We start from the raw sequence: 71,486 nt of genomic DNA on the forward strand, positions 1-71,486 counted from the left end.
TTTACTTGTGGCAATCAAAGCCCTCCAAGCAAAAATGAGTGCAAAATTGATCACCCATTCCATTTTTGTTTTCTTTGTTTGTACTCTTCCAGCGTGCAGATTCAAGTTGAAGTTGTGAATCAGCAAAGAGCCAGCCATGGTCCATTTCCAAGCCAAAGAATGAGGGAAGCACAAGGTCTTTTTAGAAATTTGCTCTTCTATGTTGAATTTTAGCGTTAAAACCCAAAATAAAATTGGATTTTATTGTTAATGCTATATGGGTTGGTGTTGGTCAGTAAGACAAGCCCGTCTCTGTAGGATTGTGTTGCTACAGTTTCTTGGGACCCACAATTACGTCTTTACCCTCTCTTTTTTTCTCCCATATAATTATGAATCTATATAAGGTGTCTCATCTCTATCATTCATTATAACCTTTTTTTTTTTTTTCTTTTTTTATGACAAAATGAAAAAATTTTCCTTTTCTGTTATTTGGGTTAAAAGAGAAAAATACATGTTGAATGTTGATTACGATAACCACAAATGTTGAGTGCGATAAATGTTCATTTGGTCAAATCGTGTTTAACTTATTTTGTTGGAGAAAATTTTGAGTTTAAATAATAAATACGGCGGTTGTTAAATAAAATTAAAATATTAAAATAAAGAATTTATATTAATCAGTTATTTACTCTCTCACTTATAATCAATATTGTCACGTAGTATTATCCGTACGCTTTTGCGCATAAACATCTAATCATATATTTAGACGCTAAATGAATCAAAAATTTATCAAAAATTTTAAAAGAAAAAATATGTGAATCCATCTTCTTGGTCTCTTATTTTGGGTTAGGGTATATAAATCAATCTTTTTTCCTTTATCAAGCCAAACGAAGGTAAGCCATTTCAAAAGTATTAAAACTATATTCGATTAATAATTCAATCATAGCCTTCTTTTTTAATGTCAATAGTGAAATTAACCATAGTTGAGATTACCACTTTTGGAAGCAAAAGGTAAATTAGTTCATTGGGGAGGGGTGATGAATTGTCAATGTCCCATGTGTTACTTTGAATGCAATTTTTACAACTTTTAATTATGAAAATGATCTTATCGATGGATAAGAAGAGACACTATAATAATTTATAAATAGCAAGTTTGTCATTTATTGAAAAACTTTGAAATTGAACTTCATTTTCATTCCAACTAGGGTTACAGGAGTTAAAAGAGACTACACACCAAATATATATTTCCTACGTTGAAATAAGAAAAAAAAAAATTCGAAAAAGCGATAGTAATTATTGATGAAACATATCATGGTATAAGGTCATAAAAGAGCCAAAATGGGTACAATATCTCCAGTGACCAAACACAACAGCATGTTGATTTGATATGAAGAGAATTACACCTAAACCTACAAATACTCAACCCCCTAATTCAACATTTCGATGAACTCGTACTTATACTAACAATACTCAACCTCCTTATTTAGCATCCTGAAATAAGAAATATTTTATGGTGATCACTATGTCAACAAAATTTCTTGGACAGTCAAAATTCCAATTGTATATTATTACTTGCATAGTAACACAGTCAAGAGTTGTTATAGCAAAAAAAACAAAAACAAAAAAACAAAAAAAAAATAAACAAACAAACAAACAAGATCAGACAAATCACATGCTACGTACAATCGCCAATATGTTTGAAGGTAAACATGGCATGCATGGAGATTGAAAAAATAAAAAGAAAAATCTTATGATATTCAAACTAAGTACTACTCAAGCACTGATCAGTTAGTAAATTAATATAAATAAACGGTGTTTCCGTCATCATTTAAAGAACATTTATGCCAAAAAAAATATATAAAAAAAAGTTAAATTGGAAATTGTCTAACCTTTTTGATTATTATCATGAGCATTTTCATTGTTTATAGGAAATTTTTTTCTTTATTTGATTAGAGTCAGATAAGTAAACAACATCATGATGTGGTTACGGTATAACCAACGTGCCAATGTTTTTATCCTGTGGTATAACCAAATGAATTAAATAATTTTGAAGTACTTTTTTCATGATAATTTATTTTGAAAAACATTTACATATAGTAATAATATTATATATGTATTTCCTAGTGGAATGTATTCAAGGACATTATTATACACACGTAATGAGTATGTTTAGTACTAATCATGTGATATGAAACCTTGGGTCAAGCTCAAGCAACATGTATTAGTTGCAATGATGGTAAGTTAAAAATCTTATAATAGTCAAAAGTAAAACTGTTCGCTTTTTTACCGACCCTGTAATAGTTTAACTGTTTTCGGAAGGGCTGCTAAAATGACTAAATGGCTACTTCAAAGTTATTGTAGCTATTTTAGCTACAGATTAATATTTCAATTATTTTATAACAGTTTAATTCAACAATTAATTTTTTTACGAAACTATTATTAGCACTCTGAAAAAATCATCATATACTATTCTCTTGTACTAAAACATAACAGAAAAATACACCTAGATGAATGCATGATGATATTTTAAAGTGCCAATAATAGCTTCATATATTTTTTTTATATCTACCCTAAGAGCAGCTCCACCGCTGCTATCAAACTGGGCAAAAGGCCCCCTGGCAAGCCCAATATGGCTCCAGCGCAGGAAATCCAGCTCAGGCAAAGCGTGGGACCCACCAGCCCGAGCAAGCCCACAGGCAGAAATTGACTGGGCTGTTGCCCTCGGGCTGCTGACGTCAGCATGACGTCAGCAGCTGATTTTCAATTTTTTTTTTACTGTTGGACCCACCAGCCCACATTGCCCAATGATTACAAGCCATGTGGCTTCTCCAGGAGCCTCTGATCATAAAATCTTGCACAATCCAACGGTTGTCCAATTTTTGGCTAAAAAAAATTGAAAAAAATATCAAAATTTTTTTAAAAAAATATCAAAAAATTCTGGAAATTTTTTCTATACATACCTACCAATATTATTCACTTTCCACACCAATTTTAATTTCAAAATTTTATCCGAAAATATTATCTTGATTTTTAGGTGAGAATTTTATCCGAAAAGCTTATCAAAATCAATGGTTTAAGTATAAAAAATAAAAAATAAATTTAAGTGAATAGTAATTGCCTTAGACTTAGCCCTCATGGATGGAACCACAAATAGCAAGGCTGACACTATTCATGTGAATAGTGGCAGCCCTTGCTTGCCCTTGCCCTAGACTTAGCCCTTATGGGTGGAGATGCTCTAATCTAATCAGTGTTGAGGTGAAATGATACAAGCATATTGGATAGCTAGTCAGTAAGAAGTCACTTTCTCCCTAGGAACCTCCCAGAGATTGATTCATTTTAAGGGCAAAATAACTAATATATATGATTGATTTTTGTTGTTGTTGACATTTCTACAAATTTTAGCTAAAGATCTCATTTTATCTCAAAGAGATTTTGTTAAATATAATTTTCTGACATCTTTACTAATTTAGATTGAGAGAAGTTATCAATCGGCGAAGTCAAGAATATGAGAAAGAATGAACAAGCATGATTTTTTATTCATTATGTTTTAATAATCACACAATAAGTCTGAAATCTATATATATAAAACAAAATGTAGAGAATGGTAAAACATTCAAAATACCATGAAATGCCCTTGGTTAATGCAAATATTAAGAATTGAAATTATTAATTAAATGATGATAATATGGTAAATTCACACATTTTCATATTTAAAAAATTAAAATTAAAAGAAAAATCAGATGATAGATCCTATTTTTATAGAACACAACTACCCATTATATTTTTTTAAGAGTTTCTCTATTTAAACCCCATACTTTTCTTTGTTTATCCCAATACTTAAATCATTAAGCTTTAAGTTTTATTATTGTGTAAAATCATTAAGCTTTAAGTTTTATTATTGTGTAAAAAGACAAAAAAAGGTCATCCAACTTAATACTTAACCCTAGTACATCTACACACACCCCACCACTCTTCATATTAAGTTTTACAAAAACACAAACTCCTCTACACCTTATTGCCATATTACTCTTCTCTTTCAATCCAAAAAACATACTACACTCTCATCTTCTCTTTACAAATCATAATCAAACAAACAAATCAAAAATAATAATAATAATAATAATCAAAATTAAAGAAACAAAACTAAAGGGAAAAAAATAGACCTTGATTGCAAAGTAAAGAAACAATGCCTACCTAAGCCTTTGATTGATATATAATCTGGAAATTGCCACATGGGTTTGCTTTGTTGAACAAGAAAATAAAAAAATAAAAAATAAAAAAAATAAAATAATGATGCTACACATTTGACAAAAGTGTTTTAATTTCTTTTAAGTAATGTGATGTTAAGATGAACTTAGAGTGGTGAGGGGCAAGATAGCGGGGTGCGAAGTGTGAGGTTGATGAGTTATTTATTTATTTTTTCTATTGTGTGTGTATTTAGGGGTAGTTTGGAAAGATAGTGGGGTTTTCTTAGAAATTGTGAAAATTTGAATTAGAAGTTGGGGTGAACTTAGAATATAGGGTGCATAAAGAGAAGTGCAGAGTTTAAATAGAAAAACTCTTTTTAATTTTAAAATAAATTTAAATTTTTTTAAAAAAAGTCTCTTCAAAGCGGTGCAAAGGGACTAGTTTAAATAATTATAATCTTAAAGTTATAATCACAGGATAAAATTAGAAATGGGAATAATTTGAGTACATATTTTGCTGATATATGAGAGGTTTTCTTTTCTTTGTCTTAGATACGTCTCATGGTTTCAAATGAACCGCTGGACAACGAGCCCACGGAGGATACGAAAAGACGAAAGTGGCCCCACCACACAACATCAAAATGCCTTTGTCACGTTGCCTTCCAAATCCGACGTGTAAGGCGCAGGGGGTAAAAGTATACCGCCCATCACATGGGAAGATATGTTAAATCTCCACCGTCCAAAAGGCCTGCTCGTTTTTACACACGCACTGTTGAGTCCTAAAATCTACGTGAATTTATGGACTTGTCTGTTGGAAAGTTGCGAATGAGGAGACCACTGGCTAATTTAATAATGTTATTATTTTAGTTGGTAGTTTATCATTGCAATGGAATATGATATACTAGTAAACTTCCTTTCTCCTATTTAAAAAAGCTTATTTTTTATTTTTAAATATCTCTAAAGAGGTTTGTCTCCCTCACATCATGGGTTTCACGTTATTATGATTCTCAACCACTGCTTATTAAGTGTAAGTAAAATGGCAATAAATTTGCTTATAAACAATTCGGATTCTAAAATTACATTGGGGATAAACCCAATTATTGAATGTATATAACTATACCAACGAGGTATAGGTCAATGAAAAAGAGTATAAATTTGCATATTAATGATTTTAGATTGAAACCTCTATGACACATTCGCACTGTCAATAGTGGTAGACCTATTAAAGCTCAAGGAGGTGCACCTCCTCTTGCCAGAAAAACTATTGTAGGTGCTTCAAATTGCCTAATTGCTCAGCTGGTGTACAAATTACTTTATTTTCATTTTCAACATTTAAGTAAATGTCTTTGTCCTTTTACTTTTATTTATTTTTATATTACTTCATTTACTTAAGTTTACAACGTAAATAAGGAAGTACCTCCTATTTGGATTCAAATAAAAATATTAGAAAATTAAATTCCCACCAAATCAAAATATGAAAAATCGATTTTAATGCAAAATATGATTTAGGCTAAAAATGATGGCTCATTAAGTCAATATATACTTTATACTAAAATCCCATAAAATCGAGTTTTCTTATTTGATGTGTAAAGAATAAAAGCCGCCAAAAATTATCTTGAGAAAGTGATTAATCTGAAAAACCATTTTTCATACTTAGTCAATATTTTTACATAAAATAATTTTTCATGTATGACAATGCATGAAGGGACCTAAGATCAATCTAAGTAAAAAAAACATTAGATGTTCAATCCATAAAGAGTTTACTCTTACAAAATTGCACCTCCGCTAAAAAATTCTTGGGTCTGCCAGTGATTGTCAGTGTGTGTGTGTGTGAGAGAAAACGTCACTCTCCCTTCCTAACTTTGACAAAAAAAAAAAAATTCACCTCCTTCATTTGTCACCAAACTGATAGTTAAAGAATAACAAACTTCAATATTAATATATATTCCATAGTCAAGATTAGATACACCACAATCTAAATAACATCCAAAAGTCTTCTTTTCTTCCAAACTAAAAGAAACTTACATCTAAACTACCCAAAATAATATTAAAAAATTAATCTATCATCTTTCGTCGATCACCTTGCGTACATCTAAGGTCGCTCATATGTTGGCCATAGATTGCCTGAGGACCTATACAACTATTTTTTTTGACATCCATGAAATAGCCTGACCCCATTTATCCCGTTGTGCGTCCTTCACTCGACATGATGGCTCCTACAATGAAGACACTTGAGAGCATGAAGCACCTATTGCATGACCCAATGATACCCAAATCTGAGGGGCAGGAGGCAGTCACTGTTGAGGCTTGCAGTGTTTGGCAATATTTCTTCTCTCTCTAATTTGATAAGTTTTGCAGCCAAACAATGGGAATTTCCATCTCTCTAAGAAGACTGGTAGTTGACTATCCATCGTCGGATCATGAACTACATGTATGTACATTCTGAAAAGACACTGGTTTATTTCGTAAGTATGGCAACTCTTTTGCCGTCTTAATTTATTCACAATTTTTTTTTTCCCTATTTTAACTCTTATCATCTAACAAATAATCGATGATGATTTTTTATTATTCTCTTAAACGACAATTTTTTTTGTCATGCCGGCCATGATTGGTCTTGGTCGGACAAAAAATCCTTATAAAAATTAATTTTATTTTTGTTATTTAAGTATCTTATAAAATAAATAAAGAGAAAAAAAAAAATAGTCAAATTGTATATACATTGAAACACGTTTGGGTAAGATGCTCTCATCCAATTCCTTAATTATATAACAAGTTTAAGCTTTGATGGGGTATATTACAAACCCCATTAATCCTAGTCAACGTGACATTTAAATTTATTTGAATATAAATTTATTCAAAATATGCCAAAGCATTAGCTACAACTACTTACATTAACCATTCAATATAGTAAATTAATACACAAAACAGCCCTAAAAACATTAATTAAATAGGGATGATTGGGCATTGATTCGTTGAACAACCTAAAGTAACATATAATCATAATTTAAAAAAAAATACAAATGATAGTCTAAATTATAAGGGACACACTCTACTAAGGTGTCATGAGGGTTCAAATCTGAGACCACTGGTTTGCTAGTCAATGTCCTTTTCCATTGATTACACCCGAGTGGCAACATGTAAGTTGTAACCACATTTTTGAATATTCTCTTTTTAATGAAATTAACTTTTAATTACCAATTGATGATATCAATTTTAAAATATTGATTTGAGTCACCCTAGTGTTGATTTATTCTTTTTTCTTAATTCCGCTATAGGTTAAAAATACAATAAGAGACATCATACTTCAAAATTAAACCTAGTTCATCATCATATGCAAAGGATCCAATAGTGTAGTAGTTTGGAGCAAGGAAAGATTCTGGGTTCGACTCTTAGCATCTATGTAGATGTAGTGTGTGTGAGTTTAGTATGCTATCACCCTTCTTAATAAAAAAAATGCCTTAAAAAAAAACTAATTTATCTACATACACCTCCCCAATCATTACATGCATTTTTGCAAACAAGACTTCTATTGTATATCACTCATCTCCATCATATATTCAAGAAATCTACCATGCTCATCCCTAAACACAAATATGTGCAAGCCCAGTGGCGGATCCAGGATATTTCCTTCCAAGGGTCAATGTCTAAAGGTGAAAAAAATTTATACAAAATATACTCATAAAAATGAAACGATAATATTAGAATTCATAATTCATAGAAAAAAACCACATTACAATTGTCCACGACGAGTTTTCATATTCTGAAAACGTAGCATTATAGTTTCATTATCAATACAAGCAAACACATCTTTCTCAATATAAACAAGTAAACTATCACTCAACCATTGATCTCCCATTCGGTTGCGAAGTGGACCTTTCACAATATTCATAGCAGAAAATGCTCTCTCCACAGAAGCAGTTGCAACCGGTAAAGTTAAGGCTAATCTGAGAAGCAAATAAACATAATTATATGTTCTATGCAACCCTTTCTCCACCATTTTTCTTGCAAGGCTACCAATCCCTTTCAATTGAGAAAAATCAGTCATCGTACGCATATGAGTAATATAAATCTCAAGTTGATCTTCAAGTGCCAAGAGATCTCGGGAATTAAAATCTTGAGGATAAAATTCAGCAAAACGAAGTAGCTTTTGTTTGTCAAAAGCTATGAATGAATCATCTGGACTCAAACATGTCAAACAAAGAAGTAACTCAGTATTTACCTCACTAAAGCGACGATTTAATTCCGCAAGTTGCCACTCAATGATTTGAATAAAGATGTCCACACGATAATGATGGAGGTGTGTTATTATAGGAGCTCTCCGATGTGATCTCCATTGAGCTACATATGCATCATCCATGTTTGGAACCAAGATATCATGTTTGGCACAAAAGGAAGATACTTGATCAAGCAAGGCTTCAAATGCATTCTCTCTCATGTGTTGTAGTTGGTCCTTGCAAACTTTGACTAAAGTCATTGCATTCTCAATATCTTGGTCTTTCCTCTGTAATGCTTGTGACAAGTCATTTGTGGCTCCCAATATAGATCTCATGAAAAATAGGTGAAATACAAACTCAAAAGATTGTATTTCTCTCAATGACCTATTTGCTTCACCTAGATTATCAGTGGAGCCATCCTCAATAATAAATTTGAGCACTTTCACCACAGATTTAAACATGGAAATGATACTAAGTAATGTACCATAATGTGAGTTCCAACGTGTATCACCGGGACGCTTGAGACAAGTTTCTTGATTTAAGCCTCGCCCTGTTGGAAAAGTATCTTTTTCTAGAGCTTCCGTAACATCCTTTTGTAGTTGATCTCTAAGAATGTCACGACGCTTGCACGATGCTCCAACAATATTAACCAAGCTATTGCAAGATGTGAAGAAAGTGGCAATATCAGCATTTCCCTTTGCCACGGCCACAAGAGCTAATTGAAGTTGATGTGCAAAACAATGAATATAATAGGCACAAGGATTTTCTCTCAAAATCTGTGTTTTAAGACCATTGAACTCACCCTTCATATTACTAGCTCCATCATATCCTTGTCCTCTTAGCATGGAAATGCTCAATTCCTCTCTTGCAAACAATATGTCAATAGCCTCCTTGAGTGAGTTTGATGTAGTATCCCTAACATGTTGAATGCCCACAAACCTCTCAATTACATCCCCACTTTTGTCCACATAACGAAACACCACCGCCATCTGTTCTTTTACTGACACATCACGTGATTCATCAACTAATAAAGAGAAGAATGCACCATCCATATCCTTGATGATTTTCTTAATAGTTTCAGTGGCACAAGCATTCACAAGATCTTTTTGAATTGTTGGAGCTATTAACTTGAGATTCCCGGGAGCATTTTCTAACACAACGGCCTTCACTTTCTCATCATGATCAGCAAGAAACTGTAAGAGCTCTAAATAATTCCCCTTGTTGCTTGAAGTGTCACTCTCATCATGCCCACGAAAAGGAAGACCTTGCCTCAATAAAAATCTCACACAATCAAGAGAAGCTGTCAAGCAAATACGATAATCAATACGAGCTTGCTCTGATTGCTTTATCAAAGCTGTTCGGATGTGTTGCTTTTGATTCATAAGATCCACACAATACTGTCTAGATTGATTATGAACACTTCCAACAGGTCCAACATGTTGCCTAATTTTATCTTTCTTCTTCCAATTCCTAAAACCCATCTCTGTGAAGGCGTCGCTACACCCTTGACCAATTCTGAAATTGGATTTGAAGAGATAACAATAAAGGCAAAATGCAGCATCTTTACTAATACTGTACTCCAACCAGTCAAACTCATCAAACCACTTGACATTAAAGCGTCGATCATACCCTGAAAGATCAGTTTGTGGAAATGTGTGATCCTTGGGCTGACATGGACCCTTTTGTAGATATGCTCTTCGAACTTCGTCTCTAATGTTAGGATCATAATCCAACATTTGAGGTCGAAGTCCAGGGTCTGCAATAAGATTAGCTAATATATCTTGCAACTCACTTTCTTTTGAACTATCCACATCTCTAGAAATATCCACATCTCTAGAAATATCAACATCTCTCGAACTCGAACTACCCACATTATCCGAACTAGAAGTAGTTGATGCGAACCTTCTCTTAAAGTATCGTTCCATAACTGTATTGGTAGAAATAACCAATCAAACATCAACAATATTAAAAAGCCATAACTTATGCAAACTAACCAAAATAAAATCCAACAACTAATCAAATTTACCAATTATTATCTAACATAAAACACTAATTTATTCAAACAAACTAACCAAAACTAGAAGCCCTTAATTTATTCAAACTAACCAAGAGATATAATCTTACATAAAAGTAAAATCCTAATTTATTCAAACTAACTAACCAAAATCAAAACCCCTAATTAATTGAAACTAACCAAGATAATCATATAATATAACATAAAAATAAAACGATAATTTATTCAAACTAACTAGCCAAAACCTCTAATTTATTCAAACTAACATAAAAGCCCTAGTTAATTCAAACTAACAAACTAAAATAAAATCTCAACAACAAACAACAACAACAACTAATCAAGAAAAACACTAACATATAAGAATCTTTACTAATTAATTAAAGCATAAAGAAAATAGGATAACATACTTTCAAACTAACTAACCAAAATCAAAACCCCTAATTAATTGAAACTAACCAAGATAATCATATAATCTAACATAAAAATAAAACCCTAATTTATTCAAACTAACTAACCAAAACCAAAACCTCTAATTTATTCAAACTAACATAAAAGCCCTAGTTTATTCAAACTAACAAAGTAAAATAAAATCTCAACAACAAAAAACAATAACTAATCAAAAAACACTAACATATAAGAATCTTTACTAATTAATTAAAGCATAAAGAAAATAGGATAACATACTCTCAAATTTGAGGGATAAATCCACCTTTGAAATCAAATTGAATTTTGGAGGCACTTATTCAATTTTCTGCTGCCCAGTGCCCATCGCCGACGCCACTTTACTGCCTCCACCGACTGATTTGTGAGGGGGGAGGGAAAGCCACCATTGAATTGGATTGGAGGTTGGTTGTTTTAGTTGGGGTTGGAATTTAGGTTAGAGAATTTGATATTGAGAAGAAGAAATGGGTTTGAAACTGATGGGTTTTCGGGTAGCACAGCAGCTGTGCTGCTGTTTTGTTTTGTTTTTTTTAAACCTGTGCCAAAACGACGTCGTTTTGGCCAGGTGTTATTATAAAAAAAAAAGTGTAAGTGAAACGACGTCGTTTTGAAGAATAGCGCGCAAAAAAAAAAAAAAAAACTTAAGTGCAACGACGTCGTTTCGACGTCGAGGGCGCAAAAAAAAAAAACCACTTAAATGAAACGACGTCGTTTTGACGTCGACCAAACAAAAAAAAACGATGCGCGCTGCGCGCAAGCTCTCCACAGCTGCGCAGCAGCACAGCAGTTTGCCCCATTGGGGCATTTCATCGAGCACCTTGCGAGGGTCAATTTGAGCGGCTCTAATGGAGGATTTCAGAGGTTGCAGGGGTCAATTGACCACCCTTGCTCCTCTGTGGATCCGCCCCTGTGCAAGCCCATAAGTATTTAACAAATATAGAGTCAAATCGTGGCTTGGAGATATCAAATGAGGTATGAATATGGTTTTTTGTTTTGTTTTGTTTTGTTTTGTTTTGTTTTTTCCAATTTTAGATTAGCCAATTTGGCATTGTTGTGATGTGAAAATAGTCGCTGTCAGATTTGCTGTGAGAGAAAACAGTTTGACGTTTGATAAACTTTTTGTTGAAAGTGTTGTCGGTACTGATTCCCACATAATCAAAAAATAATTTCAGCATAATCATTAAACCCAGCTCCTCTTCGAAATTGATTCCCGCATAATCAGAAAATGAAAACACATTATTAGCTGCTTTTCCTTATAACTTTCTCTCATATCAATTTTTAACAATAAGTGATTTTCTCATAGTTTACCAAATGGGTTGGGCTTCCCGAAATGTTTAAAAAATCACTTATCACCTGAAATAAATAATGCCAAACGGGCACTTAGATCGCAAGTCACTTCAAAATATGCAATTGAAATATATGTGGAGAGAGATTCAAACTTGCGTGCAAGTAGCGGGTTTATTACTTTGACTAACCAGCCTAATTTACCTATGTGTAAGTATTTACTATTTACTCGCACACAATAAAACTTAAAAAACCCAAAAAATAATTAAATGATATTTTTTGAAAAGGAAACGACGAATATCGTTCAATAGATGCAAGAATACAATGCATTATATAAGTTAAAGGGTATTTTTTTGGCATTATATAAAGGGTCATGCTAGGGAGACCAACTTTAGATACCAACTTGTGTACCAACTCTCTAATAGAGGTGGAGCCCACAAATACAATGAGTCCTACACTCTATTAGAGAGTTGGTACACAAGTTGGTATCTAAAGTTGGTCTCCCTAGCATTTTCCTTATATAAATTGTCTTAATCGGCGGCCGCTGTTATTCCCGCTCATTCGTAGCGTTTTTATTTTTCAAAGTCCATCTTTTTAATACATAATGCGCGCGGTTGCCTGCCCTCACCAAATTTAAACCACCTCGCCACGTCACCCCAAGTAATTTAAATATTTTATTTTTTAAATTTTCAAAATTTAATCCACTACCGTCGTTCTCACTCTCACCACTCACCGGTTATTAGTCCCTCTCTCTCTCTCTCTGCAACTCTCACTTTGTCTTAAAGAAGACGAAACTCCCTCTCTCTCTCTCTCTCTCTACCCCTCAGTTTCTCTCTCTACAGTCGAGCACACAGTGTGAGAGAGTGAAGAAGAATAATAGCTGAAAGCTTTAATTCAATTAATAAAAAAGGAAAAACAATGTTCTTCGCTTTTGGCTCGCAAGCCATGTGACCTCTCTGACATATTCTCTTTCTCTTTGCTCTTCTTTTACTTCTTCTTCTTCTTCTTCTTCCTTCTACTCGTTTGTTTTTGTTTTTAAATTGCTGCATTTTCCTCTCTCCGAGTCACCGTCCGTGTTGACTCAGCTGGATGGCCTCGTCCTCACGAGCCCGCAGCAGCTCGCCTTTCTCCTACCGCAAGCCCTCCAGCCCCTACTCGTCGACCTCGTCCTCGTCTTCGTTGATGAACGGCCGGATCATTCCGCGCTCCTGCTCGACCTCAGCGACGTCGTTTTACAACTCGGGAGGTGGACTCGGGTCCCGATCCATGACGCCGAGTCGCGGCCGCTCCGATTCAATGCAGTACGGTTCAGGCGGTTATAGTACTCGCTCGCCGGTGGGCTTCGCGTCCGAGGAGCTTTTGGCGGAGATGCTCGAGGCGCCGAGGGGTGGGGATAGCATATCGGTCACGATTCGGTTTAGGCCGCTGAGGTAATAATGGTAGATCTGAGCGTATTGGATCAGATCTATGGGGTTTGGGATTGGCGGATTTTGGACCGTTTGGTCTTGAGGTAATGTGATTGAATGGTTTTGCTTTTGGGGCTTTTTCTTGCAGCGAGAGGGAGTTTCAGAGAGGGGACGAGATCACTTGGTACGCGGACGGTGATAAGATAGTGAGGAATGAGTACAATCCAGCTACAGCATATGCATTTGGTATTGTCTTAATTGTTATTAATTGTACTTCCAAATTTGAAAATTTGAATGTGAATCTAATTTCGATTTTGGTAAATTCAAAAGAAAATGTGTTAGAATTCATTTTCATTTAACGTAGAAATTACAGGGTTTTAAAATTGTTGGATTTGAGGATGGTTTTGTTGTTGCAGATAGAGTTTTTGGACAGCATGCCAATTCACAAGAGGTGTACGAGGTTGCAGCTAAACCTGTTGTCAAAGCTGCCATGGAAGGTGTCAATGGTATGACATACTGCTCTTGTAGACTCCAAAGGGAGAATTCGTTATTGCTTGTAATGAAAAGTCTATTAGCTTTATTTGAAAAAAGTTAATTAATTAAATTTCATTCAGTTCTCTTGTTAATTTTCCTTATCTTATGGCCTGGTTACTAACAATGCAGGTACTGTTTTTGCTTATGGTGTGACAAGTAGTGGAAAGACACACACTATGCATGTAAGTGCCACTGTCTTTTCTTGGGCTTTTGCTACTGAAAGTCTATGAATGTTAAAAACCATGATGGCCTGTTTGGTTCCACATTAGGCAATTAAATTTAAACTTTCCTTGTATGGCTTTGCAAAAATAAATGAATAATGATTAATGGAGAACTACTTCATGTAGTGTTCCACTCTCTCAAAATCTTTTCATGTCTCTCAACTAATCAAGCCACAAGAACCACATGATACTTAAAAGAACAGGTCTCCAGATAACTTTTGGTCTTTCCAACTCTACCATGCTACCCCGGAACAGACTAACAGGACCTAATATAGCTCATTGGAATCCTAAAGTGCAAGAGTAAACCCCAAAAGCTCCCAAGCTCAAGACTCTTCTGCATTCTTACAATATGTAAAGAGGATCATCAAATTATCAATGGTCGTTTTGTCTCTTCTAATTCTTTGAGCAAGTCAAAATACCCCCGGTGGCACCTATCTAAATAACTATCAATATCTAATTTAAGGAGGCTATAAATGATTAAGTTTTTTAAGGTGCACTTGGGGAAGTCTTAGGTTTGGCTTTTGCTTAGCAGAAATGTAGACAAATAACTTTTTATGCACGAACATGTAGTTATGTTGAACTCATTTACTTTGGAACATTGTTATGAAGCAAAGTCCAATTGTAGATTCTGCAAGAATATCATCTTTTGGACGTATTTGTTATCTTCCATATCTTTGCCATATGTTTGTGTTTTACCCTACATTTTGCTTTATGAATACCGTACTTGATATTTCTTGTTTCTGTTACCTTACAATGTTGTGAAACTTTCTCACTGTTATGGTATATTCCATGGACAGTAACAATACTGTTACTTAACTCATTTCTCATAATACACAGGGAGATCAAAACTCTCCAGGTATTATACCATTGGCGATAAAGGATGTCTTCAGTATCATCCAAGATGTAAGTGCACCTATGAATTTTGTATGAGTTGTTCTTTGTTCCTCCACCCTTTCCCTTCAATTTAACATTGTCCCAGGATCTTGTCAGTTTTATTTTGTACAGGATGTTGCACACTGATGTTGCATAATGATTTAAAACATACTCGTCCTGATTGCAATATGTTTTATTCAGCAAGTTATCATAGTAATTTATAGACTTTTAATTGTGTCTTCTGCTGGTTTATGTGAACCAATAAAATACTTAACAGACCAGTGTTCCATAATTGTATCATGCGCATGGAGTTTTAGGTTTATTGAACCAATTTAATACTTGACAGACCAGAGTTCTATACACTAGTTTCTGTGGACTAATTTATCTTGCATTCTTTCTTAACTTGCCAATAGTATATGACTATTTGCTTTGCCTTGTATACTCATGGAAGGTTTATTTTCTGTTTTTGTTGATACTAACAAATGACTTACTTGAGTTGCCTGCTGTGATGACTAACTGAAAGTTGCATTCTCATTTCAGACCCCAGGGAGGGAGTTTTTACTCCGTGTCTCATATCTTGAGATCTACAATGAGGTTAGTAGAGCTATTCTTATTGGCAGTCACATTTTAAGGCTTCAGATTATACGGTAGCTCATTCCTTTCCTGGTAAAATGTATTTATCATTCTTCTTAGGTATGAAAATAAGCTCTATAATTTAAACTCTGGGATTTCATTCAACCATCATTTATTTGTTTTCATATTCATGATCTAATTTTCTACCTGACAGATGGCTCTTTTTGTCCTTCTTAGTTTTTGTGTTAACCTTAACATGGAGACTATAGTTGTTGTCCAAGTCAAAGTTTCTTGCTATGTTCATCATTCTTATTTGTATTGATTTCTGGTGCTATTTGTGCATCTGATATCAGGTGATAAATGACTTGCTTGATCCAACAGGTCAAAATTTGCGTGTGAGAGAAGATTCACAGGTTTGTTACTTATCTTTTATTGGAAGTCCTTATTTAACTGTATCTATTTTCTTTCTAAGGCCTTTTCTAAAATACCCCACTTATGTCTTATTCGAAAATAAAAAGTTTGTACTTATGTACTTTTTAAAGCTTTTTGTAAGTACATTTAGTTTGTTGCTGGATTCATCATTTCTCTGTGTCATTATGCTTATATTTTCAGGGTACATATGTTGAGGGTATAAAGGAAGAAGTTGTTTTGTCTCCTGGGCATGCACTTTCTTTTATTGCTGCTGGAGAAGGTACTTACTTGTAGTGATGACTTTAGTTTTTCTCCCAATTTTATTAGGTTAAAGATGATTTCTTTTTACTGAGTTTTTAACTGGTGCATGGTAATGGCAGAACATCGTCATGTTGGATCCAACAATTTTAATCTGTTGAGTAGTCGAAGCCACACCATATTTACACTGGTAAGCATTCTTCGTAATGTATCAATGAATTGTACTACCTTGATCGTGATAAGTTGCCAACTATTCAATCTATAGTTTCGAGATTGTGTTTGGTATTGTATCTTTTATCAATGTAAATAGACCAATATGTGCACACACCAAGACATGCAATGCATTCATTAATAAAGCAACATGTAAGTCACTGTTAAATAAAATATAAACCGTATCACACTGTTACTTATTTGAGCCTTTGGTATTCCTTCTGGAACACATAAATAACTTTTAAAATTTTGTGATAGAAATGATTTCAACTAATATTTTCCTGGAAAATACGTGGTTAACAGCTCCTTATAATAATTTGGGCAGTAATTGTATTTAAGAGTTGCCTACTTTTATTTGTAAAATTTTTGCATTCTATCAGAGTAATTTTCTCTCTTCATTTCTGCACATGGAATTGTGAATGCTATCAATTCTGCTACATTCCTGCTAATTAATATTTAACTGACCGATGCATTTGCAGATGATTGAAAGTAGTGCCCATGGTGATGAATATGATGGAGTGATCTTCTCTCAACTTGTATGGCTCAATTAAATTTTCATTCCGAAATATGAGGTTGTTTATTTATATACATGTATGTTTAGTCGTATTTTTTGTTTGTTTGTTTTCTTTAGAATTTGATTGATCTTGCTGGATCTGAGAGCTCAAAAACCGAAACAACTGGACTAAGAAGAAAGGAAGGATCTTACATAAACAAGAGCCTTCTAACTCTTGGAACTGTAAGTACCTGAAAATTCAATTATATTACCAAACGTAGAAATTTTGTAGGCCTTTTTTTATATATATTATTATAGATTATTTACTACATAATTTGCATTATCTATTTTCCCAAGCCTAAGCAAAGCCTTCATGCACACCATTCCAGCCATATGAAAGACTGTATTTGGTGACAATGTCTATGCAACACGATGCTGATGCACTTTCACTTCTAGCTGAGAGGAACTTTATATTGCTGTATTGTTTAATGGTCACTCTATTCAGTTTTACTAAGAAAATGGTCACTATTTTTTAAAATCGTTTTAATGTTTCTGGTGAAAAGATAAACAAGCTAATCTTTTGCTCGTAACTTGATTGTATGGTTGCAATGAAGGTAATAGGAAAACTGAGTGAGGGAAAGGCATCCCATGTTCCATATCGAGATTCTAAGCTTACGCGCCTTCTACAATCCTCGTTAGGTGGGCATGGTCATGTTTCGGTGAGTTTGAATGCTACATTTGTTAGCCCATTATTCCATTTTTGTTGTAAATCATGTAATGTGTAATATACATGATTTACTTTTTCCCATGGCCTTCTGTTGATTTTTTCATTGTTTATTGTTTGTTTTAAAACCTCTCCAATGTAGATTTTGGACCAAAAAAAAACCTTTACCAGGGGATGTGCTTTTGAATAAACTGTTCTAAAAGTTTATGCAATTAAAACTATTATAACTTGCCTTTATTTTGTTCTTGTGCATATGTTCCCAGCTTATTTGCACTGTTACCCCTGCATCAAGCAGCATGGAGGAAACTCATAATACATTGAAATTTGCAAGCAGGGCAAAGCGAGTAGAAATCTATGCATCGCGCAATAAGGTGTGCTACAATTCATTGCTTGAATAATGTTTTAAGACAATACTCAAAAGTAAACACTTAAGCTCACAATTCTGCTCTTTGTTTTCTGTTTTATTTTTTGAAATTATTTATAGCAGATTATTGATGAGAAGTCTTTGATTAAGAAGTATCAAAGAGAAATTTCGGTCCTTAAAGAAGAACTTGATCAGCTAAGGAAGGGGATGCTTGTTGGCATCAGCCATGAGGAGATTATCACCTTAAAACAAAAGGTTTTGCTTTTGAAATGATATCAGTTTTGTTTGATGGTGGCAATGGCTTAGTATGAGTTTGACTAAGATTTACATATGATCATTGCTCTCTGGAAATAGTTGGAAGAAGGCCAATTTAAAATGCAATCAAGATTGGAGGAAGAAGAGGAAGCGAAGGCTGCTCTTATGAGTAGAATCCAGAGGCTGACGAAGCTCATTCTTGTTTCTTCAAAAAATACAATTCCTGGATGTTTGGGTGATATTCCCAGCCACCAGCGTAGTTATTCGGTTGGTGAGGATGATGTGAGTTCCTTACCCAATGAAGTTGTAGATTATAGCATGCTCTGTGCTGTTGTTTTCTTCCCCTTTCTTTAGCTTAGTTGTTTGAGCTTTGAATGTTGATAATATTTATTCGAAATGAGACCAATCATAAGCGAGGAAAAATATTATGCTGAATGTTGGAGAAGTTACTTTTGTTTTGTAAGCTATATAGACAAGGATGCATGTTTACTGTTACTGTTTGCTTGCTTAGTTTTAGTAAATAATAAAAGGATGTCATTTCCTATCACTTCAATTTTGATATTCATGCATTTTGTGTGTGTGTGTGTGACTGTATTTCTAGTTTATTATTCTCTTAAAAAGATTTATAGTGGCAACAGATCCTTTGTACTTCTTGTTTTCTGGTGGAAAAGCATGGTCAGATGCTTACATTCTGTGATTTTTCTCTGTCAGAAAGTAGAAGTAGTGCGAGATGGGCCCTTGCTTCTAGAAAGTGAGAACCAGAAGGAGTCACCGTCTTCTGCCTCTGCTGTTCCATCAGATCTGGCTAATGATTTTAGACACAAAAGATCTTCCAGCAGGTGGAATGACGATCTCTCACCAGCTAGCAGTACAATTACGGAATCAACTCAAGCCGGTGAACTTATCAGTGGTTCGAGACATCCAGTGGTAAGTTATGCTATTTTTTCGTTCACTTTGGCTTTGTCGCCATTCAGCATATAAAGCTCGATTACTTGACCTAGTAATCTCGCAAAAATTTTCTTCTGAGGGAGAGGGAAGTGAAACGTGCTCATTTCTTTCCCACATGTGTGCATGCAAACACATATATATATATATTGATGTAGGCACACTGCATATTGTAGACATACAAGCATTCCCTTGGAGGAGTTTACACATAGGATTTGTAGGGAAGATATCTTCTCTATTTTCCATATTTTTGTCAAGTCTTCCTGTATATATTTATTCTGTTTACAACTTAGACATGCAATTGTCAAATCAGGAAGTCTTAATTTTACTTACAAACAATTATCAAATTAGAATGTGGCATGAAGTTTTGTCTATACACTATTTGCTTTGATTGCCACCTAATACAGCTATATCTCTTATGAACAAACTTATGGTAATTAATAATTGTCTTTGGGTGAGTGTCTATGATTTCGTTGGTTGGCTAAAATAGTCATTTTCATTTAAGTACTAATCATTCATTATTTGGATGTAAGTATGACTGCTTATTTGAATTACTTTAGGGAGGGATGACAATGTCAGATCATATAGACCTGCTTGTTGAGCAAGTTAAGATGCTTGCTGGAGAGATTGCACTTGGCACCAGCTCCTTGAAGCGATTGGTGGAGCAGTCTGTAAATGATCCTGATAGCGCGAAAACTCAAGTATAAATTCCATTTATTCTTATTAATCCTATTCTGCATCATTATTTTTAGAAGTGCTAATATGCATTCCTTTTTTAAAATTTAGCATTCACCATCCTAAATAATTTAGGAGTTTACAGATTCATTTGGCAGCTGCAGAAGTATGTCTATTTTCCTTAAAATGACCCTGATGAACAACTATGCATGCTTACAGATTGAGAACTTGGAACGTGATATCCATGAAAAGAGAAGGCAAATGAGAGTTTTAGAACAGCGCATAAACGAAAGTGGCGAGGCTTCAATTGCCAATGCATCTTTTGTTGAGATGCAGCAGGTAGTTTTGCGTTCTCATCATCTTCATTATTATAAGTAGTTCTCATTTTTTGTTCTACTGTTGTCAACAGATAGCTGAAGCTTTGTTTTAACCGCTTTCATTTTCTTCTGCAACAGACAGTTAAAAGATTGACGACCCAGTGCAATGAGAAGGGATTTGAGTTGGAAGTGAGTGAATGTATTACTATATCAGTGTGATGGACATTAAATGGGCAGTGTTTCATTTATAAATTTCATGCAACACTTTAATTGTTAGTTTTCTTTTTGATGTTATAACATTTGCCCAATGCATTATGTTGGCGGTATAATTTATTCTTTTAAGTGTAACGTTCATGCAGATAAAATCAGCAGACAATCGTATTCTTCAGGAGCAATTGCAAAATAAGGTTAGAATATTTCATCTTCCTTGGTTCCTTTCAGTCATATTCTTTGATTAATTTTTTATTCTATCCAGCTGATTTATCTGAAGCTTTCTTCCGTGTTTCAGTGCAGACTTTTATTTCCACTTGTTATATTGCTGAGCTATCTATCTTTGCTTATTTGCAGTGTGCAGAGAACGTGGAATTGCACGAAAAAGTGAATCAGTTAGAGCGACGTTTGGCTTCAGTGTCTGGTGAAACGTCTTCTGAGCACTGTGTATCTGAAGAATATGTTGAGGAGCTCAAAAAGAAAATTCAGTCTCAGGTGATTATTTGAACTTTCTAGCTTATAAATCCATAAAGCTTGATAGATTAGTAGTTTCTAGCTGTTACCTTTAATGTCAAAGTATTTTGCCATACTCTTGACTTGCACTGCTTTTGTTTTAGTTTATTATTCTTGGTTCATTCATGTAGAACGTTTAGTTCCTCTGTCATTAGTACTTGACAGTGACAATTTTTTCTTTTGTTAGAATGGTGCAGTCCATAGTTTTGTGTAATCATTTCTTTTTTGTTTTCGCATAACTTCATTATTATCAGTTTTTAATCTTTCTTGTATCGTGACTGAAGATGCTATTGTACTAATGTTAGAGGTTGCTTTAGCTTTCATGCTATACTTCTAACTGGTTGATGCTTTTGTTCCTTCTCATAGGAGATTGAGAATGAGAAACTAAAGCTGGAGCACGTCCAGTTCTCAGAAGAGAACAGTGGGTTACATGTGCAAAATCAAAAACTGGCCGAAGAAGCTTCTTATGCAAAAGAACTGGCATCTGCTGCTGCTGTGGAGTTGAAGAATTTGGCTGGTGAAGTGACAAAGCTCTCACTGCAGAGTGCAAAACTAGAGAAAGAGTTGTTGGCTGCTCGGGAGTTGGCCAATTCTAGAAGCTCTGTTATGCAACCTGTTAATGGTGCTAACCGCAAGTACAATGATGGAGCAAGATCTGGGAGGAAAGGGAGGCTCTCTGGTCGTGCTAATGAGATATCAGGGATGTCTGATGACTTTGAGTCATGGAATCTTGATGCTGATGATTTAAAGATGGAACTTCAGGCAAGGAAACAGCGAGAGGCAGCTCTTGAGGCTGCCCTTGCTGAAAAGGAATTTGTAGAAGAGGAATACAGAAAAAAAGTTGAAGATGCAAAGAAAAGGGAGGAAGCTCTAGAAAATGATTTAGCAAACATGTGGGTGTTGGTTGCAAAATTAAAAAAAGAGGGTGGATCTATCCCTGAGACACACACAGAAGAAAGGCACAATGATGTGATGAGAAATAGTAATGGTTTAAAAACAAGTGACAGTAATACTGTCCCCAAAGAGAGACAAGTTTTGGATGTTTCGAAACCAGCTGATGATGAAAGTCCTACGGAAGAACCTCTTGTTCTTCGCCTCAAGGTAATCTGAGAATCTGCATTATCTTTTAACGTTATTGTTCTAGATTGTTTTGGAATTCTTTTGCAATTTGTTCTGGAGACGTATTAAGAGATGATCGATTCTGTTTTAAGGTTTGTTTAGTGTTTTTAAACCAATGAGACAAAAGCTCTCAATGATGTTTTAATGGCTTTGAGAACATGAAAACTAAAAGAGGCTACTACTACATAAATTTAAGAGGATGATATTTTCTTAGGTCACTAAGTTTGGACCTAATACATCTTTGCATAGAGATTACGCCCACTTGGCTCAATCAAAATGGTTTTATTCTAGATGTTATCATGCTTATGATTGTGAGGGATCAGCCATTTTCCGGAAAAGCATGTGGAGGTCAAATCTGCTTAAGAAGAAAAAGATTAATGAATTATATTGTAAAGTTGATTAAAAGCTTGATTGTTTTTGTGCACCATCCTTTTATTTTTTCAGGCTCGAATGCAGGAGATGAAGGACAAAGAGCTCAAACACCAGGGCAACGGAGATGCCAATTCCCATCTGTGTAAAGTATGTTTTGAATCACCAACTGCAGCAATTCTTCTGCCCTGCCGGCATTTTTGTTGTAAGTCATTCTGAAGCTGTGTTAAAAAAAAAAAAACAATATATGCTCATCATTTCTTATAGTAAGTAACTATGGTACCTTTTGCAGTGTGTAAATCTTGTTCACTTGCTTGTTCCGAGTGCCCAATTTGCCGTACAAAAATTGCAGATAGGCTTTTTGCATTTACCTCATAACACTGTTTTATGCCCTCAAATGAAGGTAATGCAATTTGTTAATATATATATTTTTGATTATTTTTCGGATTAAAAAAAAAGAAGCAAATCCTATCTGCTATGGTTCCCTTTAAGAGGGCGTTGCCATAACATTTATTTCATCGATTTGCAGTATTGGATCGGTAATTTAACGAGGATGGTTTTCATTTTGTTTTCGACTTTTTATTTTGCAGGGCCTTGTCATGATTCTGTTTTATGTGAAATAGTGGGTGCGATTCTTTAATTAGTTTGCCTGTATGTAAACTGTGTAAAAGGTATATCAATATTTTGTTTCTATCTCTCTCGCCTGGGTCCTGTAAAATAACAAGGGACAAAGTTGGGAAATAGAAACCAATCAAATTTGGGAGTTTGAGATGCAGAATGTTGCTTTGTTTGGAGTATGCAGCAAAATGTTGTGATTGCAACCATGTATAGAAAAAGAAAAAGAAAAACAATGTAATGCTTAAGAAGCAATATTCTTCCACCTCTGCAATGTTAATTCATTATTTCACAGTTCTTTTCTTTTGGGTCATTCCTCTGTCATTTCTTGAAGCAGAAATATGCACGGTGGGATTTTAGGGTTGATTATTTTTTTCTTTTGGGGGTGGTAAATACTAAATAAATGAGTAGTTATCTTGTTTCCTGCAACATAGTGGGTTTATTTACCCAAAAAAAGAAGAAGAGAGAACATAGGGGGTTGTTTGCATTGTGGTTTTCACTGATATTGAGCCAATCTTTTAGGTCACCATAAAAATAATGTTCAATGAACAGAATGTGGATGTGAGTAGATTTCGGATTTGACTTTTATGGATGCGAGTTATTACATACTTGCAGTGAGTTTGATATTTGCTTGTTTGATGTGGTTTTGTTTTAAATGAATTACTAGCTTTGCCTCTGACAGAATAGAACAATATATTAATTAGTTTGATTTGGTTCAGTTTCTTCCGTGATTTTTGTCAAAACCGAACCAAACTAAACCGTTCTATTTTGTAATTAGTTAGACCGCAGTTTTGGATGAAACCGAACCAATCTGCACCTTGCCTACCCCTAATATTCAACCGAACCAATCTGCACCTTGCCTACCCCTAATATTAAACGATGGGAATGACTTTACTATTCCAGTTGCACTACCCCCTCTCTGTATCTGTATCTATATCTATGTCCTCGTGTCTTTGCCTCTGTTCCTCACACCCTATTAGCTCTACAGAGAAGTTCCCTTTCTTTTGGGGAACCATCCGTATCCAGTAACAGTTAAGGATTAAAATAGGCATTCCACAAGGACTTGCATAAACTTGTGAAGTTGAAATAAAGCATGAGGATGAGGACACTCACTCCCATAACAGAAAAAGGAAAGGACACAACCATTATCGAATAAAAGCCTTTAAACAGAAATGTTTATACAACAGATTATCAACAGCTTCGGATTTCTTGAAGGAACTGAGAGACCAGCATCAGCCCCCTTCCTCTGCTGAATTGCCTTTTTCTTTTTATTCACCATATTTGTAAAACCAGTCTCAGGGTCATATGGAGTTGCAGGTGAAGCTTGAGCTGCCCAGATGGCCAAATTGTTCTGATGACAAAAAAAACTTACGTTGTTTTCAAGATCTTGCTTCACCAAAAGCAGAGCAAATCCCACACAAAAACACAAGCAAAATTGGCCTTGTTATCAGCCAAATATATATCACCATAACAATGGCTTATTTTTCTCTTTGGTTTTTTCAAATCTCTCTAGATGAAAGGTGTGCTGCAATCCTCAGAAACCATCGGGAGCAAACGAAAAATCGAAAAAGTCTTCTACATGCCACCCCGGCAGCGTCTCCATCAGATACTCTGATATGCTGCTTGTTGAAACAGAGCCATTGTCACTGCCACAATTCTCTCCTGTCTTGTAGGAGGAAGACGACGTCGTTTGCTCCACTGATGGAGAGCAATTCAAGGCCTTATCAGAAACTGTTTTGGGTCTCTTTGAAGAAGACTTGGAGGCTCTTGCATCAGTGGTATTGGCCAATTGAGAGAAGCCAGAGCATGAGGAGGATGAGGTTGGATATAAAGAAGCAGCAGCTGAGAGCTTAACGCCTGGAAGAACAAACCTGTTGTGCTTCTGTGTGTGCTCATTGGTTTTGTGAATCGAAAAGTCGCATTCTCTGCAAAGAATCGCTCTGTCTTGTTGACAAAACAGAAATCCGCGCCTCTCCTGCAAAACCCACCAAGAAAATGAGAAACAAGAGCACTTTGTATTGAAAATTATCATTGTTTATGAGCAAAAAACAGAGAAGTCTGTTGAGAATGCATTACCTGGCATATATCACAGAGAGGGGAGTCTTTGAAAGTTGGGTGGAGAAGACAGAAGCGCTTGTGCTTGCCGGCCAGCTTGTTGGCGTAGTGAACACGGCGATCACAGACATCGCAAAGAGCAGCTTCATCTGCAGAGCAGAAAACAGTGGCCTCTTCTTTCTCGCACACATCACACCGGATCTTCATGATCTCTAAATTTCTATGCAGGCTTGTGATGTGCTGTGTATTTATGTTCTTTTAAGGTGTTGATGGGTGCAATAGAAATGTTATGGGGGAGACTGGGATGCAGACAAAGTTGAGTATGGGCTTCTGGGAATTGGCTAGGGAGGACCAGAGAGAGAGAGAACAGCTAAGCTCAGAGAAGGTGTGTGCTTTTACTGTTTCTGTCTGTCTTTGAGAAAGCTCTGGATGATGTCTCTTTCTCTGTCTCTGTCTCTCGAGTATGTATTTATTTTCTTTCTTTCTTTGAGTAAAGAGGAGGCAGCTACCAAGGCTTTTTCTTTTCTTTCTGGCTAATTATATCCTATCCCAACCATACTTTTCAGTGTCATTAGTCTGAGAATATTTGGGGTTGGAGGGAGATGGACATCTTGGCAAACATTGATCCTAGACTCTCTCTCTAATATAGTGGGAATGTGTGTGAGAGAGAGAGAGTCAGAGTGGTAAATCCCTCCTTTTTTCTGCTAAGAATAATACTTATATATAATAAGGAAGAAAGAGAGAGAGAGGTGATGTGGATGGAGCAGTGTTAGCATATGGGAGACCAGATCAGAGAGTAATTAACAATTAGCTAGAGGTTTTGCTTTCCTAGTTATTCATGTCTGGATGACTCTCAATTATTGATGCATGTAAAATACAATTCACAAGAAATTTTATGGCTTGTATGAATGTTAGCAGTATTAAATCTCATATCTTGGACTTCTGCATTTATTATTAATTGGTTTTAAGTTGGATGGTTATATTTTAAACAAATTTTCTTTTTATAAGGAAGGAAACAATACAAATAATTATTATGGAGTGCAAATGACGACTCCCTTTTATTGTTTGCATTTATTTTATAAGTAAATTTAGGTTTTAGTCACAAAAAAAGTTTTCACTTTTGAAAAAAACCAAAAAAATTTCAAAAAATACGAAAAAACCTCTCAACTTTTAAACCAAAGATATGTAAATGTAAAGAATTCTTTAGGAAATCTAAAAATAAATAAGGATAATTTTGTCCATTTTGGTTTCGTTTAAATTTTTTTTCTCTCCTTTGTCCTTTTCCAATCTGAGGAGGAGCTCCTCCTTACAATCAATGTGATTTTGACATTTGTCAAAAAAAATTTGATATTCTTTTTTGTTGTTGGTGAAACTTTGTCAAAGTTACTTGAATTTGACAAGTGTCAAAACTCCATTAGTTTTAAAAAAGAGCTCCTCAAAACATAAATGAGCAAAAAGTGCAAAGAGAAAGAAAGTATATATACACAAATATTACATATAGGATACTACTTCTCTTTCATGCGAATCATAGTTTGAACATATGCAAAAATAATTAATCAAAAACACACAAAAAAAACTTATACACACATGTCGCATTATTATTAATAGGAATGTAAAAACTCCTACTTACCTGGTAAAAAATGAATTATAATATATATATTGGAGATATTATAGATGCACAATTTGGCAAGTAGGATTCAATCACTCTATACAAAGTTGTACTAGCCGCATTATGTCATTGTCGGTAACCCACACCAGCTGCCCTCTTCTTCCCCATAATTATGTGAAGGAAAATGGTCCAATTGGTCTTTTTCTTCAAGACATGAATTAAAAAGGTCTAATTGGATGTTAAAAACAAGCCTAGTCGTTGTGGAGCAAAATATTTTACCACTGGCTCTTAGAATTGGCACAATTTAGCTCAGTGGTAAGGAGTTCGATGATTCCCCATATTCGATTCCGTCCACTGTAACAAAATAATAAGTAATTTTTTTTAAAAAAATTCCTAAAGCTATAAACCTCTAAGAGCACCTCCAACGCAGCTGTTTTGCCAGGACAGGAGGGGGCCTAGGCCCAGCTTTTGACTCTAGTGCACAATGGCAAGACCAGGCAATTGATGGGGTCCACAAGCTTGGACAGACTTGAAAGCAAATCTTGTCTGAGTTTGCTAACGTTAACAACTAAATTTTTTTTTTTTTAAATCGAAAAAAATACCAAAATTTTCAGAATTTATATATATTTATATAAATTCCTAATTCTATTTTTCACTTCTCATGCCAAAATTAATGGTTTAAGTATAAAAAATATAAAATAAATTAAAATGAATAGTAATTGCCCTTGTCCTTGTCATTTGGAGTGGAACCAAAAAAACAAGAATGACACTATTCATATAAATAGTATCAAATTTTACCGTACCTTTGCCTTCCCCTTGCCCTTTGAGGTGGAGGTGATCTAAAGAGGTAAAGAAAAAGAACATGTGCTCAAAGTCCATGACGTACAAACATCTCTACCTATCAAAAGCAACGTTTTTCAAACATCACAATTTCTAAATACAAGACAATGAGATTTTAATAAAAAGAAAAACTGTCATTGCGGCCATTATTATCGGTGACGTCGTTTTTGCCATAATTACATAACAGAATTCAACATCATATGCATCATCAACAATATTTATATACGATTTTGATTCGTTGTAAAAAAAAATTCAAAATCGATACATTTAAATCTCATCATGCTTATTAGTTTACCAACTCTAAAACTTCAAATCCCATAATTATAACGAATTGGAACACATGGAAAAATTGTCTTTGCCTTGTGCATTAGAGGAACATTGACTTAGGTGACTTTGTTGGTAAGTCTCAACTAAACCTTTAGGAATTTGATTCAATTCAAGATTTAACAAAATTAGAAACGTGGTTGGCAGCTCCTCCCATCATGCATGGATTGGCCTTGAAGCACGTTACAGCATGGGAAAGCAAGAACTTCTGAGAAGATTGCAAATAAAAAAAATGGGCGAAGCACTTGAGGACAAAAGAACACTTTTTCAGACCTGGATATAGAAGATCTTGAGACTGAATCATTAAACATAAAGAACGTGAAGAAGATAAGAGAGAGAGAGAGAGAGAAGAAGAACATATCCTATTATATCTTTATAAAATATCATTATTAATTAATTAATTAATTATTAAATAATGATTTTTAATTTTGGTTGTAAAGTTCCAATACCCTCCTCACATGGATGGCATTTTATTTTGGAACATAAATAAGACCATGTGAAAAGCTACTCACTTGCTCACTACTCGTTGTCGGTATGTCATAAATTTTTTATTGTCATAAGACACTTCTGGCAGTGATAAAATATATATACCTGGTGAACTTTTTGATCGCTTGGGGAGATGTTTTGTGTTGTCTAAAAAGCTTTTGGGTTAATTATTTTATTAGTTCTTAAATTTAGACCCGTTTTGTATTGAGTATCTTAATTTTTAAAATAGTTCCTGTGGTCCTTTAATTTCACTTTCATTAGGACAAATGGTCATGCCGTCAATTTTGTTAACTTTTTCTGTTAAATGCAAGGGCAAAATGATATTTTTATATTAAAACCAAAAAAATGAATAAAAAATCATATCTTTAAAATAACAATAAAAGAAAATCAAATAAAAAACCATATCTTTCAAAAATTTTAATTTTTTAAGTTTTATAATTGGTTTCTAATTTTTAATTATTTAGGCAATATTTTAATTTATATGGACAATTTTACCCCTCAATTTAACGGTAAGATTAACAGTTTTTAACGGTGGGACCGTTTTGGTACCAAATAAAAAGTTGAAGTACCATTGAAATAAAATTTTTAATTGGTGGACAAAATGATACTGAAGCAAAAGTTGGGGGACCATTTAGGTCATTAATCCTAACATAGCATGTCTATTCCGAAATTAAGTCACGTCATTTTCAAGTTAAATGAATTGAATATAAAGTACCTACTAAGAGTGTGAATCATATTGACATGATGTTGACACATACATTACAACTATGTAACACCAATACATTGCTTTTGCGTCCGTGTCCAAAGTGTTATTGCATCATGTAAACAATTAGAATCATACTTAAATAAATTCATAGTGAGTTGGCACTTTTATTAATCATAGGATTATATTTTTGCTTCCTTTTTGACATTAGGGCATAATTATGATTGATTTGAAAGATCATGGACCAAAGTGTAATTAACCCTATTATTCACAAATAACAAAACAGATATTGATCCAAGATTTAGGGAAGCAAAGCTTAAATATATCTTCAAGAATGCTCCTTGTGATGAAGTTGAAGTCTCAACTCATTCATTTATGCATGTGGTTGAGTGGGGAAATGAGGGATGACCTTGATTTGGTTCTCTTCTTTGGAACTTGTGTGTTAATTAGTTGCCTTTCTTCATGGAGAAGAATTGTACGAGCACACTTCTAATTTAGATGACAAAAGAGCTCTATTGGCAAGTGACAACATATATGTTGATGCTGATTTCATACGATGGATTGATTGATGACAAAGTTGAAAAAGACAAAAAGGGGGTTTGGTCAGTTTGTCCTCAATTAACTAATTAAGTCATCATGTGGTACTCATATAATTATTTTCTGTTAAAACAAACTTAGGATTTGCACACCATTAAGAAAAACATTAGGGTTTGGGCCAACTAAATTTAGGGTTGTTGGGTTGAGTTGCAATTCTCATCTCTTGGTACCTTTGGTCATGGAAACTCATGAAACCAAATTACTTTTGTGTCTCAATTGATCATCTTTAGTATCTCTATAGCGTTTGGTTTCGAGGAAAATGGGTTTGGATGATTTCTCATATTTGGTAAGTCTACCTAGCTGCCACTAAGATAGTAAGAAGGAAACTGAAACCCTCCTTTCATAGTGTAGAAAATGCTTTGTTGAGATTTGACATAATTTGAGTGTCAATCAATGAAATTTGATCAAATAATAGAACGTGACCAACTAAAACTAGTTCTGAGTATAGTGATACTTCTCTCTAAGTTAGAATCGGTCCCCAATTTGAAACGATTTATGGATAAAGACTCATGGACAGGTTCTTAGATTGGTATGGGCCCATTTGAAAACTGGACCTTCTGAGGGGCCTAAAAAAGCATTCTCTTGGTGTAGGCCCAAAGCTTCCCATCCGCTAAAAATTTCCCAGAAAGCGATAAAAGAAGAAAAATCTTGATATACAAACTTGAATGGTCATCAGCGGCCTTTCTCTCACTCTCACTCCCGCCACTGTCCGTACAAGCTTCCCTCTATGGCCTCCTCCTTCTCGTTCATGCCCGCGCCCCCGTCCGTACAAGCTCATCGATGCTCCTCTTCACCTTCTCCCCGCCAAGAGGTACTTCTTTTACAAACTTTTCTTTTTTTGTTCATTCAACTCCAGTCCCTCTCTCTCTCTCTCTCTATTTATGCATTTGTATGCATAAAATTACAACTTGTGGAGCTTTGAAAAAATGTAAAAAAGAGCAAAATGTTGGAGCTTTTACTTTGTAATTGGTGTTTGGAGATAGATTTTGAATATTGTTGACAATTTGCTTTTTTTAAAAAAAAAAAAATTATATTTTGAATAGGTATATTATTGCGGTGGATTAAGAACTTCATTTCTCAAGAATTGGGATGTTACGGGGGTGTCGAGTTCAAAGCGGTTCGGCTCCACCACTCATATGAATTGGAAGAGGAGGTATTGTCAACTCAATTGTCATTCTCTTTCTACCGTCGCTCAATGTTGGGGCAATGTCTTTATTTATTTGTTTTTTAAAGAAAGAAAACCCCAAGAATTGTGGTTTAGTTTGTTAGAAATGATGATTCTTACTTTTTGGGGTTTTTTTCCCTTTTAATTTGAGTTCCTCAATTGTTGTTTTTCTGTAGAGAAATTGATTATTGTGGTCATTATAGCCGTTAATAGTTTACTATTTGTTTTTCGAAAGAAAAAAAAGAAGAAAACTAAGAATGATCATTTGTAGCCGTTAATAACTTATTCAGCTAGTTGTGAAGGACTATTCTTTCTAGTTTCTTTTTTCTTGGGTTGTTTGGTTATTCTTTTAAATCTTATGGCCTACATTGTCCGTTTTTTGTTGGAAAGTCAGTTGCCATGGTCATTGCTTTTCTGTTGATGCCTCCATATGCTGATTTGTTTTGTTCCATTTTTATGGTTGCGCTATTCTTGAATCTGGTTGATGGAATTGTCAATAGTAAATTTGAGTGTTTCGATCTAATAAAACAGGAGAACTTTGATCTGTGCAGTCAATCAAGATGCCGAGGGAGCATTCAAAAAGACTGTAGAAGTGGATAGGCTGATAGACAAACTAAGAGATGCAAATCCAATTGAAGTAAGTAAATGTGGAGTTTGCACTTTGCTTTCATATATGATTTCTTTTTCAGCAATCAGTTAACTAATTTGGATTTCTTTACTTGCCATTGTCCTCTTTCTGTGGTAGTGAGACTATAACACCGTTAAATAATACTAGTTCTAAGGGTTTTACTTTATTTTGAAATTTTGAAGATAAAGGAGATAAGAGCAAATTAATATTGTTAATAATCTTAAGCAGAATGGCAGTAGTAAAGGCACTTTATTGTTTGAAATTTTGAAGATTCATGAGATAGGACCATAAAGGCAATTCCTTAATAGCTTCTTTTTGGGAGTGCCTTTCAAGACCAAGGACATATAATTAATAAATTCCTTGTATAAGGTTGTTGAGAGTACTGCCCCACATCGGGAAATGGAAGCCTTGCATGAGTGCATATAATATCATGGGTCTCTCCACCCATTGTCAACCTAACCTGTGAATGCTAGAATATTTGGAATAGGATTTGATCTTCTTTGCACTAGATTTCTAGTTTTATGTTTCATGATATAATTTTTTAATCGTATGGAATGTGTGGAGAAAAGAAGGGTTTTGGGGTATATATTGTTTGATTAAACATGGACTCTTTTATGTTGGGACTTCAATGCAGCTTTCATTGACTCCACCTGTAAAATTATAAATGTAATGCTTATTGCTAGTAATGCTTGGTGAACAGCTTCAGAAGCTTGTTGTTGAAAATGTCTTGGCTTTTAATGAGGGCTTTTGGATACGGCTTGCGGCAAGAACTGATACCTGCAAATCGGAGGATGATAAAGCACGGTTTTCAACTTGGTTAATTCTAATTTTATGATGATACTTTTATTGCTGACTTCTTTCCAGTTCAAGCTTGTGAAAGAAGGCTTAATCTTTTGCATTCTTTCAGAAGGACTATGAGGAATTGGCTATATCTATAATGAGCATAGTGGATCGCCTTGTTCATAAGACCAATGTACCTCTCTCTCCCTACACCATAGCCCACCAGGACTTATTCTTCTTTTGGGTCTATGTTAAATGATATTCCAGAGTGTTTTATGCAACACGAATTTTTATATTTATTGTTTCCCCCTTTCCCTGTAGGAAAAGATAGATTCAGCTACTGATGTCCTCAAGGGGATTCTGAAACCTGTAGTTGATGAAGTAGAAGAAATTCAATGGCCTCCTAGAGATCCCGAGGCTCTTAAATTAATGGAGAAAGTGAGTCGTTTTTTCCTTCTTCTTTTTGTGTAAACTTACTTCACTGTTGAATATATGCAATTCTTGCCTGTTTAATTTTTTTTCAAATCATTAATTTTTTTGTAAATATAAGAATCCCACATTGGGTTGCATCTTAATACAAAATCTTGGAGATCCCCACCTGTAACCAATAAATTTTGTGTAAAATGCTGCAACTCTAACATGGTACTGGAGTGGGCAATTCATCCACGTGTCAGACCCAATTGAACTAAACGTGCTCTGTTTCTCCAAATATAATTGATCCACATCTTTGGCTCTCTTATGGCCACACATGAGGGGGAGTGTTGACAATTATAAGTCTCCCATTAGGTATTTTAAGCTGTGTATCTCAATATGTAAAATTCGGGATCTCTCCACAATAGCTAATTGGTTTTGGTTTGGATGCGCCAACCATAACAAGTTGCTAATGCAAAATCAAAACTATTTTCAATATATAGTTTATTCAGTGTTTTCTGTTTTTTATCAATAGGAATTAGTCCAAAGGGAGGAAGATGGACAACTGGACGAAGGGTTTCTTTCAGAAGTTAATGCTCAACTACGACAAGTGAGTTTGTTTTAATACTTTTATTGCTACTGCCTGAATATTCTTTTCTTGGAACCATAAGATCCTTCATCATTATGGGAGTAGTAAATCATGTGCTACTACATTCTTACATTGCCCTTGAATTGGCTCTAGAAAATTTGAATTGTGGTGTTTTCTTGCGTTGTTTATGTTGTATAAGAAGTTATCTTCAAAATTTGTCATTTACTCTTTCTTCTTCTTCTTCTCCTTTAAGTTCAAAGTGGTGCTACTAGAATGTGCACAGAGATCCATATTGTGGTCCTTGTATTGCATTGCTGTTTTCATGAACAATCTCTTCCATTTGATGCTTTAGACACGCTAAGTTGTAAACTTCCTTACAAGACCTTTGAATTGAAGTTCAAACCCTTTTGCAATACTGCTTGGATAACTTTTTTTGTCGTTGTGATCTTCATATAAGATACAATTATAATGTACTTTGTTAATTAATTTCAGGCAAAAGGAGATGGAGATAAGCCAGGGTTTGAGGCTATGTTACAAAAGGTTTTACAACTCTATGCTTCTACTGTTCTATCCAAGCGTAGCTATGCAAAAAAAGGTAATTGCAGTGTCCATTGCCTTTAGACATGCTATCATATGCTTTGGACTTGTATAAAAGCAAATAGTATGGTGTCATGGATTTATAAAGACCTTGGCCAATGTTTGAAAATTGATGTAATGCTCTGATAATTTTAGTAGTATTTTTCATGTTAGTTTCTGTGTTTATTCCTATGAGTATATTTCAAACAAAAAAGAGGAAAAGGAGAGGGAGGATAACCCCTGAGGAAGGGCTGGAGCCTGGACATAAGATTAGTAGCACTCTTGCATGGGTAGCAAAACTAGTGTATGATATATACTTGTTAGAACTAGATTATCCGACTTAGAACCAATTGGCAATGGTGGAGAGACCCAATAGGTTATAATGCATGGCTTCCAGTTCCCGATGTAGAGTTTTATATTCTCTGACACTACTGATGCTATTGTTGGTGACATTTCAAACCATTATGGTTCACTATTTACGAAGTGATACCCTGATTCTGTTAGTGTGGGTTGTGCGAACATGTGTTGAATCACTCATTGGTTATGTACTAGGTCTATCTACGTTATACTTATCTAAAGCCTTGTTTCTAACTAATCCTCTTGGGTTACTTCATTCACTTTGATAGAGTGCTCCTTGTATTGCAACAAATGATATCAAAGCTAATTTGGTAGAGCCACATGGGTTCAAAGGAATTGCAGGACAAGTTTGGCACCTGAGGGGGATGTAGTGGATTTGATCATGGGCCTTGAGGAAGACATTAGGGAGTTGAATGGGGGAGATTGTGATACACCAATTCTGTTAGGTGTTGATTGTGTGTGTGCATACTGGGTTGATCTAGACTATATAATTGACTAGTTTTTTGAGGTATTATGCCAAACTGCCAATGTGGCAAGCACATTTAAGGATTGTTGTGACAGAATAATGTTAAGAGTTGACACCATTCGGAAGTGTGCGGAGTTGTACTACATGAAGACATGTTGACCTGGGGAGTGGACAATGAGAGATAGGGTGGCCTTAGATATTTCTAATATTTGACCTTCTGGGAGCAGGTTATGACACACCTTGCTTATTCCATTATATATTTAGACTAGTGTCTCTATGAATAGTGCTTTAATTATCAACAAACTTTACCATCAAATACATTTTTTTAATAAAAAAATAATTTTCTTTGTAATACTACTGTGCTTGTTTAATCTCATAAGTCAGGTTTCTTAATAACTGTGTACTATTTGCAGGGGATGAAATTCTGAAGGCCGAGCAGTTTCTAGAAACCATAATCAAAGGTGTCTGCCATCAAACTTATAAAAGAGAATTTGTCATTATAATCTAAATTATCTTGCAGAACTTATGATTGAAGAATTAGCTTACTGGTTCTTGATAAAGAGATTTTGTTGCAACTTCTAACCTCAAGTGTTTACTACTAACCACATATGTTTTCTGTAGTAATGGTTTCTTCATCGTTATGAATTTCATGCATATTGATGGTGCTCCTTTGGAGAATCTGGTGTCTCTTATTGTTTTCAAAAGAATATATTCTGTTTATAGGGTTTGCAACACGTTTGTGATTCGTTCTAGTATGTTGAAGGAATATCCTGGATGTGGGGTAGTTGAAAGGAGTGATTGGTTGAATCCTGCATAAGATAAGAAATAGGGCTTCAGTTTAGGGTTCGGGTTATTGTAGATAAAAGCATCCTGTAAACTCAATAGATTGGTTCAATGACCAGGACCATACGCTAAAAAGTTTGATCCTAAGGGTTTCTCCCATGGTAATTATGCTTATGTCATGGTGTACATAACGTGGGAAAAAATACATAAGGGTTATTAGATGAACTAAAACAAGAGATACATGTTTTACATTGTGAACCATACGCTGAAAAGTTTGATCCTAAATTCTATCAATTACTCATATAATTGGTTATTATTAGATTTAACTTTTTGTTTATGCATGCCTCATGGAGTTGTGGACTGGGATTGCTGGATTTGAATAACAGGGAAGTGGAATTGTTACTTGCCTGTAACACATAACTACAAAACAGATATGAAAATTACCTCTTTGCATTTTGATCACATTCTGATTATTTAGTTATGAATTGGCTACTTTTTGTTGTGTCTCGTGTAAGATGCATTTTCTAGGTTTTTCTGTAGCTAAAACTGTCGTAGGGGGAGGTTGGTTGACCTTTCTATTATATTTCTCAGCAGTTAATTAGAAAGTCACTCAATTTGATCTGATGTCTGGTGGATCTGCCTTGCAGCTCCTGAAGAAGAATGGAACAAGCTGCTGCTCAATGGATTAACATTTGGCAAAGGGGAAATTTTACCACAGGAGCTCTATGCTGTCATTAAGAAGAGGGTTGAAAGGACTCTGATCCGAACAGTGAGAAACAACCTTGGTTTTTGAATAACCTATCTATTTTGGTTTTGTTGCTTCTAGTTCCCAGATGTTGATGCTTTTTTATTTTTGGTTTCTGTACAACAGGAGGGAGGTTCATACCAGCAACGTGTTCTTACGGAGTATCTCAATGGCATCCAATTGAGAGCAGAGCAAATTGTCCAACTACTTCAGGGCAAGCTGCAATAGTACATGTTCATGATTTGAAAATATGGACATGGGAGTTTGGGATCACAAGGCATTGCTGGCTGCACAACTCTCTTTTGGTTCCGAAAGTTAAGATGAACCGTTTTCAGAGAGGAAAGAAGTTTAGATGTGAATGCCTTGTCAGGTAATGATCTATTGCATACATATTGATCAGAAGACTATTACCACTTAAAAATATAGCTTTTGGTTAAAGGAATTTCATCCAATATAAGCACATTTTGTGTTCGGCCAAAATCCAATGTATACATTCATGAATGATTAATAACATTTGATCATCAAATTTGATGAGATTAGATAGGCGACATATAACAAAATAATACATGCCGAAGTTAGCATTTTCCTTTCTGTTTAAGATTCTGGGATCATCAAACCAGACTTGGCAACTGGGCTTGAAAGATACCAGTCTATCGTGTAATGTACTTCACAGCAGGTCCTTGCCAAAATATATATTATATTGTTTATAGCAAGTTGGCCTTGCCTGAATGTTGCCCTATAACATGTTAAGGCTCATTTGGGACTGCTTTTGTGGAAGTATTTTTGCTTATAAGCGCTTTTAATAGAAGATTGTTGGATTTTTTACTAATAATTCAAGTACTTCCTGGAAAAGCACTTGAAAGAGCACCCTGAAGCTTCTCAAGAAAGTGTTTCTATTACTCATAAGCACTTTTAAATATTTCTGCCAAATGTATAGTCAAAAGTGTGCTTTTGGTTCTCAAAAAGTACTTTTGGCCCTTCCAGAAGCACTCCTCAAGGCCAATCACAAACTGCTATGTGTAAAAGTGATCACGCGTGGCATACCGTGATTGGCTGGGTAGCAAAATAGTGTTATCCTGTTTCATGTAAGTGTTTCTCTATCTCCAGCCATGGCCCATAGGTCATATTTAGCCCTCAAAACATGCAAAATCCATTTCCAGCCTTGGGCTAAAAAAAGTTTGGCCACATTTGGAGGGTCACATTTAACTTTTTAGCCATATAACCATGCCACTTGTAGCCTAACTATCGCCCATGCGAAATTTTTTTTGGGCCCACCGCATGTGTTGCCCTACAAAAGGAAGTATAATGCGTGGGCGTGATAGCGAGAACATCTCGTGCAAATGAAATCCAATAGCTAATATTAAAGGCGTGATAGCTAGCCATTACAATATATATATATATATATATGCTGTTATTATCTTTGGAACTTACTTTGGAAGCTTGATCAATACAATATTTTCTTTCTTGGCATAAGACTTGATTCGGGGGCAGAGGCACGTTGGGACCAGTGCAGTCCCAGGCCCCCACTCAGTTTTTATTACAAAAAAAGAAAATAGTATGCTGTTATTAGATAACCCATATTAATTAACATATATATTTAACCACGTGGGCTTACCCAGCCAAACCTACGTTTCCTCCAAGACTATACGTCCTTTTGCAAACCCATTCCCAAAAGTTTTTATAAAACTATCTCGATTTCTTGGACTACAGAGGTCCAAGAGATTTGTGGTCACTTACCATTGGATGTAAATTCAACGGTTCACTCATTATTGCACTCATTTTAAGAAACTTTTTTGAACCATTGGATTAATATCCAACGAGGAGTGACCACAACATCTTGGACTCATGTGGTCCAAAAGATCGGAACTGTATTATTATATTACCTTTTTACACAACTAGCTAAAAACCAAAGAGATTTTAATCCATTTTTCTCTTTTTTTGGCGGGAGCAAACTTTCTCATTGTTTGTGAGTTTTTCTCTCAAATTCAATATTATATTATCAAGTTTTAAAATTAGGTCAATTCATGGATGAATGATTGCTTCATTGCATATATTGAGAAAAATATTTTTAATAGTATAGATGACGTGGTTGTTATGCAACGATTTCAAAATATGAAAACTTGTCGAGGACAATTATGAATTGTAATGAAATTTTTTTTTTGCAATCAACATTATGATTGTAATGAATAGACAATATTATTTTGATGTTTTGGTATTTCTTGAGTTTAAATTTTTTATTGTTTATATTTTGTGAGAAGCTAGCACACACATAAAATCCTTTCGCTATTGACTTGATGGATGAATAAGTTTTTATAGAAGACTTGAGTTCGTTGAAAAAAAAACATATTTGGTGGTGGAGACGAATTTTTGTGTGTGAATTTGATGATCTTTTATAAGGACTTGGATTTGATTGGTGGGTGTGGATGTAATAAAAAAGGGACTTTCTTTTTTTCAAAGAAAAATAAAAAGGGGACTTCCTTTTTTTAAAAGCAAAATCTCCTTCTTAGTGAAGGAGTTCCCTCCTTTCCCGTCTACATCATGCATACTTTTTTTTTTTTTTAAAGTTCAAAACGACGTCATTTTGGTCAAGAATTTTTAAAAGAATATATAAGCGCTCGTGCTCTTTTATAAGGACTTGAATTTGATTGGTGGATGGGGAAGTAATCAAAAAGGGACTTTCTTTTTTTAAAAGCAAAATCTCTTTCTTAGTGAAGGAGTTCCCTCCTTTTCCATCTACATCACGTGTACTTTTTTTTTTTTTTTTGGTGTGGTTCAAAACGACGTCATTTTGGTCATTAATTTTTAAAAGAATATATAAGCGCTCGTGTTGCGCAACAAAGGAAAGCAGTCCTTTTGTCGAACAGGTAGAGTGCACAGCTAGATTGAGCAAAGGGGCAACTTTCCGGCACCTGCAACCCTTTCTCCGGCAAAAGGAGATGCACCTCCTTGTGCTTCCCAAAATAATAAAATGTGGAGGGCCCTAAAATATAGTCCTGTATGGTAGGAGATGAAAAATTTAGCCCTACACTATTCTTTAAAATATTATACTATGGTGGCAAATTTAGTCCCCGTGTTTGCAATTTGGCTATTCAGTCCTTGTGTTTGGCTTGCTTTCATAATCTTTATTTATTTTACTTTTATTTACCTATTATTTGTTTATTTAGTTTTACTTTACTTTAAAAGATTTGTCAATTTGTTTTATATATTATTTATATTATAAAGAATTTCGCTTTTAGCTTTTACCAAAAGAGGAAAACAATAATTTATATAACAATTTGGAGACCTATATCCGACTGTGAACGTGCTCATAGTGGACCTTGAGCCCGTGTATTGGGACCGTTAGCCAATGTGGACTGTTCTGTTAAATTTTATGTTAGAATAATTTAAAAACTATTTAAATATTAATATAAAAAACATAACTATTTAAATATTAATATAAAAAACATAACTATTTGAATACAATTTTAAAATAAATAAATAAGAGCTAAACTTAAAAAATTTATTTGAAAAAAATCTAAAACTAAAAAAATAAAAAATATGAAAGACACCACCTCCAATACCAAGCGCCATCCACCACCCTTCTCCCTCCGTACGATTTCGAATGTTTCAGTAGGTAGTGTCTTCTGGAGTTTTCCTTGTATTGGTCAGGTTTTGTTTGTTTTTTGTTCCCTTTGCTGACAATATCCTTGTATTGGTCTGGTTTCATTATTTTGGTTGTGGGACAGCGACGGAGGATGTTATCCACGCTTTTTTGGGGTTGTAAACGCAGCAGACGGTTTTGGGCGCTAACTTCCTTCAATATTGATTTGGTGGTCAGACAAGGCTCTTTTGCTGACTTTTTGGAGGTTATGTTCCATATTCTGTCAGACTGTGACTTGGAACGTTTTGTGTGTTGTTGTTGGAGAGTTTGGAAGCTTCACAATGAAGTGCTCTTTGGAAAGACCGCTGATGGGCTTTCTGAGATTGTTGAGTGGACCATGGAGTTTTTGGTGCGATTGGACAAGCTGGTTGTAATGGAGGGGTTGGTGGTGTCATAAGAGACTTTACAGGTAACTTTATTTATCAAGGCCTAGCAGGTTTGGATGTTTTGGCTACTGAATGTGCTGCTATATATACTCATGGAATTGTTGAAGGCTATTGAGTTGGAAATCTCTGATTTTTTGGTAGCATCAAACTCGCAAGAAGTTGTGGCTTTATTGAAGGGTGATGGTGAGCTATGGAGTAATCTGGGTAATATTGTGGATGACATTAGAAGGTTGCTAGTACAATTGTGTGTTAGTAATGTTCTTTTTCAGCAGGGTTTGGGGAATCGAGTCGCTCATTCTTTGGCGCAGTTTGGGTTGCTCGAACATCATCCTTCTTTCTGGACTAGTCTTGCTCCCGACTAGCTTGTACCATTTTTGGTAACAGACATGGAGGGTGGGTAGTTGTTTTGGTTATCGTTTTCGGATGTTGTGGTACTCTTTTTCCTTAATCGAATTTTCTCCATTATGGATTTTTATGGCAAGGTTTTAACGAGACCACCTCTTGTTGCATCCCTGTTTTGATTGCAAATTGTATGTTTGTTGGTTGGAACGAAAAGTTTCTTACTCTTTGATTATTAAATTTATAAATAAAATAAAATAAAATAAAATAAAATAAATTTAAAAAACCTAAATGGGTGAAAGAAAGCATATACATCTAAACTTATGTAACATAAAACTACAGTAAATTTCAGTAGCTCCTCCACGATTCCGAAGATTTGTTCATGATTTTCACTAACTGTAAAACTATATAGATATTTGTCACAAAAAAATCGTTAATATTTTATTCTGGACACGAGAAGAATGACAATTTATGAAATTCACTTATTTTACGTGTACACAAATATTCAATTAACTAATCTACTCCACACAATTACTAAAGTGCATGTGTAATGTAAGGGCTTGTAACTCAAGTAGTTAAAAACACTCATGCATTCAAGATCTTAAATTTGATTCCTCATTTCCTCAATATCGCTTCTATAAAAAGGAAAAAAAAATTATGCGCCAATTTAGATATACAAAAAATGCCCACAAAAAGTATCCAAATCATGATGAGACTGACAGCTTCTTTGTCCACAAACACTTTCAATTGCTTGGTTTGTCAAAAAGAATAAATCACAATTAGCATTGCCACAAAAACAAAAACAAAATATTTGAAGTCAAATTTCCGACCCACAAAAACACTAATCAAACTCAATTTCACACCAAGCATCGGGGATTTTGAAGCCCATACCTTAACTTTAGGCAACACAACTTTATACATGACTGAAAAAATAAACATTTTATTACAATTTAGTTTTCTTGTGTTGGGTTTTATTGGAAAGGATAGATTCTCATCTTCTGTCATCAGTTGGGCAAATGAGTATCTCCAACAGTCTAACTACACCATCTTATTTGGCTATTTTAACTCAAAAACCACAAAAACTTTACTCCAACAGCTAACTCAAAAAATTAAACTATACCTCAAGTTAGTTTTGTGAACAATTATAAAGCTAAATTTAGAGAATTTAATGAAAGTTAAATTTTAGCGGGTGACGGTTTTTTATTTTTGTTTTTTATACACGCAATATTAAGGAAGGAAAACTGAACTTAGGACATCGTTCTCAATCCTGTCTCTAACTCCCCATGCGGAAGCAGCGTTGAGCAATAGGCTCCTCAACAAAAACTGAAAATGGATTTACCGAGGATCTTAAGCACTTAAGTTATAAGCGCTTCTGTTACATGTAAGTTTTTGTGGCTTTGCGGGGTAGTTTTGGTTTAGGCAAGGAAAAATAAAATTAGAAACTGGAATGTGACAGGTGGAAGAAAGCCATTGGGCAGAGTCCCGTGCACCAATGGAACGAGATAACTTGCGGGCGGGGCGGACATCTCATCCTTTATGCCCACCTCAGATTCCCGAGAAAGGCAACGAGTCTTTATAAAACTGAAGTTACTGAAGGGAAGGAACCCAATAATTCGTTTCAAAACTAGGAGATCCAAAACTAAAACAAAACCAAAAACAAGGGAGAGAGAAATGGAATTGGGAAAGTTTCAAGGGCAAAATTCCATGGACGAAGAATTTGAATTCTTGCAAATTGGAGAAGAGGACTATGTGGGTCTTTCGCACTGGGAGTTCGTTGATGCCTCTGATGCAGACTCAGAAGAAAAGCACCACCACAACCACCACTCTGACTCCGAACAACGAGAAGATAAAGACGAAGAAGCAAATGGGTCTGATGTGCTAAGTATCGGGCCTTCTTCATTTTCCTCTTCTATCTCTTCGACCTCAAAGCCAATGGCAGTTCCAGTCGGTGCCCATAGCCATCGTCGTCCCCATCTTGTTCGATTTCTCGATGTGGGCCTCAATCTCAAACCCCGGCACGATTTTGACGGTGGTGATGAGGATGAGGGCCATGGTCATGATGGTGATGATGAGGATGATGATGGGTATGGTTTAGATGACGAGCTCGTGCCGTGGTCGGTGGGCGACAAGTTTGGGAGGCAGAGGATGAGGAAATTGGGGAAGAGGACATTTCCGAAGATGAACAATTCGAAGCGATCGCCTTACTTGCTTGTGAGGCCTGGCTGCGTCCGTGGGAAGCATGGACTGGGTTTGAAGCACATAAACTAAAAGGATTTCTTCAGTTCATTGCTGGGAAAGATTAGATCTTTGGAGATTTGGGTATCTTTTACAACTGGTTTTGGATGTAATTATTTGTAGTTGGGATGTAGTAGTCTTATGTTAATTTGGGTAAATATGGGGTTTGGATCTAACATGTGGTTGTTGATTCTGAATCTCTGACTTGTTATATTTCAATGGTCTATATAAGAATCAAATTTCTGTTGTTGATGACTTCACTGTGTATATGTTTTAAACTTTCACATTTGATATGGTTGGGGATCAATGGTTTTTTTCCTACATTTTTGTGGATGTTAAGGGTATTGGAATTGGGAAATCAAAATTTGGAGGGTTAAGGTGAAACCCATTTGGAAAATTTTGGAATTGGGTGTTCATGTTCATGTCTGGTGCAATTGCTGCTGTTCATTTGATCATTTTGATAGTTGATTTGATGACTTTGGGGCATTGATCTCTCCTTGAAGTAACCATTTTTGCAAAACTTGATATTTGGTTTCTTGCTTGTGGTTAGAATTTATTAGAAAGAAAACTGTTCCTTGAAAAGCACTTGAGAAGACTGTTCCTTGAAGAGGATTGGCACAACCACTTCCTATCAGCTCTATCAGCTCTGATTTTGGAAATACATTGGTGTATGTAGGGATTGTGTGTTCTTTTAGATATATGTTCCACAACACAATATCAATGTTTCTCGCTAGAACCCTCGCTCACGTGATGAGAGCGATAGAGTGAGTGATTACATTAACCAGTTTCATGCAAGGTTTTCTCTAAACACATAGGAGTGCTTGCCATGAGACTGGAAAAATATGGTCAGCCAACAGCATTAGGTTTAGGGTCATGCTATGGAGATCAAATTTAGATACTAATTTATATACCATCTCTCTAATAGAGTTGGAGCCCGCCAATACAATGGGTCTCACGCTCTATTAGAGATATGGTACACAAGTTGGTATCTAAAGTTGGTCTCCTTAGTATTTTCCTTATGTTTAAAATAGCTTTATGATACTAAGATTTAGTTTGTGTGAGTAAAATTCACAACCTAATCACCAGTATTAAATTAAGGTCTCGCAGTTCATCCTTTGCCTTGGTTTTAACGGGGAGGACTCAGAGGAGATGCCATTATTAGAATCCAAACGTCCCCTGGAACTTGTTGGGCTGCTAATGGGAGTATTGTGATCAATTTCGTCCTCGAGGCTGTACTGTGTGGTTCATTCAGTAGCCCAATATGCCCAATGCATTTCGTAATTTTCTCTTCTTCTTTCTAAAAGAGTGTTGCTAAACGAACCTATTTAACTAATATTTAAATCAAAATATAAATTTAACTAATTATACTTTATTTAACTACCAAAAATATCCATACAAATGAAATAATTGAAAATATTTATTCATAAAACTAAAATATAAAAAAACCTACCTAGTTCCCCACTCTCCCTCTCCTCCCACAACCGCCTCCACACCCAAACCCCACCAGTAGCCCGCCCATTCCTTCCTCCACCACCATCCATCTCCAAGTTCTACACCCTCCCTCCCACACATCCCTTTAAAATAACAGAAAATTTATCACAAATAACTCCCCTGCCGTACCCCCAGATTATCATCTTGACCATCGTACATCAAGTGGGCTAGCACTTATATTCTTTTATTCATCATGTCAAGTTGTCAACTAAATCCAAGACAGTGCCTTTTCCATCTCGATCAATCTCAAAGAGCTTTCCTACTTACGTGAGCCAAACTCATGTCACCGTGCTCTTTGGCTTGCATGGGTGTGTTCCCCTATGGAAGATGAATGTTGTCCTCTCTTGAAATTAAGTATAAATGAGGCTAAGGTGGTGGGGTTTCTTTTGTTTTTTTGTTTTTTTGTTTTTTGTTTTTGTTATTTTTCTTTTATTAGTTGCATACTGGAATCAATATGTGACAACAGTTATTTGATTATGGTTGAAGATTGTGAGTAGAGTGTACTTATTAAAATTACATTTGTTTCACAATTAAATATATCATTTTTGGTTATTTTATATTAGGGTAAATCAATAATTCAATAAATAGTTAGGTAATAAGGTGTATTCAATTACTTTTAGGGTTCGTTTAGCAACACTCTTCTTAGAAGTTATGATAAACCTTGCTAGTAGAATTCTATAGTGCGGGGTTTAGCTCAACCCATATAAAATTGGGCAACCTAAACCCAACTCGAGTTAACCCGAATTCACCTTGAGTTGGGCTGATTTCATTTATTTCCAACCTCAAGAAATCTGAACCTAAACTCAAATTGCCGAGGATAGGCTAGGTTGGTTTGACCTGCACTACTATCGAATTATGTTGCTTCATATTTATGTTGAATTTTGTCGAATCTATGTAAACATTAGTCCAACTTGTTTATTATACGTGTTTGTAATCGACAAAAACTGTCTTGTATTGGATACTATCTCCTTACTTTATTTTTGATTTAGCATATAAATAGTCACATGACGAGTGAGAAAGACACAAAAGAAGTATATTTCCGCTACATAAAAATATCTTCAATTAAGAGTGGGCCTTTTAGCTAGCAGTGGGAATATAGACCGAAAAAGGGGCTCTTAGATACGAGTCCAATTTTACAAATATATAATGAATGTAGGACTAGAGTTGTTACCTCTTAATTCCAGTCCACAAGACCAGGTGTTTAGCCACTAAGGAAAACGGTATGTCCACAAATTTTAATGTAATTACAATTGCTACCACTATGTAGAATCAGAAAGTACAGACAGATCGACAAATCGCAGAATTTACGTTTCCTCAAAACATCATGTTCCTTCCAAGTAAATTTCTTCTAATTTCTTGGTTCTTTAATGGAGAGATTTGTGGGTTTCTATGTATGATTCACTATTAGAGTAGCAAATTTCCCCTGCCACTAAACGTCAATTGCTGGTCCTATTTCACAGGTAAATTGTATGATTGGGGATACTACTTTTCTATTACGCTTAGTTCCTGATACATACCAATGTCATAGGTAGGAGAACGATTCCACATATTGCATATGATGTGAGTGTGGAAGAGTATTTCATGACTCACTTACCAAGTTGGGTATTCGTGACATATATGCACCAACTTGAGGAGGAGTGTTGACGTGAGTCTCCTAATTAATCAAGGAGATTTACTTCCTTGATTAATTAAGGGATTTACTTTCCTATTTTTTATATAAGTGATAAATCATTGTACAATTAGGAGATACTTTCCTAATTCTTTACTATATCTAATTCCTTGTAAAACCTTCATATGTAAACTCCTATATATACCTCATTATGGAGAAGAATAAAGAACAACCCAAAGTATTCAAATCATATTCATATTTTAGCAGTACCTGGAGAAGAGGAATAGTTAGAGGGTTTTGTTATGTATTAGTTGGACTGATTCTTAGGTATAGGCTTGGGCGAACTCCGTTGGTCTAATTTACTGATTCATAGGTATTCTTTTACAAAAATAAATTTGTCATATATCAATTACGAAGCAAGGAGGGCTATAGAAGGAAAAGAAAAGAAAAAATCGTTGTGTGGCATAAAAGGAACATAAAACAAAGATGAACGGTTTTCTTCATCTTTTTTCTATGGTGTGGGTGGAGGACCCCAACTATATTTTCATCATTCCAGCCTCCAAGTAGAAAACACGTTGGTAATCTATGCTTCTGGGATATAGGTATATAGATCATATGTAGTTATAGGTAAATAGAGTATCCACAGATATTCAACGTCTTGTTTTATTTATTTGTTACAAAGAGGTGTTGAGGCCCAAAAAATCCACGGTTGGGCCCTAATAAATTCCCAGCCCAAAACGATACATTATTGAGAAAAGACCCAATTTGGAGCACATAAAAATCCACCATGCACGAGTCACACTTCACGTGCCATGCCAAATAAATAATTCGTCATGCTAGGAATCGAGATTAAGATTATAAAATACATTAGTTATGCAAATGCATGCTAATTATCCAGTCAAGCATCATAATTAAAAGCATGCCAAGCGACATGCCATGCCAAGCAAGAAATCATTATTGCATACCCAACCACGCTATAAGCCTAAGTGGGCCCAAGCCACTCGAATGCCCGGGGCTTGCTTGAGTGGGTTGTGGTATGAATGGTAACAAGTTTTCATGAGGCTCATTGATGGGCCAAGAAATGGAAGTCTCGTGTTGCTTGGGAGCCTCGAAACTCAAGCTTATTTCTTGAGCTCAAACATGTGGGTGAGCATAGAAGAAAGAGAGAGAAAGAGAGAAAGAGAGAGAGAGGGTAACCCAATAGCTTAGAGAAATTAGCCCAACACCTCAACAAAATAGGGCCAACCCTTGGTAAAGTTAGCCCATTTATTTGATAAACTAACCCCATATCCTAGAAGGGCAATGTAACTATAATAAAGATCTGCAAAAGCCTCAGCACTTGGCTGAAAAACAAAAGCCATGAAAGGAGCAAGGATGTCCACATATGCAGAGCTGCTGGAAAGCTCCAGCACATTGTAGAGGGGAACAAATTTCAAGCAAAGGCATTCAAAGGACTAGAGGATTTTAGCGCGCAGGCTGCTAGGAAAAGGGGCACCCTTCGAACCAGTATGTATACCAATTTCTTTCCTTGATCAGATCTGACCATGAAAGAAGGAAGGAAAGAAAGGAAAGGAGATGGCTGAGAATGGGAGTTCTCCACTAAGGTAGCTACGGGTAGAGTATTGAGCTCCTAAAAATCCCTGATTTTGTGAGATTGGGCAAAGGAGATTTTTACCATTATAAGATAAGTCAAAGGAGGGGAGAAGAAAGAAAGTGAAAAGCTTGGCCAAATTGGATAGAAACCATTAGGGATTCTTGGAAAAGAATAGTTTCTAGCGGCTATAAATAAGATCTATTCTACTCAACAAAGGACAACCACATCTAGAGAGTAAGCTTCCTCTTTTACCTCCAAAACCCAGCAACTTTGTGCTCAGTTCATCCTTCTCCCCCTTGTTTTTCCTCTTGGCAGATCGTTTTGATACTTGACAGAACCTCTATCGAGCTGCCGGAAAAACACTTAAGTCACCCATTGCCTAGCCTCTCTCCTCTTCTCGGCCAAAACCTCTGATAATCATTTCCTCCTTTTCCTTAGAACCCTTGTTTTTTTTTTTTTCATATAAACTCACAGCTCTTTCCCTTTAAGGCTAAACTCATGACAACTTTGCTCCCATGCCAGAAGCCTCTCATGTCAAGCCAAGATTCTACTTGTAAGCACTAAGAATTCATTTGTAAGCTGTTGTTATTTTTGTTGGTGAAGGTAACCAGGTGTTTCCTAAGGCTCTACTGTCCTTTCGAAGCATTCTTGGAGCTTGAGTTCTGAACTCAGGCACAAGAGATAATTTCATTTAGTTCGCTCATTACGATAGCCCAGCCCATTTGTAGCTGCCAGAAGAAAAAAGCCCATACAAAAGGCAAAAAAGACACCAAGGCCAACTGAAAATTAGAAAGATAAAGTTGATAACAAAGTATTTCATTTTCAACAAAATACCTATATCTGTGTTACAGGTAAATTGACCTGCTGGTGGCAATTAGTTACCTATACGGCAGGTATTAAACCCAAATGTAATTATCGTATGGGCGAAAATAATCCCATAAAAACAAAATTTACCTATGATATAAGTAAATGTATTCTAATATAGGTAAACAGACATGTGCTAGGTACATGTGTCGAAGGTTACCTGTACAACAGGTATTAAACCCAATTAAGAAGTATGAAATCAGCAGAAATTGGCTTGATAGGACCATGATTGATTGTGGAAGAAGTTATTTTTGCGATTTGTTAATTTTGCGGTTTGTGTGTGCCGTATGAGGATTTTTGCCATTACTTACCTAATTTATATCTTCGGGGTAAATTTGGAACCACAACATTTAAAATATATATATATAAAATATAAAATAAAATTGTCAGAAATTAAAAAAAGATAACTAATCCTATGTAGTATAAAAGTTAGAGAACTTGAATTACTAACAATAAGTGTGTGGATTGCACTCAAATTCTGTCATAAGAATTGAACTTATACTGAATTATTTATTTAAAAAAAAAAAGTTGAAAACTGAGTTGGCTAAAAAAAGTCAACAAAAGTCAAAAAGCCTAAAAAAAAAAAGGGTTTAACCCAGTTCCGGTTTTACACCTCAGTAAACTAGTCAGCACCGAATTGGACCGGCCCAGTTATTTTTTTCAATAGTCCAGTTCTACAGGCCCAATGTTTAAGAGTCAAATTCTCTTGTAAAATTTCAGTGGCCCAACAATTATAATTCAAAAGCCCAGGTGCGGAGCCCAACTTTCTCTCTCTTCCCCCTTTTTTTTTTGCTTCCCTTTTTCTTTTCCTTGGGCTGGTAGCCACGTGAATCTCTCTCTCTCCTGCATTGGACAAATCTTCAATGAAATAAACACAACAATAATATTTCTGTTACTTTAGAAGTCAAAGATAACAGTATGGTTTGGAAACCGCAAAATTTTCTTAATACAATCTGGAACAAAGTTGGCAAATAAAATGAAATGTGCTAACCTTGTTTGTTGCTAGAATGACAAACTGATGTCTGATGGTGATGTGTTTTTGACTGACGATATGTACTGAGAAAAACACAAAGTCCTTTACACAATAATTGCTAAAGGCTATTGATATAGCCCGTCATGGGGTCTTACCATTTGGGTTCCAAACCTTGTAAGTCCCTAGTTCATCATGTAAGCAAAATACTCATCCATTGGATGTTATTGTAAATGATGTTAACGAGCAATGTCGGAATCAGAAATTTTTCGGTGAGTGGGCTAGCTAACATTTTTAGCTTAAAATCTAATTAATTTTTTATATATAAAAAAAAAACCTTTGCAGTTTTAATCCCTAAAAATTTATTGGCAAATTTAGGTTAACATATTGTTCCATTTTCAAGAATACAAATAAACTTGAGAAAATAATATTTTTCTAATGTGTTGTAGTTGATGGTGGGCCATATAGGTTTTTTTTTTCCTTCAAAAACCTTTTGCCAAAGGCAGCATATAATCAGACCAAAAAAACAAAAGACAGCATATAATTTCACCCAAAAAGAGACAGGAGATAATTTCGAAAAAAAACCAAGAGCATATTTTGCTATGAAAAAACCAAAAGGCAGAGACTTCTTGTAGTGGGCCATATAAATATATGTTTATTATTGTTTTTTTTCTTCTAAACTTACCTAGGCTGTGGTTCGCCATGCACTTGAGTTACAAAACGCCTTACAACCCGTTAATCCAAATTTATAAAACTACATTTAACTAATGCATTTCGTAATTTTTTTCTTCCTTCTTAATAACTAAGGTATATTTTGCAAAATTGGGCAATCAAAATGAAACCCAAGTTAATCCAAATTCACGTTGAATTGGATTGAGTTCATATTTTTAGGTTGGGTTGACTTTTCGACCGGCTCGCCCTTTTCAATTATGTCACTTCATATTTATGTTGAATTATCTTTAGCCCGCCCATATAACTAATTCTTATCTTGTTATATTATGATTGACCTAAAATTCGTGTTATATTATGACACGACACTAGTCCAACTTGTTTATTACACGTGTCCATACTCAATAAAAAATTTCATGTAGGAGACATTTTTATGTGACAGTCCCGATCTTTTGGACTACAGGGGTCCAAGAAATTTGTGGTCACTCATCATTGGATGTAAATTCAACGGTTCACTCACTCTTGCACTCTTTTTTAAAAAAAATTTTGAACACCACAGTCTCTTGGACCCCTATGGTCCAAGAGATCGGAGCTGTTTCATGTGAATGATCACATGATCTTTAAGTCAAATTATGTCATGCAAATGAAATAAATAAAAACTCACTCAATTAAATTATAGCATAACCAATAGAGAAATCCTTTAATTCTGTAAATTCAAAAAATACCATCAAAAGAAACCAAAAAGAAAAGAAAGAGAGGAAATTGCAAACAAAATAAATAAATTCAGCAAGCTTGTGTCCAGGATAAATTATTTCGTGTTTGTACTTGGATTTATTCTAGTAGGTTGTGCGATTTTATGTTCTTGTCAAGTAATAATAAGTTATGATACTCGTTAATTTTGTGTTCAATTTTAATTCTTTTATCTTGTTATATTTAAGATTATAATCATAATTTAGATTATTCATAGCGTTCCTAATTTATTTATTTATTTTACAAAATTAAGGAGAAGGGGGACAAACCCGAAAAAAAACAGAACACCTAACCAATACAAATCAAACGGCCACGAATGACTCCCAACAAATCATTAGCTAACGCAGAGCTAGTTCAGATAGGAGCTGAAACAAAAAACTGAAAATTACATGTTCCTAATTTATTTGTCGTATTTTGACCAAAAAAATTTTTATTTGTCGTAGCGTAATCTGGCCCATTTCTTTGAGTGTTGCTTGTGCGTGACTAGCCCATTTTGTGCTCCTATTTCATTAGGTCTGCTTCACACATCTTGTGGTTGTTGTAAATTGCATACAGATGGTGCCAATTTTGACGGCAAATCCTCTACACAAATTAGCATGAAATGACACCATTTGCCCATCACATAATTATGTCGTACTGCCACTTAAAAATTTTAATTAATTTTTCCCACTTACGATTGAATATAAAGTGGTTTCAGCCACCAAGATGTTTTCAACGCCAAAGCATTCTTTACCACATCCGATGTGACAATAAGAAAAGTAGAACGTGTTTCTAAGGACAGCAGGACACCCAACCCAAAACCATCTATTCAATCTCCTTTTTTTTTTGGTTGATGCTTTCGATAGATGGTGTCAAGTATCGATTTCTTTTGTCTTTTTTCTTTTTGGTTATAAAAAGTTTAGGGGAGGGACAAGTTACTACCACACCCAAGACGACAAATGCTTAGCTCCTCATATACATCAGGAGCTATTCCTCCTCTATGATGTGGCTTTTTTAAAAAATGACACTTTTTATTTTGGGGTTTTACATGCTCCTTCATCATCATCACCCAAATACTATGTATTGATTTCTCTCCTTTTTTTGTATATTTTTTTTTTATTGAGTTATTTATTGGGGAGTTTTGAAAATTTTGCGAATGGTGGAAGAAAAAGATAGAGAGATAGAGAGATGAGAGGAGAGAGTATGGGAGGAGAGGAGAGGCGAGTGGGTGAGAAGAGAGAGAGAGAGAGAGTCGGTGAAAGAAAAAAAACATGTGTCATTTTGTAAGAGGCCACATCTTGTATTGAGGAGGAATAACCCAATAAAGAGCAAATTTGCTATTTAGAGTCGATTGGACTAACGTAAGGGACCATTATCCCCCATATCTCTCGACATGGAATTACACAAGATATTTTCTAGATTACCTACCAATATGGGACTACTTGCAGTAAGTATTGAACTCGATTAAAGCTCAACGCACAACTCGCACATTACCAACTAAACCAATCCATGTTGACAATATCAAATTCTTTTACATGCTTTAAAGTTTTATTAGTATTAGGGGTGCCTAAAATATAATAACCAAATAACATTGTACCCATATTATTATGTGAACATATATTCTAAAATATTGTCTCTATATAAATATGTATAGATATATTGAAACAACGTAAAAAATATCGTACCCAGGGGCGAAGCCACATGTAGGCCTGCCATGGCCAGGCCCCCCCCAACTCTATGAAAACCCAATTTTTTCTTATGCATCAACTACAATATTAGTTAAAATATAGCTCTATATAATCTTGGATTTATGCTACTAGCCCCCCCACAGATTAGCTTCTAGCTCTGCCACTGATTGTATCGGTATAAATATGTGCACATAAATTAAGACTCATGGCAGCATGGATTGACGATAGGGGTGGTGGTTGGGGGGCCGTTCTTTCTCATGTTGACAGACAACTAGAAGTACAATTTTTCACTTTCTATGGATATATAGATATGACTTAAAGAAACATCATTTAGAGCTTTTACAGTGTGTTTGGATGAGGGAAATAAAAATGAAATTTGGACAAAACAAAAGTCAGAATTTCTAAATTGACATACACTAATTTTCATGTTTGAATAAAAATACATAGAAATTTAGAAATTTTAGGTGGAAGATAACATGGAATTTGGAGGTTATGAATCCTAACTTAATTGTATCTAAACTTATCATTTCTAAAATTCCAAGTGAGTGGAAGTTTTAAAATAGTAAATTCTATGCTTAAATCCATTAGTCAAATAAGAAACTTTACAAATTCTAGATCATTAATTAACATCATTTATGAATTTCGTAGTACTTTTAAATTTTCTCATCCAAACATACCGTTAGGTTTTTTGTCTCGTATCCATTAACCGCTTAGATTTTAGGTTGCATTCTCAATTCAAAATCCAATACTTCAAAATGAAATCGGAGCTCTAAAGAGTCATTATATTATAAATAATAATTCTTGTAAGAAAAAAGTTCAATTTAAGTGAGATTTTCTTGACACATGTCTGTACCTTAAGAGCAAACGAGCGTTTGAACCAAATGATTGGGGTGAACAAATCTACAGAAAAATCAACAAAATCGATCGAATCGAACCATTTGATCCTTTTTTTTGTTTTAAATTCTCAAATTTTGACGATTAAACACCGGTTAAAGATTCATTTTAAAATTATTAAATTACGATTTGACCAAACTAAATGGTAATATATTTTTAACTAATAGGGTGCTAGTTATATTGACCTAGACTTTTGGTGTGCTCTCAAGTAATTTGGGAATCAAGCTCTCATGATAACCATTAAAAAAATGGTAAGATATTTTTACAAATTTTAAACATATATTCAGGCGGTATAAAAATATTGCCTTTGCATCTCTTTACTATGGTCCTCACACACAGCGTATAAAAATATTGCCTTTTTGTGTTAACAGTACGGGGAGTAGTCTCCTTCAACCAGGTACGTACGCAGGCAGATGGGGCACGGAAGACCTTTGCGCCGGAAATTACTGTTTATAGTGCAAACTACAAGCACAGCTGACACCACCAGTCTGCCACTAGCTAGCTAGTCCAACAAATTGACCAGTACAATACAGCCTTGAGAGATGTGAACAAATATTATAACAAAATCTCAAAAGAAATTAATGAAGCAGGAAATGCAAGGTCTCATATTTTTCTAAAATCAGTACGGCAATTCTTGTATCTTAATAAAGAAGAGATTATAACAAGTAGTTTTTACCGACATGAGGATTAAAGTTCTTTTTTCTGCTACGAATCCTTATATGTAGAGAGGCTCACTTAATCCTCTAGAACATATAGTCCGATTTTTGTATACTTATTTCCGATTCTATTTTCAATAAAATACTATCGCTAATTCTAAAACAAAGAAAAAGAAAAAAGAGAGATAGATTATAATAATTGCATCTTAATGGGGAAAACTAGAAAAAATAGAGGAAGAAAATCCATCAAAACCATGGCAAATCAATTTCCTCCAGAAGAGGAAGAATGGTCAGAAATCAATGCGAGTTTTCGGGAGCAAGGACCAAATATATTTGTAAAAGCTGACAGACTAATCTCACAGAGATGCATCATACAATCATGTATAGTAAGCATCTAAACACTGTATGAATTGTACGATAAGAATATGAGCAAAATTGTGGCTATAGGCAAACTATAGCAATTTTTACCAAAAAAAAAATAATGATGTCGATGCTTTATAGCTAAAAGGAAATTGAGAAAGGAAAGGGACATCTTTGTGTATGTATCTACACCATATAGAGAATGTTCTCTTATCATGCTAAGTACCAATTATCTTATGTTGCCCTTAAGCATCTTGGCAGAACTAAAATTTCAATATGAGATACGTTAAAAGTTGCGGTTGTTTGCTAAAACTGTGAACCTATACTATATACATTTATATAACTACTAACCTAATTAATAAAAAATATTTGTAGCATATAACAACGCATATTTATATTACTAGACTGTACGACATGATAATATTTTTGTGAACATACACTAAATGCGAATCTAATTGAACATTAACTTCAAGTCTAATAAGGCTCACTAATCCAACATACACTATATCACTATAACTAGATTAGTTCTAATAAGTAAAGTGGGGAATTAAGACATATCAAATTATCATTAACTAGGTATATTGCAATTTTTAAGTCATTAACTAAGACCTTCTTAGAGCAACTCCAAGTTAATTATCAACTTAAACCTCATGAGAACAGCTTCAATAAGCATTGTAATATTCTAATTACATACTTAGGTTTCCAAATAAATATATTTTTATTTTGACACATTAATTCGTGGATGGTTCAAATTCTCAGCTTGATGAAAGACATTCTAGTAGTAGAAGAATGAGAAGAAGTATTTGTAATCAAGCAGAGGTGGATGAGGTAAATTAGTTAATTTCACAAGAAGACAAAATACACACTTCCAAAAACAACCATGCTTTTGCATTATCATCAATATTATCTTTAAAGAACATACTAACTTTTTCAATTCTCTCTCTCTAATTTGCTTTTCTGTTCAGGTCCTGCCGGGTTATTAAGAGTTTAAGACTGAGCTGACTGCAGTGAACTAAGGTAGAGAGAGACTCAGAGAGAGAGAAGAGGAGACGAGAGTTATACTTCAAAATCAGAATCGATGAGTGTCAAGTGCACAACAAATGGTGCAATCCTACTTTTCAACTCTCTGAATCCTTTTCAAACTCCCCGAAATTCCTACTTATTTAGCACTTCAGAAAAGAGAGATTAATTTTTTTTTAAAGAGCTGCTGGCCTCACATGAGCACACAAGTACTAAATGACCCACAAACACAAACCCAAAACTCAAAGGCCACCCCCACCTCCCATAAGTACACCCATCTATCTTTCTGCAAAAATCAAAGAGAAAAAAAGAGAAAGAAAAGATCATCAAAATTGCCATGGATGAGTTGAAATGTTTAAGGGGTTGGTCTTGATTAATTAGCTGGCTATGATGAGATTCAGATGGTGAAGCGAGGAGGAGGAGAAGGAGGAGTGATAATGGCTTCAAGATGCCAAGACTGTGGGAACCAAGCAAAGAAGGAGTGTGTGTACATGAGATGCAGGACTTGCTGTAAGAGCAAAGGGTTTCACTGCCAAACCCACGTCAAAAGCACTTGGGTTCCGGTCTACAGAAGACGCCAACAGCAGCTTCCTGCAGCAGCTCTTCTTTCTCAACAGCACCTTCAGCTTTATCATGAACAAGGACATCATCACCAAAACCCTAAGAGGCCAGCTGAACACCTCACCAATCCGTCTTCCTCAACAAGTACTGTTAATTTTTCTTTTTTGTTTTTTTGTTTTCAAAATTTGAGGAAATGTGATGTCCGTATGCTAACCCTAACAGTGATAAGTTCCTTTTTCTTTACTCTTTACTTGTACTGATACTGTTTAGGAATACTTTACCACTTTTATTATATGGCTTGATTTTTTTTTTTTTTTTTTCTCATGATTGATCAATATTAATGTAGATATCATTTTGGTTAATTGGGTTTTCTTTATGTTTAGGGCTAGATCAAGAGGTGAATTTTCCAGCTGAAGTGAATTCCATGGCAACTTTTAAGTGTGTTCGAGTGAGCTCAGTGGAAGACATGGTTGATCAGCACGCTTATCAGACAAGCGTGGTGATCGGAGGGCATGTATTTAAGGGAATTCTCTATGATCAAGGTCCTGATCATCATCATCAAAATTGTTACACCACTGTAGGCCAAAGCTCCAGCTCCCATCATGTATTGTTAAATAGGAAAACTAGTAATTTTATTAATGCTGCTGCAAATACTGCTTCCACTTCATCAGCTCCTGATCCTCCTGCAGATCAATTACCACATCATCATCCTCCTTCTTCATACCCATTGATTCCCTTTAATGCTTTCATGCCTGGTACGCAATTTTTCATTAACCCAAAATGAGTCTTAATTAGGCTCTCTCTCTCTCTCTCTCTCTCTCTCTCTCTGTAATTTGTTCTTGTGACTAAAAAAAATAAGGAAACATATAATTAATGTAATAATTCTGAATAGTTTTCTTATGATCTTAACCATTTTTAGTAATATGTTCAGCTAATTATTGGAGTGTAAATAATTAAAGAGACTCATGAGTTCAGATCCCTTTCTCTTTAAAGCAAGGTACATAGTTTCTGTTCTTGTACATTTAAACCACATATTGTACTCCAAAAATGAGAAAGATATATAAATTCAGAAAGAAGAAGCAGCTAGATGAGCTTTAGTTAACTACTTCTTTCTCTGTTCAAATTTCAATGCCTAAATTATGTGTGATATATTCTCTGTGAAATGTTGTGTGTACAGCAGGGTTTGCAATTTGTCTTCTTGTATATTTGTTTATGGTTAATTCTCATCTTCAAGGTTAATCTACCAGATTATTTTATGAACTTCGAAACCACTTTTCTCCAGCATTTCCGTTTCTTTGCCGGCTAGGAGCAATGTCTGGACAAATTTTACAAAGATTGCAAGCTTGTTTTCTTTATCATATAATTTCAAGTACTGTCCATGTGCATCAAAATATAAAATTACAACCAAAATGTCCAAGAAAATATACACATGTAGAGACACAATCACAGAGCATGAATCATGACTCATATAGATTTGAGGAATTGCTGCTCAAAAGCTGTTTTTGTTTATTTTAGTAATTTGCTCATTGTCATCATAATTAATGCCTGACTCTCTGATTTCTTTATTCTCGAGTACAAACGATAGTCTAAACTAAAAAGCTACTCTAAATCATGTATATATTTATGTTTTGATTTCTCTATAAAGTGCAGCACTAACATGCATACTTTTATATGATTCAAAGTGGGTATTATATGTATATTAATTTCTTTCACAGTTAAGAGACTAGTTTGAGCCTTTGAGGGGAATCATAACCCTATAGCTATAGACCTACAACCATGCATAAAGCTAACCCCATAAGGGGGATATTTTATTATTTACAGTACAAGAAAAAAAAAACTAGATCAGTTGGGGCATCTGAAAACTTTAATCAGAAAGCAGTAATTAATTAAACAAACACCCATGCCCTGATCTTTCACATCTTTAGTGCTAAAAAGACATTCACACACACACACACTGACTGTATAGGAAAAAGATGGATACCACAATCACACTACCAATGGAATATATCCTCAGTACTTGAAAAGATAGAGGCCTTGCAGGTATATAAATATATAATTAAGGAGTTCTCTAGAGGACTTGCCTATTATAGTTGGGACAAAGGCTTCAATAGGAAGACATGTTTGGGGAGAAAAACAAAATGAATGAGGGTAGGCCAAATCTTTGTATAGCTTTTGAGTAAATGGGGGGATTTTGAATTCTTTTTCTTTTTCTTTTTTAGGTTATAAAAAACTTTAAATTTTGATCCTGGAACCATGCAGGCACTAAATTAACCCACTCCCAAAACAAGTTTTTTTATAATTCTTGAAAACTCATAATTGAGTGCATGGACTTTATTCTAATTTCTAGTGTTGTGTGGGAGGTGATCATAAAAGGTGTTTCTCAATTAATTAATTATTTTTTAGGTTAGCTGGTCGAAAGTTTGGTTATACACAATCCACAATCTTACCTTCTATGCAGCTTTTTTCATGTTTCACCGTCAGCTGCTGTGTCAAAATCAGTGGATGGATGCATTATCTTTGTTAATTTGCATGTCAACCAATGTTATAATTTTCATATAGATTAATTCAGTATTGATAATTGTCAATGAAAAACTTTTACAGAAAGAATGCTTTTAAAATTTGTTCTTCAGTGTGTGAAATAAATATTCATATAAGTAATGGCAAGAAGAATGTCTTTAAGTATGTAATTTTTTAATAGAAAATATGAATGTTTTTCTCACTAAGTAGCTGTTAATACGAATAACAAAAACTCTGTTATAGCCATTTCTATACATTCAATGTACTCTACGAATAGAGGAATACATAGAGTTAAACATGGTAAAATAAGAAATTAAAAATTTTCATTGAAATTATTCGTTTGAAAATTTTCTGAAAAGCTAATCATAGATTCTTCTCTCCATCTGAACAATAGGGCCGTTATGCTCATTGCTAGTAATATGTTCTTTTGCAAGACGGTGAATCGTTGGTATGTGTTTTTGGTATCTAATGTATGTTGGCATCAATTGGCTATGTTAGCATAAAGAAGTTGCAGGTCAAATTCAAGCATTAAAATCAAACAAAAACAAAGTTTACGGGGATAAACTTTTTTCTTTTGGGCTTTTCATAATGGACTCATTCTAACATGACATTTTATATAAAAATTCTTTTAGAACCTATTTGGAGGAAAAAGAAAAGCCATCAATTAGTCACTTGTCATTTTCTAATCAGTTCTTATTGTGTTACAATTTTTTCACTTGAAAGTATAAATATAAAGTTTTTCTAAAATTTTTATTTATTTATAATATTTCATGTTAGAATGGTGAAAAGCTATTTTTATGTTTATTTTTGGGTTAATTGTTTTATTAGTCCTTGAACTTAGACCTGATTTGCATTTGAGTTTTTTAATTTCCAAAATCGTTTCAGTGATCCTTTAACCTCACTTTCGTTAGGACAAATGGTCATGTCGTCAATTTTGTTAACTTTTTCAGTTAAATGCAGGGACACAATGGTATTTTTATATTAAAAAAAATTAATATCTTTAAAATAACAATAAAAAAAAATCAAATAAAAAACCAACCCAAAAAAAAAAAATCAAGTTTGGGGGAAGTAGAAATCAGGATTGTTGGGGGGGGGGGGGGGGGGGAGCGGAAGGAGTTTAATTTAATTGTTAGTTTTTTAATTTTTTTAATTCATATTTTAATCAATTTAATACAAAAATACCATTTTGCCCCTGCATTTAACAGAAAAGTTAACAAAATTGACGGCATGACCATTTATTCTAACGAAACTTAAGTTGAAGGACCATGAGAACGATTTTGGAAATTGAAGGACTCAAATATAAATTGGGTCTAAATTCAGAGACTAATAAAACGATTAACCCTTCTTTTTTCTTTCCCATTCAGGTTCAAGTTCGCAATAGCTTGAGCCTTGCTGCTGATCTTCTTTGTGTTATGTGCTGCAGTGAAAATAGTCATAGCTAGACAATGACTGCTATATGAATTATATCGAAGTGTAACATAGGATCTTCTTTTTGTTGTTTATTTGTTATAAACCAAACAAAAATACATGGCATGAAACTTTATTTAAAGGTCATGGACCGAATTACCAGATATGGTATGTACGAAGGTTTGCATTTCCTCTTAAAATATGGTTGACAACAGTTACTATCCTAACCTTTTAAAATCAACTAGTATGTTGCCAGGACTTGTAAGTCAAGTGATTAAAAGCATTTACTCATACATTCGACGTCTTAAATTCAATTACCCCTCTTAAAATATCGCTTGTATAAAAAAAACAAAAAAAAACTAATATATGACAAGTAACTTGACAAATATTGTTATTATTAATTTTTTTTAGAGAGGGAATTCATTCATAGAACAAAAGACGTATAAAGAATGACATAATACAGTGGGCTCGTTAAAACCTTTCTAGGACAACCTCATAAGACAAACCTCATGGAAGGAAAGAGTACTACACATATCATGGACTAATAAAAGAGTCTGATTTAGGTCATTTTGGATCATTACAATAAAAGAACAAATCAAAAACGAAAACTAACACATAGACCTCTAACGAGAACTGTAACTATAGACCAACACAACAAAACCACATGAGAGGACCGCATAATATCCTAACTATCAAAAGAAGACTTCTATGAACAAAATCATAGTTCTTTGACACCCACACAAATTGCAAGGTATACCATATAAGAAACCAGGAGAGAACGCACAAGAGGAACACATAAACAACAGTAAAAGGACCCCTGAGAAGCACTCCACTTCAACTCAGAACCGAACAAAGAAAAACTCCTATGACCAAGCATAGTTCTTTGGTCAGCGCAAAGTAGAGAAGAGCACTACATCCTAACAACTACCACCAGCGTCACTGCTGCTGCCGCCGTTGAAACGGAGACAAAACATCAACCACCATGTATTACAACTCTCCCGAGGAGGGACACAATTCAGAGTCACTACTGTAGACAACACCAGCCATCTAGAACACTGCAAAAATAATCAGACAAAACAAACTTAGATCCAAACAGATTTAGATTACTTGGGGAGGGGAAGGAGAGGAGAAGAAGGGATAAGAGGAAGGGAAAAGATGGGAGATGAGGAGATGAAGGGGAAGATGGGCGTAGGGGAGGAGGAGAAGTGGCCACCTCTCCCGTTAGCTTCCTTGCGGTTGGTTGTCAGTAAGAAAAAAGGAAACCAGAGTGCGATTAGAGTTTTTTTTTTCTTCATATTATTAATGTTTTATTGAGCTAAAAACAAGGACGCTATTAATAAACAAATGATATTTAAAAGGAGCTTAAGTATAACCAAACAAAATGTTCCCACATCAGTCGAGATTTCAAAAGTTGGGATATAACTTGTATCCATAGGGTTATTGAGTTTGATTAATTCGTTCATGCATGTGTCTATTGAGCTCTATGTTCCACAAAGATAGTATGTGGATTACCTATCGTCATTGTTATAGGTGACATTAGGGGAGTGCAAGATGAGACCCCCAACCCACCCCCACCCCCAACCACAATATATATCCATTATGCAAATTTATTTTTTTAGTTTTTTTGGTAAGGTCAATAAAAACTTTCATAACATGGAAGATAAGAATTATATTTATATATATTAACAATAATATAATCTAAAATAACAATAATACAATTAAAAAAACTCCAAAATTACACACATGCCATTATTTTCATTCCATCCAAGGCGTCTCTTTTATTCACTCTAAAACATAGAGAATATTATGTCTTTGAGGGGATTTGAACCTTGGCCCTCAAGGGAGGAAACCTCAATCACAAATCACTACACCAACTTTGTTTTGTGATATTTCTTGAGTTGCATAATATTTATATTAAAAGTGAAAAGAATTTTTTATTGTTGTAAATATGCATTTCAATATCGATTTACCAAAGCACTCGTGCTTTAGAGTTGTACATAAATATATCAATTTAAAGTTATATAAATTTGCAAGTTTTAAAACCTTATTTATATTATATAAAAAATATATATACGAAACCAATAATGCGCAATACAAAGTATACGATGCAACGCAACCTACATTGTAGTGTATGAAATATTATAGACATTGCAACCTAAGGGTCTATAAGGGTTTGAAATATTATACAAACTGCAATACAATGTTACACAAATTTACAAGTTTTAAATCATTATTTATATTATGTATATATAAAATAATAAAAAAAGTATAGACAAAACCAACGATGTGCAATACAAACTGTTATAGACACTACAACATAGTGTATTTGCGCATGCACACATACACTAACATAAAAATAGACACATCAACGTAGTCTCTAAAATATCATAGACATTGTGTAGCTGATACCAAAAGGTAAAGTATTAGAAATCATAAACACCAAAAGGTAAAATATTTTACACACTTTGTGACAATGGCCAAACGGTAAATTATTTTTCTTATTCGACTAATCGCTTAGGGTATAACTAAAAGGGTGTCAAAAAATCTAAACTCAAAATTAATAAGTCTTAAACCTAAAACTTCAACAACAAAAAAATTATGGAAGTTGCTAAGAAGACTAAGAAGCAAAGATAGTTTAGTTATTGCGAATGGTGAAACCACACTCGTGACAAGGGCTAGTTCCATTACACTCACTCCCTCCTTATCTTTGCATCACACCTTACTTGTTCATGCTTTGTCTAATCACTTACTATCTATAAGCCAAGTTACTGAACAACTAGATTGTGTTGTATTAATGTTTCCTGCTCCGGGATATCCAGACTAGGGAGATGATGTGGTAATAAAAGAGTGGGATTATACTATGTTGATGAGTAATATCATTATAAAAGTAAACTAGTATTAATTATGAGTACATTTAATTAATTATTATTAAATTTAATATATTATAATTGCATTTAATTTATTATCACTGGCCCATTTGATAGGTCCATATAAGTTCGGCCCATTGGCTCGTTAACACGCCCAAAAATTTTAGGCCCGAAAATAGGGCAAGTTGGGCCTTGCTCATTCAACCCTTAGGGCCAAAAAAGCACGTGATTGGGTAGGGTCTGGGCTAATGCCTTTTAGGTCATAGCTAGCTCGACCTGACCCATTTTACATGCCAACCTACAACATTAATAGAAAAATATTATCCGCCCAAAAACTTGAAAAATATTACAACATAAAAACTAGTAAAATTGAAGGATTAGAATATTATTTTGTACTTACGTGACAGATTTCTATACTAATCATATGGGCCTTTTATGGCTTTTCCATAAACCAAACTTGTAATATATTCTTCCAATTAAGAACCTTCACAAACTTTTTCTTTGTAACTCCAATCCTTGTGAGCTAAATAACCAATTAGCATGGAACCCACATGCATTATGGCCAAAGAAACTGCCCCACCCACTTGCCCATAAAGCCCAACATGTTTTATAGTGGGAAATCGTTAATCAAGCAAAGCCCACTATCACATGGGTAAGAGTCACTTTCATTGTACTGAGACCCCAACAAGAGTTTGTACGAGCAGTTACTGATTGATATGTATTTGATTCAAGCAATGAAAGCACGAACATGGTGAACATAGTAACCTCCAGCTAGTAGAAATGACAACATGAGAACTGATGCAAGTATTGTAGCCTCTTTTTGGTCCATTACCAGAGCCCCAAGAGCAAGTCCCAAGCATTGAGCCACTCACTCTGAGTAGTAGAACAAGCAAGGTGTGGAAAAAGTGTCCTTCTCTAGGCTTGACTCCTGCCATCCAATATGTTATGATGACAAATAGGGTTGGAAGGTCAAGCTCCATGGGAGATCAACAACAATCCTTGAAATGAAATAGGAGGAGAGCCTCTATGAGGCTGAAGATCTTTCCTTTTCTAGCATCTAGCGCTTTTCTAGTCCTGCCATCTTATGCTTGTGGGTTACAGGTTAATTGGTTCTTTGGCTATCATTAGGATTGGAGTTACAAATAAAAAGTATGTGTAGGTTCTTAATTAGAAGAATATATTACAAGTTTGGTTTATGGGAAAGCCATAGATGGCCCATATGATTAGTATGGAAATCTGCTACGTACGTACAAATAATATTCTTATCCTTTGATTTTACAAGTTTTTAAGTTGTTATATTTTTCAAGTTATTGTGCGGATACTATTTTTCTTTTGGTATTACAACATGAAAACTTGTAAAATCAAGGGCTGGTCTAATATAGGCTCCTACAATTTCTATTTCCTAGATATCAACCCATTAATTTTGAAATTTATGTATAAAACCCAAATTCAAACTAAAATATATAACAGGGCATAGTACTCGTACATATTTACATTGTTTGCCACCATACTTCAAATAAGTCAACTTGACGATTTTCAAGCATGTCATTAAATCCCTTATTTCTAATTAATACTTCCTCATTTATAGCATATCAATTACTCAAGTTTTTTTTTTGTTTTTTTGTTTTGGGCATTCCCTCCAATCCCTAAAATTTCGACCAATAAAAAAATCCTTAAATTTTCGACCAATAAAACAATTCTTCAATTTTCGACCAATAAAAAATTCCTCAAATTTTGTCCCAATAAAATATAATAAGTAAATTATTATCAATACAATATAATGTTTCTACAAATTTACCTTTCTTGTATGCATCCAATATGGGTAGGTAAATTATTTTCACAATATACCTATTAATGTGATTGCTTTAACATACCTACAATATATATATCCAGTACAATATAATAGGTAAATTATTATCAACACAATATAATGTACCTACTAATTTACATATATATCTTGTATATATCCAATACGGGTAGATAAATTATTTTCACAATATACCTATAAATGTGTTGGCTTTAATATACCTGTAATATACCCACAATATGTAAATTACAAGTTATATTATTGCATAATAGGAAATTATTAGGTAAATTATATCCAAAATGTGTTTATAAAAGTTGGTATATTATTTGAATAATAAGTAAATTCATACTAGGTACATTATTTTTGTAAAAGAAGTAATTGGTACATTATTTTTTCAACATAAAATTGTATGTATGCTATTATATTTATAACACAATAATATAATATATAATTAATAACGTACACTTCATAAGTAAAGATTTTTTTATTTATTGAATAAACCGATTAGGTATGTTAAATATGAATTTATTGTTAAATTTTAAAAAAGTTTCCAACACACTGAGTAGCAGAATAAGCAAGGTGTGGAAAAAGTGTCCTGCTCTAGGCTTGACCCTACCATCCAATATGTTATGACAAATAGGGTTGGAAGCACAAGCTCCATGGGGAGATCAACAACAATCCTTGAAATGAAATAGGAAGAGAGCATGTATGTGCCTAAAGATCTTTCCTTTTCTAGTATCTTGCCCTCCATAATGCTATGCGTAGGTTCTTAATTAGAAGAATATATTACAAGTTTGGTTTAGCGGAATTGAGTCATGTCTTAAGGGTCCTTCACTTTATGAATTAAAGTCACGTGCGTGTGATTAAGAAGTCGCAACTGCACACTATAATTTAAGAAATGCAACACTCCCGCCACCATGTCTTTACCAACCACATCCCATAATTTTTTTTTATAAAACAAAGGGGACATGACATCTGGCCCCGACACCTTTGAAGGATGCATTTGAAACAAAGCAGCCTGTATCGCTTCTACATTAAACTCTCTGAGCGACAACTGGTTCATGTCATCAGTGACTCGCCCACTAACCAGATCACCCAAATCGTAGAATTCTATAATGAGTGCCTTATCTAAGGCCCTTAGATGAGGTCCTATCTCTTAATCATTGAATTAAATTAGTTAGACGTTTGATCAAACGATTAAGAGATAAGATCTCATCTAAGGCCCTTTATAAGGTCCTCACTATTGAATGACTCCACCAAATCTGAAAACCCAACCCCAATAGACGTAAAAAATTCTTGGCAATATGTGACAACTGTATCTTGAATTCCTTGCTGAGAAGAAAACAACAGTATTAGATTATTTGTGACTAATCATGGATCAAGTTTGAAATTTCCATTTGTATGGCACATTTTAATGTTTTAAATTGATTCATTGTAATAAAACACGTGGCAAAAGGCTATGATCCTTTCATTTAGAGCAACTCCAGCGTAATGGGTTAGCCCAAGCAGGAGGGGGCCCTAGGCCCGGAAGTCAGCTCCAGTGCGAAAGACCCAGCCAAGACAAGGCGTGGAACCCACGAGCCCGGTGAAGCCCACGGGGAGATTTGGCATGTCGTCTTGCCTTCTGGTAGCTGACATCAACGTTGACTCAATGCTGGCATTAGCGCTGCTAATAACCAACCTCTACAAGTCACGTGGCTTCTCCTGGAGGCTTCGATTAGAAAAATGTCCTCCAATCCAACGGCTGTACCTTTTTTGGCTAAAAAAATAGAAAACATTTGTAACAAATATCAAAAAATTCTTGAAATTTTTTATATAAATACCTACAAATATTATTCACTTTCCACACCAAAATTTTTACTACTTCCATTTGTGTAAAAATACAAATGGCTTTTTCCATCGAAGTTGGAGGCTCGTGGACAAATGTTTGAAGCTGTCAAAATCTGGGTGACGAGGTAAAAAAAGAAAAGAAAAGCTGTTTTATTCAATTTAATGTCTTTTTTTGTTGTTGATATTTTCTTGCATTTTCAATTTCATTTTAAAAAAAAGATTATTCAAGGCAAAACAAAAAAGAGGAAAACCATTACACATGGCTCCTCAAATGAACAATGCCCGCAGTCGGTTCCCGTAGTGTGTTATGTGTTGGAAATAATGACACTATTACGTCATCCGAAGGAAAATACTCACTCACGTTGTGATTCAGTGACCGCCTCCGCCAATGATTGAGTCGTCCTTATACTTGATTGTGTCGAACTATGAGAATAAAGAGTATTTCAATTGTATGATGAATGCGTAGGTAGTTCAATTGTATGATGAGTAAGATGTGAATTTTATAATAAATATGGACACGTGACAACTGAAAATCTATCCTAAAATTTTATCTAAAATTTGAGATGAGAATTTTATAATAAATTTGGACACGTGGCAACCGAAAATTTTATTCCAAAATTTTATCCTAAAATCTAATCCGAAAATTTTATAATAAATAGTGACACGTGACAACTGAAAATCTTATCAAAATTAATTGTTTAAGTGAATAATAATTGCCCATGCCCATAGGGGTGGAAACAAAATTGCAAGAGCTGCCATTATTCACACTAGCCTCTCTGCACGCGCTTCCGCGCATGCGAGAGGTTTTTTTTTTAAAAAATTTAAATTTATTTTAAAATTAAAAAAAGATAATGAATATTTGTGTTCCATAAAAATAGGACCCATTATCTGAATTTTCTTTTAATTTTAATTTTTTTAATACAAAAAATTGTGAATTTACCATATTATCCTCATTTAATTAATAATTTCAATTCTTAATATTTGCATTAACCAAGGACATTTTCTGGTATTTTGAATGTTTCACCATTCTCTGCCTTTTGCTTTATATATATAGATAAATAATGACAACCCTTGTCTTGTCCTTGCCCATAGTGATGGAAGTGCTCTTAATGGGCCTCAAACCCATCCAAGCCCAGTCCTATAAACGAAGAAGAAAACCATCCAAAACCCGAGCCAGGATTTCTGGCGGGAAAATCATAATCTCTTGGCGCCAAAACCTAACCCAACTGACAAAGCAAACACTCTGTGTTGCCCAAACCCTCCAAACCCCAACTCTCTCTTTCTCTCTCTAGCCATGGCTTCTGATTCTACGCCGGCCGACTTCAACAACGGTAAGTCTCCTTCTCTCTTTCTTTCTCGCTCCGAGAATCGCTTGTTTTCATGTATTTGTAAATCTCAATTTCATTTCATTTTTTCACAGGACCTTCATCTCCCGATGACTCCTTCTCGAGCCCAATCGGCAACACACTCTCCTCCTCCCCTGCCGGCGCTTCCAGGCAGAGGCGGCGGCGCCGATCCACTACGCCGTCTTCGGAATTCGCAACTCCAAGGGCCAACCGGTCCCGGTTCTCCGGCTCCGAAACAACCCCAACCCCATCGCGCACCCGCCGCGCCAATGGACAAAACGGTGCCGTTCCAACCCCCTCCTCCACTGACGGTGACGTCCCGCCGTCTTCGGAAGGCGGCGACGGCTACGACATGGACGAGGACAGGCCCACGTTCGTTTGGGGCACGAACATCAGCGTGAACGACGTTAAGGTGGCGATCGTTAGGTTCCTGAAGAATTTTCGGGACGAGTCGCAGTGGAATACGGAGAGTGAGTACCTTACGGAAGGGAAGTACATTGAGGCCATCAAGAGAGTTATTGAAATGGAAGAAGATTCGCTCGATGTTGATGCACGCAATGTGTTTGATTATGATTCGGACTTGTATGCGAAGATGGTCAGATACCCACTTGAGGTTCTTGCAATTTTCGATATTGTTTTGATGGAAATGCTGCCCGTCATAAACCCCTTGTTCGAAAAGCACATTCAAACTCGGATTTATAATCTCAAAACATCCACTTCAATGAGAAATCTCAACCCATCTGGTTAGTTTTCTTTATCTTCTTGTATTTCAATCCAATTTTCCTTCTTTTGGTTTTGGGCTTTTTGTTTGTTGATCAGTGTAATGTGTATTTGGATATGTGGACTGATTTGAGTAAATGTATTACTAGACATTGAGAGGATGGTTTCATTGAAGGGAATGATTATTCGGTCTAGTTCAATAATACCCGAGATAAGGGAAGCAATATTTAGATGCCTTGTGTGTGGCTACTACTCTGACCCGCTTCCAGTAGAGAAAGGTAATCTCTTTGGGATCACATGTTTATTTGTTTCATGTTGATGTAGATGGATTCCTCTCTTATATGTTGAGTTTTGAGTGCTGTCAGGGCGCATAACTGAGCCTACAAGATGCTTGAAGGAAGAATGTCAAGCCAGGAATTCTATGACACTTGTTCACAACAGATGCAGGTAATTCGTGGCATTAATTTGGAATTTTCAAGGTCGTAGCGTGAATTTATGCGTGAAATTATGTGTTGGTTTGGCTGTTAGATCATTTGGTCTTTTGTTTGATGGTTTCTAGAAGTATTTTGCACATAGAGAGAAAGAAGAGTTTTTTCAATCCTTCTTTAAGGTGTTTAATATGCTTATCCTCTTTAATTTCACCTTTTCCATCTCGGGAGATCTCCTTTCTTTTTGTAATTTTGCTTAAACCAGTGATGCATATAAAATTTTGCTTTTAACGAATCATGGACACCTGTGTATTTCTGAGCTTTTGAATGCTAATCTTGAAAAATTGACAAATAAAACTTGCAGCGCCTGCAATTGTTTTTAAACTGAAGCAAAGTTCAAAAGATCATGTTACTCCTGGTTGTGGCTGAAGTGGCAAACATTCAAATCTAAACCCTTTGTCTTAAACTTCAATAGGTTCAGACTTCTGATCAAGACAGTTTATGAAATGGTACAATCTATTCTATGAAATACAACTGAAAGGAGAGTTACTGAGTAACAAAACTTGTGAAATAAACTGATTCAGTTAACAACTGATTTGACAATATGACTTTTACAGTTTGAAAATAGAGTTTTACGATGAATATACATCTAATGGGTACTACTTTTGAATCAGATTTACTGATAAACAGATCGTGAGGCTTCAGGAGACTCCTGATGAGATCCCTGAAGGAGGAACACCGCATACGGTGAGCTTGTTGATGCATGACAAGCTGGTTGATGCTGGAAAACCCGGTGATAGAATTGAGGTAAGCCCATGTTGTAACCGTTTGTGTGACCCTAAGAAAGATACAGATATTTTTTGTTATCTTTAATGTGTTCCTTTCCAATAGGTTACTGGGATATACAGGGCTATGACCGTTAGAGTTGGACCAACTCAGAGAACTGTAAAATCATTGTTCAAGGCATGTTTCTATCTTTTTGGCTGTGAGATTTTAAGCTCCTTTTTCACTCTAGAGGCCTGGATATAACAATCCTTTTCATTGATTGCAGACATACATTGATTGTCTGCATATAAAAAAATCTGACAAGTCAAGAATGCTGGCAGAGGATCAAAATCCGGTGGAAGTTGACAATTCTGTGGCTGGACACTCAGATGAAATTGTTTTTGATGAAAAAAAGGTACATCAGTTTATACTATCTTATTCATTTGCGGTTGCATCAGGCTTTGCTTGTATTGTCTGTGTTGATCATATTGTTGCTGGAATTGCAGGTGGAACAATTGAAAGAGCTGGCAAAACAGCCTGATATATATGATCGATTAACCAGGTCTTTAGCACCAAACATCTGGGAGTTAGATGATGTCAAAAAAGGCCTTCTTTGCCAGGTGCTTTAAATATTTAACTTTTTGATTCCTTGAGTATTTTGTTGATTAATTGAGCAAATTAGTTTGTCTTTAATTATTTGCTGAACCGATTCTCATTGTCAATTACTGTAAATGCAGATTTTTGGTGGGAATGCTTTGAAGTTGCCATCTGGTGCTCGCTTCCGTGGTGATATTAACATTCTTCTTGTTGGTGATCCTGGAACCAGCAAGTCCCAGCTGCTCCAGTACATACACAAGCTAGCTCCCCGTGGAATATACACTAGTGGAAGAGGGAGTTCTGCTGTTGGCTTGACTGCTTATGTTGCGAAAGATCCTGAAACAGGGGAAACAGTATGTTTTTGTTTAAAAAAAATTATTTTTTGAATATTTCGTACAAATATATGAAGCTGAGTGGAAATATGTTATGATTCTTCAGGTTTTAGAGAGTGGAGCGTTAGTTTTGAGTGATAGAGGCATTTGTTGCATTGACGAATTTGACAAAATGTCTGACAGTGCGAGGAGCATGTTACATGAGGTTGGTTATTTCGCACTTATTATATATATGTGGGAGATATGTGCATTTTTTTCTTTCAAATGCTAATAAAATGATCTCTTTTTATAAATTTGGAAATTTTATCTTCTACATCTTGTTGAGTGATATGTGAAAATCCAGAATATATGCTTTAATGTTTGACAATTTGAAGATCCAAGATTATATGTTTTAAAGTTTGACAGTTTAATTTCTATTTTTGTTTCTGTTTTTGTGAAACCATTAATTTATTTTTGGCATATAAGAGATGTCCACAGTATGTCAAGATGCTAGGTGTATTATGTATACTACTTGGTACATTTTCAGAAAATGCATTCTTGTATTCCTTTATGTGCAACTATTTAGCCATTGATTGTTTCTTTCTAAATACACTTATATTCCCCCAGGTGATGGAACAGCAAACTGTCTCGATAGCAAAGGCAGGAATCATTGCTTCCCTTAATGCTAGGACTTCAGTCTTGGCTTGTGCAAATCCAAGTGGTTCACGCTATAATCCTCGCTTATCAGTAATTGACAACATACACCTCCCTCCTACCTTATTATCTAGGTAAGAAGATACCTATGCCATGCCACGAGCATATCAAAAGGTCCTTAATGATGATTTAACTATGGCTCTGCATATGTTTGTCT

General features: G+C 34.9%; 7 protein-coding genes across 8 annotated transcripts in view; 5 read left to right on the top strand and 2 right to left on the bottom strand.

The window, feature by feature from the left end:
- LOC109950866 (zinc finger MYM-type protein 1-like) lies at window positions 7,894-10,302 on the bottom strand. The gene has a single exon (XM_020571012.1). It carries the CDS (start codon window positions 10,300-10,302, stop codon window positions 7,894-7,896), a length of 2,409 nt encoding a protein of 802 aa, XP_020426601.1.
- LOC18767503 (kinesin-like protein KIN-7D, mitochondrial) lies at window positions 12,868-23,499 on the top strand. 2 transcript variants are annotated; one of them, XM_020570392.1, is made up of 25 exons: window positions 12,868-13,546; window positions 13,671-13,768; window positions 13,939-14,028; window positions 14,186-14,238; window positions 15,115-15,180; window positions 15,691-15,744; window positions 16,077-16,136; window positions 16,336-16,414; window positions 16,515-16,582; window positions 17,082-17,138; window positions 17,234-17,338; window positions 17,710-17,814; window positions 18,083-18,190; window positions 18,304-18,438; window positions 18,538-18,720; window positions 19,150-19,365; window positions 19,944-20,084; window positions 20,278-20,397; window positions 20,514-20,564; window positions 20,735-20,782; window positions 20,943-21,080; window positions 21,465-22,199; window positions 22,662-22,791; window positions 22,879-22,989; window positions 23,177-23,499. In XM_020570392.1, the coding sequence occupies exons 1-24, from the start codon at window positions 13,206-13,208 to the stop codon at window positions 22,962-22,964; spliced, it is 3,267 nt and encodes a 1,088-aa protein (XP_020425981.1). In that variant the 5' UTR covers window positions 12,868-13,205; the 3' UTR covers window positions 22,965-22,989; window positions 23,177-23,499. The 2 variants fall into 2 exon arrangements, with proteins under 2 accessions (XP_020425981.1, XP_007199690.1); XM_007199628.2 differs by having other exon boundaries at window positions 18,307-18,438.
- On the bottom strand, window positions 24,347-26,077 carry LOC18768760 (B-box zinc finger protein 20). The gene is made up of 2 exons (XM_007200784.2): window positions 25,278-26,077; window positions 24,347-25,176 (listed from the first exon to the last, which is right to left on the bottom strand). The coding sequence occupies exons 1-2, from the start codon at window positions 25,461-25,463 to the stop codon at window positions 24,736-24,738; spliced, it is 627 nt and encodes a 208-aa protein (XP_007200846.1). The 5' UTR covers window positions 25,464-26,077; the 3' UTR covers window positions 24,347-24,735.
- LOC18766916 lies at window positions 30,454-37,082 on the top strand. The gene is made up of 11 exons (XM_020569574.1): window positions 30,454-30,626; window positions 30,859-30,968; window positions 31,512-31,617; window positions 32,309-32,407; window positions 32,516-32,581; window positions 32,710-32,826; window positions 33,335-33,409; window positions 33,881-33,983; window positions 35,201-35,248; window positions 36,218-36,339; window positions 36,442-37,082. The coding sequence occupies exons 1-11, from the start codon at window positions 30,543-30,545 to the stop codon at window positions 36,541-36,543; spliced, it is 1,032 nt and encodes a 343-aa protein (XP_020425163.1). The 5' UTR covers window positions 30,454-30,542; the 3' UTR covers window positions 36,544-37,082.
- Window positions 42,204-43,175, top strand: LOC18766222. The gene has a single exon (XM_007201798.2). It carries the CDS (start codon window positions 42,217-42,219, stop codon window positions 42,946-42,948), a length of 732 nt encoding a protein of 243 aa, XP_007201860.2. The 5' UTR covers window positions 42,204-42,216; the 3' UTR covers window positions 42,949-43,175.
- Window positions 55,503-57,249, top strand: LOC18768076 (protein SHI RELATED SEQUENCE 3). Its single transcript, XM_007199224.2, has 2 exons — window positions 55,503-56,164; window positions 56,404-57,249. Exons 1-2 carry the CDS (start codon window positions 55,861-55,863, stop codon window positions 56,802-56,804), a joined length of 705 nt encoding a protein of 234 aa, XP_007199286.2. The 5' UTR covers window positions 55,503-55,860; the 3' UTR covers window positions 56,805-57,249.
- Window positions 67,631-71,486, top strand: part of LOC18766282 (DNA replication licensing factor MCM4) — a 5,798-nt gene continuing 1,942 nt past the window's right edge. The window contains exons 1-11 of the mRNA XM_007199602.2: window positions 67,631-67,779; window positions 67,869-68,537; window positions 68,664-68,792; window positions 68,880-68,961; window positions 69,617-69,749; window positions 69,834-69,905; window positions 69,994-70,122; window positions 70,214-70,327; window positions 70,445-70,657; window positions 70,743-70,841; window positions 71,243-71,403. Coding sequence (XP_007199664.1) covers window positions 67,743-67,779; window positions 67,869-68,537; window positions 68,664-68,792; window positions 68,880-68,961; window positions 69,617-69,749; window positions 69,834-69,905; window positions 69,994-70,122; window positions 70,214-70,327; window positions 70,445-70,657; window positions 70,743-70,841; window positions 71,243-71,403 — 1,838 coding nt within the window. The 5' untranslated portion in view covers window positions 67,631-67,742. The remainder of the gene's footprint in view (window positions 67,780-67,868; window positions 68,538-68,663; window positions 68,793-68,879; window positions 68,962-69,616; window positions 69,750-69,833; window positions 69,906-69,993; window positions 70,123-70,213; window positions 70,328-70,444; window positions 70,658-70,742; window positions 70,842-71,242; window positions 71,404-71,486) is intronic.

The sequence above is a fragment of the Prunus persica genome, chromosome G8 (assembly GCF_000346465.2).
Source record: "Prunus persica cultivar Lovell chromosome G8, Prunus_persica_NCBIv2, whole genome shotgun sequence".
Taxonomy (NCBI): Eukaryota; Viridiplantae; Streptophyta; class Magnoliopsida; order Rosales; family Rosaceae; genus Prunus; species Prunus persica.

Bases quoted from the DNA above. Each gene is read 5' to 3' on its own strand.
- LOC109950866 (XM_020571012.1), bottom strand. From the start codon at position 10,302: ATGGAACGATACTTTAAGAGAAGGTTCGCATCAACTACTTCTAGTTCG.
- LOC18767503 (XM_020570392.1), top strand. From the start codon at position 13,206: ATGGCCTCGTCCTCACGAGCCCGCAGCAGCTCGCCTTTCTCCTACCGC. The intron at 18,191-18,303 runs GTGTGCTACAAT...AATTATTTATAG, and splicing joins TCTATGCATCGCGCAATAAG to CAGATTATTGATGAGAAGTC. The intron at 18,721-19,149 runs GTGAGTTCCTTA...TTTCTCTGTCAG, and splicing joins ATTCGGTTGGTGAGGATGAT to AAAGTAGAAGTAGTGCGAGA.
- LOC18768760 (XM_007200784.2), bottom strand. From the start codon at position 25,463: ATGAAGATCCGGTGTGATGTGTGCGAGAAAGAAGAGGCCACTGTTTTC. The intron at 25,177-25,277 runs GTAATGCATTCT...TGGGTTTTGCAG, and splicing joins CTCTCTGTGATATATGCCAG to GAGAGGCGCGGATTTCTGTT.
- LOC18766916 (XM_020569574.1), top strand. From the start codon at position 30,543: ATGGCCTCCTCCTTCTCGTTCATGCCCGCGCCCCCGTCCGTACAAGCT. The intron at 30,969-31,511 runs GTATTGTCAACT...CTAATAAAACAG, and splicing joins CATATGAATTGGAAGAGGAG to GAGAACTTTGATCTGTGCAG. The intron at 36,340-36,441 runs GTGAGAAACAAC...TCTGTACAACAG, and splicing joins AAAGGACTCTGATCCGAACA to GAGGGAGGTTCATACCAGCA.
- LOC18766222 (XM_007201798.2), top strand. From the start codon at position 42,217: ATGCCCACCTCAGATTCCCGAGAAAGGCAACGAGTCTTTATAAAACTG.
- LOC18768076 (XM_007199224.2), top strand. From the start codon at position 55,861: ATGGTGAAGCGAGGAGGAGGAGAAGGAGGAGTGATAATGGCTTCAAGA. The intron at 56,165-56,403 runs GTACTGTTAATT...CTTTATGTTTAG, and splicing joins CAATCCGTCTTCCTCAACAA to GGCTAGATCAAGAGGTGAAT.